The 53,354-nt window shown below is 38.4% G+C and overlaps 1 protein-coding gene across 1 annotated transcript; it reads left to right on the top strand.

The window, feature by feature from the left end:
- Positions 1-30,851: 30,851 nt before the first annotated feature.
- Positions 30,852-48,940, top strand: LOC131241283 (receptor-like protein 4). The gene is made up of 9 exons (XM_058240069.1): positions 30,852-31,031; positions 36,486-37,541; positions 40,272-40,419; positions 42,048-42,119; positions 42,381-42,452; positions 47,486-47,557; positions 47,647-47,724; positions 48,259-48,440; positions 48,536-48,940. The coding sequence occupies exons 1-9, from the start codon at positions 30,938-30,940 to the stop codon at positions 48,655-48,657; spliced, it is 1,896 nt and encodes a 631-aa protein (XP_058096052.1). The 5' UTR covers positions 30,852-30,937; the 3' UTR covers positions 48,658-48,940.
- The last annotated feature ends 4,414 nt before the right edge of the window (positions 48,941-53,354 follow it).

The following is a 53,354-nucleotide window of genomic DNA, read 5'->3' as shown; positions in this document are numbered from 1 at the left end:
ACCACACCAAGAAACAGCAGGGACGGACGTCCACCAATGAAACATTGTTGAAACCACGTCAGTTTGTTATCACGATGATGTTTGTCTTTCCTCTCGGTCCTGGTGCGAATCCCCTTATGAGCGGGTTGAATGGCGTGTAAACATTTCGGTGGCCCCATCTGAGTTTTATATCTGCCTATTTTTTAGCTCATGTCAAAACATGAGTCGAATAAACTGATGGACGGACTGGATGTCACACGTAAATCTTGATCATTTTTGATAAAAGAGGGGGTGGTTGAAAAAGCTCCGTGGCCTTACATGTATTTTATCCAGGGACGCGGATTGCGTCCTACCGCGCTAGCCCCAAACAGGCAGTTCTGTGGGCGGGCCCACCATGTTTTATCTGTACATCCAAGCCGTCTATCCCTTTATTCGGATTATTTCAAAGCATAAAAACAAAAATGAAGCAGATCTCACGTTTAAATGGACCACACCACAGATTACTCTTGCATTTAATACCCTGTGCATTTATTGCAATCAAGCTTGTTATCTGTTGTGGTCTATATGAGCGCCGGATCTTCCTCATTTTTGTAGTGGTGCCTTAAAATGATATGAGAAAAAGGATCGACAGCTTTGATGTATATATACATCATGGTGGGCCTACCTACAGAACTGCCCATTTGGGATACAGACGGGCGGGGATAGGACGCAATCCGCGTCCTTTATTTATCCAGGGTGACCATCCATTTTTCGAGGAAAATCTAGATCTTAGGTGTACAACACCACAAAAATAGTAGTGGCTTAAATACCACTGTTAAAAACCTCCTAAAGTTCACTATATTGTTTATCTGACATCCAACCCTTTGATAATGCCCTGATTAGTTTTAAGTGTGGGCGTTCAACCACTACTGTTTCATGTGATGTGGTCCGGATATAAATTTATCTGATTTTGAAGCTTATGCCCTAAAATGAGCTAAAAATAAAAGAGAAGAAACAATATGGATACAACACATACATCATGGTGGGTCTCACAAATTTTCATTACTAAATCCGAGTCCGGTAAAATGGGCGGTCAGAACATGCTAACCAACGCTTTGTTTTGTTGCAGGTATATGGCTCACCAAATGGTTATACGATTCTAAACTTTGGGCTGGGCCATCCAATGAGAAGACTGTTTGAGTAGTATTCCATCCATATCCACCTTACATATGCGTTCCCTTTTTAAGTGCCCCAATCTATTTATCTGGGCTAAGAAATACTCATCATTTGTCTCACCTGATGAGCAGTCCGGATCTCTCACACGCTTGACAATTTGGCACGGGCTTCAATCTCATGCTGTGCACAAATGCGCGCGCTGCTGCTAAAACTGTTAAACGGATCGCACGGGTGGAAAGAGACAAGACGACTGACTGATTCGATGATCCGGCGGACCACCATCGTTTTCAGTTCATAACTTTCAATTCAAACTTTCAGTTGGAAACATAAAGTTTTGGGATCGCGTTCGAAAGGGAAAACCAGAATATCACGATTCCTTAAACCCTGTTCTTTCATGATAAAAGGGCTTTAGTACGAAAGCGGATTGCGTCACTTGGGTGGAATCTGTCCATGGAGGAGTTCTCTAGGGGCTACTGGTATGTATTTGTTTTATCCATGCCGTTCATTCATTTTTCCAGATCGTCATTTGCTATAAAAATAAAAATGAGACAGTTTCAAGGCTTAAGTGGACCACATAGTGGGGATTGAACATCTACCGTTAAAAATTTTCTGGGGCCACGGAAGTTTTGAATGAATTTGATATTTTTGTTTTCCCTTCATCCAGGTTCATATGAACTTATGAACATGTTATATGAAAAATAACTATCACAGTGGGCCAAGAATGTTTCAACGGTTAGGGTGATTATCACCGCTACTTCTTGTGGTGTGGTCCATTTGAGGCGGGTAACTGCCTCATGTTTTATGTTATATTCGAAAATGATCTTAAAAAATGAATGAACGGTGTTGATAAATCTAATACATTACGGTGGACCCCACAGATCCCTGACTGGACTGATTCCGTCCAGCGGCGGCGGCCGCCTTTTACGAAAAAATCCTACCGGGAAAAGAAAAGACAGTGTTGTAAAAAACGCATGCAAAGGCGATTTGCGCGCATACGTTTGACAGGGTGGATGAAACGATATTGTCGCGATAATATCGCGATATTTTAAAATCTTATTAGTTTTATTTTCTCACGATTTTATCATGAGCTAAACCTGATTTTATTAAATAAATTCGTTTTACACAAACTTTATTATTTTAAAATCATTTATTAATATATAATAAAAAATTTTAAAATTTTATTTTTAGGGAGATTTTTGCAACATTATCGCCAGAAAAACGTCAAAATCTGAAAATCTCAAACGCAATTTGTCGCTACCACTGCAGGATAAGGATGGTCCCATCTTCTCTAAACTGAAAGAAGCGGCAAAGCCTTCAAATATGGAGGTTTTCTTTAATATATTCAAACATTTTTTATTTTTTTTTTCTTTTTCACGTTAAGACTACCGCCGTTACATTTGATTCATGTTTCTGCAATGGTTTTAATGGTGGATGGACGGTACACACAAAAATAACTTTCATATTGAAATATTTCAACCCTATGATCATTCATATGATAGGCACCATTTACATACGGTTTGAATGCCTGACACACTTCTTAGGCAAGAACATGTGCTACATGAAAATGTGCAAAAGAATGTATAAGATTGAAGACCTGATGCAACTTTGTGGGAACTCTATGGTGTCACCGAAAGAGATTCATCTTTATCTTGGTCGAGAGCAATGACTGATGTCTCAGGATGGACGAAATCAGGAAAAAGTTTTGTTGGCTGCACGGTTTTCATCTTTTCTTGGGCCTCTATTACTAACCAATGGACATCACTTATGGTCTCCTCAGAGTTAGAGGCATTGACATTGTCTGACAGAGTTTAGGTTTCCTCGAAGTTAAGAGGCATTGACATTTTCGGACAGAGTTTAGGTCTCATCGGCCGCAGTAACAACATGAATTGCCTTAGAATGTGAGGATTGTTTCTCAGCGTCCGAAAGTTCTCTAATCACTGCATAAAATAAATATGTTAAAAAAAAGTAAGGAATTATTAAACAATCTAATAATAAAGATAAAGAGAATACATCCATATAAATCAGAGTGATCAACAACAGTGAATTATTAGTCGATCATTGACTGAATCTTAGTAAGATTACGGTAAGTATTGCAAGAGGCTGAATGGAAGTAGGAAAATACGGTGGATTAGGCTGATAAGGTGTTAGAAAGCGATTGAAATGAAGGTTGAAATCATCTAGCATCTCCATTTCTTTCTGTCATTTATTAAAAGCTTTGTTGAAGTGGGCTGCTTCATGTCTTTTATAATCCTCATCAATCTCCCAAGAATACTTCAAAGGTGATACTCTTGGCCAAAACTTGATTTTAAAATAATTTTCAAAATCAGAAATAACCTCAATTGTATAAGGGATACCTGAAATCTTTGCCACAACTCAACTAACTTTATTGGCTATTGCCGAAGGCTTTATTGATACAATAGGAAGAACGGGAGGTTCAGGGATTGGACCTGGAAGAGGTCCCAGATATGAAATTCTATTCAAAACAATTGGAGTTGTCGACGCCGATGATGGTTAAACTAGGGGAGCTTCCCGAAGTGGGTTCACGAACAACACTTTTTGACATTTTGCCTTACGAAGTACTGGATCGACTACCTTTATTGCTGAAGGAGAGGTGGTTGGAACGATTGATGTTGTTCTCGTGACGCAGGGGAGGACTTGAGGTTGAGCACCGTCTTCCTCAAGAGGATAACTATTTCGAATTCACAGAACTTCTCTGGAATCCTCACAGAGACTTCTCGAATCCACAAGGAAAGAAAGCAGAAAATAGATATAAATTCTAATAAATTCGAAATTGATTAATGAATCCATAAAAATGAGTTCACAACCCTTTAAATAGGGGTACCAAGCAATGGGAAAGAAATCAGAATCAAACTACAACTAAAACTCCTAGAATTCGCAACTTACTATAAATAGTAAACTTACTATTTATAGACGGTCATGATTCTACTAGTGCGCAAGGTTTTCGGCCAAAAATAGTAAGTGTCCTATTTGGCTTCAGCAAACCATTCTCCTAATTATTCTAAGCTCTTTTCACGTTGGGCACAACTCCTAAAGCCCGACGGATGAAGAGTTATAATCAAACTAAAACTTACTATTTATAGTAAAAATAAAATTAAAACAGGGAAATGACCGTTGATATAGGGGCTTTTCGCAATTTTGGGTTGCGCAACCGGACATAGCCGGGTTGGTTGGCTAAAGTAGCTTGTTCTACTCCAAAATCATATATTTTACGTCAGATAACTCATTCCGGATTGCGAGATACGCCCGATCTAAGGTCCGACGGTCTGGATCACTTCTGTCACCGATCGGGCCTTTTCTGATCCATCTTGGCCATGAAACTGTTCGCGACCCGCTCTACATCATCTCGTCAAGCATGTTGTTCTCTGACTTGGAGAAGTGACTATTTAGATGTTGCCTTCTTCTTATTACCCTCGGTCGTTGATCTCATCTTGACCGTAGGTTTCTTTTTCTTTGTAGATGGGGGGAAGAGTTGGGTAATAACAAGTTCGGTCGACTCAATGACCAATTTATTATAATACCTTTCCTACCAATTACAAAAAGTAAGCATTTAAGGAGGGTGACCTGAAAAAAAGAGGAGGCTTGAATGCTACGCATATTACCTTGGTGACAAGAGTTTGAAAAATATCCACCAAATCAATAAGTGCTCATGTAAGAATTCTATAAGGTGGGCCTTATTGATTAAAAGTTTAGATTGTCCCAAGGGTTGGGTAATGTGATCGGGTGCACCAGTGGATCCCACTAAGTTATGATGTTTCTAGAATTCGTGTAAGGGTTGAAATGTTATAGCTGTAATACCCAAACAGTATCCAAGTGGGATTGAGATTACCAAATTTGTGTGGAGCCATAGGGAGAGGAGTTTTGATGGGTTTCAAACTCCTCCGCCCTCTATAATTATAAAAATAGGCTTGGTCGCCAATCCAACACTATCGATAGAAGCAACAATTCCATCAAAGCTTCTCTAAGGGTGTAAGGAGAGGAAGACTCCAGCATTCAACCTATAACAGCAATGGCGTCCCAACAAAGTACGTTATTCCATTCATCCGATCTTCATACTTAATGCACAACAAGGTTCTTTTCAATTCTGCATAAGATCTTACATTTGGTATCAGAGCCACTGTGCATCAGGTATGGAGGATCAATTAGGGCCATCAGGGATTCTTATAGCTCGTTCATAAGGGAGTTGATTGATGGTCCTGTGAGTGAAGGGATAAGGAAGTCATTGTGCAAGGTCGAATTGACGCGCCAAGAGTTAAGACAGTACTGCTCGACCCCTGCCTTAGCGTTAAAACCTATTTCCAAAGTGCCGATATATGGGAGATCTTTGCAAAGATTGTAGCTCTTTCAATCTTTGTCTCGAAGCTCGACCATCTTCATATTGCTCGCTTCATGGTAAACCAAGCTAGACAGAACTCTTTATTATAAAACCGGCAGAAAGACTTATTGGGTTTATTAATGTTAGGGGCAAGTGAAAAATGCATGTTTTCAGCAAAAAAAGAAGAGACTATGGGGTACCAAATATTCTGGTGGCCGAAAGAAGTGAAAGAACTTGAAGGAGGGATGTGATTTACAAGAGAAGAACGAAAATATTCATGTAACCACATTTGGAGAAGCCAAAGAGGTCCTCTACTTTGGTAAAAACCCTTGGTAGTTGCATCAAACATGCCGTGGTACAAATGACCAAGAACGAATGTAGCAAGGGCTATCTGTCGACCTCTAGTTAATGCCTTGGCTAAGTAAAGATGCTTTTTGGTTATCTAAACAGCATTCACATAGAGCAAATAGCAGCAAATCCACATCAAACAGGATGTTGTGTGTTCCTGGTCATCAATAACATCATGTGATTTGCGTTGATTAGATACGGAAATCGAATACGCTTTCCCATTCTTATCAGAAAGATCAAAGAAGTACTCATGATCTTGGGCAACATTGGGATAAACAAAATCCCTAAATGGAAGAAGGGTAAAAGCGCAAACATCCATAATTGTTGGGCTCATCGGACCACATCCAAAATGAAATGTATTGATTGATCGACTCCAAAAATAAAATAAAAAAATTTAAGGCTACGACGAGAAGAGAAGTATATGCTGCATACTCAAGCAAAGACAGAGTGATACAATCATAAATACCAGCCTACCTCCAGGTATCGTTGTGCTGTATTTCCACTTAGTTGAACCTCTCTGACCATCCTCTCATGGGTCTTGGCCAGGATCTTGAAGAAGTTTTTCGCCCAAACAGCCAGGAGAAGATGGATCTATGGACTGAATCTGTTCGAGATTAACTCCGAGATGAAAAGTTGGGCTGAGTGTAAGGAATGATCTATCATCAATCAAAGTCTCAAAAAAAATATCCTTGAATATCATCTCAGAAGGAAAAGCATCCAATGATCGTATTAAATCTTCTTAATGGGAAGTTGGAGCAGAAGGTGAAGAAGCAGCCATGACAATTTATAGAAATTTCGATTGAAAAAGAGTTTCGGAAAAGAAAAAGAAAGGAGCGTAAGACGAACAACTTGCAAAAGATTACGACCGATTTCTAATATATATATATATATATATATATATATATATATATATATATATATATATATATATATATATATATATATATATATATATCGAACTCCTCGTATGACGCGATTGTGTGAGATGCGACGCATTGACAACCATAGAAAATGAGCAACATCGTCATTCATTTTTCGTCTCAAACGAGCAGAGTCAATGGAGAGTTAACACGTGGAAAGAAGGCTAAATACATTTAATACATCGGACAATGCATCAACGTTGCTTTCACCTTTTACTCAAAGGTGAAGTGACATGGGGTCATTGTTGTACCTTATTTCCAATTGTTCCGAGAATGGCCAATGGGAAAAGGACTCATGTTATTGCATGAAAAAGAAATAGCATGCGAAAGATCCGCAGAGATATTTGGAGCTCTTTTTATGAAAGACCAGCTAGCAATATACGCCATCTGATGATGAAGCACGGTCGAGAAGCCCGAGAGTTAAAGTCAGTTAAGGAAGAAGAAACATTTAAGCAATTAAAAAGGGATGCTAAAGAGTCACTGTGACTAGAGTTGTACACAAGTCGAGTTAGCTCGGTTAGCTCGCTCGACTCGCCTCGGAAAAGCTCGCCTCGACTCGAAATTGGATTCGATCCAAGTTGAGCTGGTTTTTGGAGCTCGAAAAAATTTCGAGCCGAGTTCGAGCTTGTCTAAGCTCAACTCAACTCGGATCGAACAAGCTCAATGACTCGGTTATTTTGATATTGATGTTGCTCGCCGAGTGTTTGATGAAATATCTGTAAAGTATTGTTATTATTTTGCATTTTATGAGAAATTGAAGATGCATTCTACATGTTTAAGAAAATGTCGCATAAACTCGAACTTGGCTCGAATTGGCCTGAGCTGCTGACCAAACCGAGCTGAGCTGGCCATACATGCTCGAGGACCAAGCTGAGTCGAGTTCGAGCTGGGGTTAGCCATTGGCCGAGTCGAGCCGAGCTATGCCAAGCTCGACTCGGTTCGACTCGTGTTCAGCTCTAACCGTGAAAACCAAGTAATGAAACAGATCATCTAGATGATTCTTATCACCCAGGAAAGTCTATAAATAACAGAGGGAATCAACAAGCAAGATGTCTAATATCAATCCAACAAATCTAATCAAATTTATCTTATATTAGCAGAATCGATAGCATGAGCTCTATCTTAGGAGTAATGGTAATCTCTTAGCTGTAATCGATTAGCTATAATCCAAGTCTACACTTTCATGTTAAACTATATTTGTTCTCAATACAAGTAGTTTTTCATTTAAAATGAGTTTTTTATTTTTTATTTGCCATTGCACCTCAGCCGACTATAACTACTTCCTTCTTGTTTAACAATAGCCGTGTTTGTGTGTGTGTGTGTGTGTGTGTGTGTGTGTGTGTGTGTGTATTAGAAAGTCCTTTCGTACAAAAGGCAAAGTGGAGCCATCTTTGGAGGAAGAACTCCATCCTTCGATAATCGCTTGATTACTTTCTAAACAATTTGCGAGTGGCTAAATAGGCAACCAATTTGCTCATATCTCACTCATATATGATCAAGATAGTCATATATGTTTATTTTAGCACTTGAGGTCAAGTTGTTCGGTTGGAATCGAGTCGTATAGTCAATTTTGGCACGTGCGCACCACACGTGACCAAATTCCAAACTGAAAAAGTGTCGAACACCATCCATCCGTTTTTTAGATCATCTTAGGGCATGAGACCATAATGAGGCAGACCTAAATTTTAGGTGGACCACATCATACGAAACAATGGTGATTGAACGCCTATGATTCAAAACTTCTTTAGAGTCACAAAAGTTTTGGATCAAGGTAGTACATGTGCATTCCCTTCATCCATGTTTGCGTGACATAATCAACTAGTCGGATGGCAAGTAAACATTACATCGGGCCCGAGGAAGTTTTTAATGGTGGGCATTCAATCACCATTGTTTTCTTATAGTGTGGTCTACCTGATATTTGGATCCACTTCATTTTTAGGCTCATGTCTTTAAATGATCCAGCAAAATGAATGGACAACATGGATAAAACACACACACGCATCATGGTGGGGTCTACATAGCACGAACCAGTAGTGATGCCCCGCTAGCAAGTCAATATGCAATATGTTGTAAAATATTAATTTAAATATATTTTTAAAATAAAAATTATATATTAAATAAAGTTATTTTTACAAAAAAAAAAATCACTTTTTTGGTGTTTTGGGAATAGTCCCACATCGGAAAAGATAAAAGGAAATTTTGTGGTTATATGAGAAAGGTGGAGTGTTATAATGTTTACTCACTTAGTCCAAGGTATATCGGACTTGCGTGTGTGCGTGCTCGGGTACGGGCACGGTGCGAGGGTGTGGGTATGTGAGGCAGTGTGGTGTAGAGGCGCCAGCTGACCATGCATAAACTGTTGCATGTGGCTAGCCCAACAATTAGAAACGGCTAGCCATTTGAGTCTAAACGGTCAGAAACTGTAGCATGCAGTAGTTGTTACACTACATGCACAACAATCAAAAACTGCCAATAACGGCTAATTTCTCCCATCAGCTAGAAAACAATCATGTAAATTTAAGGCGCCTTGGACCAAAACTGCCAGCAATCCTACCCTATATGAACAGGCCCTAGATGGGTTTATAATTCATCACAAACACACTCCAAGTATACTTATATGAATTAAAGCCTTTCTTACAAACAGATATTCCAACAAGACAACAAGGTTCATGTGAACCATTACCTGAAGAACAGACCAGCATTGTGGTCTAGAACGGGTCATCCGAACTATTAGCTAAAGAACAGACCAGTGCAATAGTCTAACACATCCTTTTTCTTCTCCAATTTTGGAAATTTTCTTTTAATTATTTATGCCAGATATTTGTGTACAAGAGTTCCATTGGTGAATCCTCATATTTGTTGAACACAAATCCACATCAGGCTCATCATATCCTAAAAGTAATTTGCATGAAACCTTTTAGCATGCTCAATCTATTTGAGTAGGGATAAATAACACTTTAAGGACAACGTCTCGTACGTGTTTCAGCCTGTCCTGATTTCTTATTAATTTTAGTTTAAATATTTTACAAAAAAATATTATTTCTATATTATTTTCTCAACACAATCTGCATCCTAATATTTGGCGGATCCTCGGATCCACCGGGTGGGTGGGATCCCCGACGTATGGGGCCACCGTGACGTATGTTCCTTACATTTGAAATTGGAATGGGAGTAACTCGGTAGGCCTTTGTCGTGGCCCACCGTGAATGTATGTGATTTATCCACACCGTCCATCCATTTTCCAGCTTATTTTAGGGTTGAGTCAAAGAGTGAAGCATAGCCAAAGTTCAACTGGACCACACTCAAGGAAACAATGGGAATAATGATTTCCATCGTTAAACCTTTGTAGGGCCCACAGTGATGTTTGTATGTTATCCAACCCTTTCATGAGATCAAACAGACATGGATGAAGGGAAAACACAAATATCATCTTGATCCAAAATTTCTATGGCCTCAAGAATTTTGCAACAGTAGACATTCGATTTACACTGTTGCTGTGGTGTGGTCCACTTGAGCTTGGATATGCTTCATTTTTGGGCCCAAACCATAAATTATCTTGTAAAATGGATGGACGGAGTGGATAAAATACATAAATCATGGTGGGCCCCACATAGTTTACTCAATAGGCTAACTGAGTTACTCAATAAGCAATCCGTTTCCCTTTCCTCCACGCCGTCCAACCGTTTGTACAGATAATTTTAAGGCATCGTCACAAAAATGAAGTAATCCAAATCTCAGTTGATCATACCACAAGCAATAGTGGTGACTGGTCATTAAAGACTTCTTGTGGGCCACAAAAGTTTTGGATCAAGCTGATATTTATGTGGACCCTTCATCCAGGTCTTTTTGACCTTATCAAAAGGTTGGATGATAAATACACATTTCAGTGACTCCCAAGAAGTATTTAATGGTGAAGATTTAATCGCCACAGTTTCTTGTGGTGTGGTCCACCCAATATTTAAATCTGCTTTATTTTTGGGACAATAGCCTAAAATGAGCTGTCAAAAAGGTTGGACGGCATGGATCTAAGGAACATACATCACAGTGGGCCCACATACAGGGATCCGAGCTGCCCCCTTAAAAGTAGGCCACATTCACTTTTAGCAAGTATACAGCTACAACTCTATCAATCCATTAATTAATTAATTAATTAATTATTTATTAAGATTTCAGCTATACTTATTAAAGCTAAAATGAGCTTGCAATCCATTAATTTATTTTATTATTATTTTTTAAGATATCAGCTATACTTATTAAAGCTAAAATGAGCTTGCAAAGAGGTGTAAAGGTTAAAGTGCATAGCACTGCAGGTCTATCATGCTAACTAAAAAATGGGTGAGCTTTGTTTTGTTTGATAGGAAAGGGAGAAACAATTAAAGAATATCAAATAGAATTTAGATAGAGGTTTCAAGTTTCAAGCACGGCGGATGCGGATTTGGTTAGTGCCGAGTAACATCTTAGGAGTCAGTCTCTTAAGGTGGGGCCCACCACACATAAGAATATGTGTTGTATATGCCGTCGGTTGGTTTTTCCATATCACCACTATTTCCTGTGGTGTGGTCCGCCTGAGATTTCGATATGTTTCATTTTCTCATGTCCTAATATGAGTTAAAAGTTGGATGAAACAGCACATATATCAAGGTGGGCCCCACGGTCGGGGACTCGCCCACTGAGCTCTTACCCCGGACTCACCTAATCCGCGACCCAGTATGGCATGGACGGGACTTAGCTGCGCCCGGGAACCAGCCATGTGGGTGGTACCCTGACCGTGGGGCCCACCTAGATATATGCATTTTATATCTATGCCGTCCATTCATTTTTATTGCTCACTTTATGATATGAACTCAAAATTTAAGATGATACAAATCTCAAGTGAACCACACCGTAGGAAATAGATGAACGACACCATTAAAAACTTTATATGGCCCACTGTAATTAAAAACTTTAAAAACACGTGCATTTTATATCTATGCCGTCCATTCATCTCAAGTCATCGAACTAACACCATTAAAAACTTCCTATGGCCCACTGTAATTATTTTCCATCCAAAGTGTTGATAAAGTCACACAGACCTGGATGAATGACATAAACAAACATCAGCTTGATCCAAAACTTTTGTGGCCCACGGTTTTTAATAATCATTCACCACTGTTGTGTGGTCCACCTGAGATTTGTATCTATTTAATTTTTAAGTTGGAAAAATCGATGAACGGCATAGATATACATCCATACATCAAGGTGGGCCCTACAATCAGGGTACCACCCCCATCTTTGGTCCCTGGTCAGCCGCATATAGAGTTGGGCATCGAGTCGAGTCAGACCGACTTAGGGCTGACCTGACTCAATCCGGTTTTAAAATATGCCTGACCTGAACTTGACCCGACTCGGTATCAAGTCCAGCATGCCTGTCCCGATCCGAGTTCGGTATGCCCTGCACTGATTTGGACCGAGTCCAAACCGGTCAAAAGAACTAAGTCAAGTCGAGTTGGCAACTAGTCGGAGAGTGGAGAGGAGAGAAAGGAGGAGGAGGAGGGTTGTGATGGTGGCAGGTGGTTGTTGGATTTGGAAGAGGAAGAGGATGAGGAAGGGAGAGAGGAAGATGAGGGAGGGAGAGAGGAATATGATATGTGAGAGAGATAGATAGAGAGAGAGAGAGAGAGAGAGAGAGAGAGAGAGAGAGAGAGAGAGAGAGAGAGAGAGAGAGAGAGAGTTTGTGTTCGGATCGGGGTCGAGTGCGGTGGGTAGGTTTATAAATACTTAAAAACTAGGGTTACACACACACACACACACACACACACTCGAATTTGAGTCGAGTCGGGTTTTGGATCAAGTCGAATCCAACCGGATCGAGTTTCAGGTCGAGTACTTACTGGGCAACTTGGACTTGACTCGGTTTGAGTTTGGATTTGGCAAAGCCAACTCAGTTCGGACCGACTCACCCATTCAGTTCGGATCGAGTCGGGTCCGAACGAGTCGGACAAGTCGAGTTAGTCAAGTCGAGTTGTCTTGTGCCCAACTCTAGTCGCATAATTTGAGTCAGTTTAATTTAGCATGTCCCGCATATATACGTACCATGAACAATTAACAAGGGCACATGCACATGCGTGCGCGCACACACACACATATATATAGGGAAATGGTTCTATGCGGTCGAGCTCATAGGAACTTCCCATGAGGTCGAGCTGTGTGGGCCCCGCCCCACCGCGATGCATATGTTCATATTATTTTTATTCAATAAAGGAGAATTGCCTTATATATTTTCAGTTTCATTTTGTACGTCCTTAGTTGTATCAATATCACATCTAGATTTTTTGAGACCTTCAAACTCAAAGAAAATAAGATAAGCCATATGGTTACACGAACCTGCTAACAAGCACATGCCAACAAGGACTTGTAATCGTTGGAAATCTGATTACTGATGCCATGATCTCTACTGTGCAACATACTTGTCAGATAAGGGTTTGTGAGCCCATATTGTTGTAGTTTATCGAGTTATTGTATCGTGTTAGGCCTATTAGGAACATGGAATTAAGTGGTATGAAATTGCATTTGGTCCAATGTAAATTCCATCGAACATTTGAAAAAGATGAGAAAGATTAGATTGGTCCAAGTATCATTTCATCCAATCCAACAGGAGATACAATAGGATTTCAAAGCCTGCTACATCTATTGGCCCCACTTGATGCATGTGTTTTATTCACAGCATTCATTCATAAGTGCATGCCCTGTACACATGACAATGGCGTTGCATATGCATACATGTGACTGATATCCATTATGAAATCTAGACCTTTGATTACAATTTCGTGGTCCACCAAATAAAATTTTTACTTAATACATGGTTTTTCGTAAAGGAAGAATTTGATATGTGGGATTTGACATGGTATTTCCAAGCCTGTAATTATTGTCCAATAATGGTGTTAATTTCACATAATACGATTTCATACCATTTAATACCACATTTCAAACAATACCTCATGCAAGATCACTGGCAACTCATTGAGATAAAGAAAATCACCCAATGTTTTTTTACTGCAAAATCTTTGAAACTTAGCAAAACACACTCATTAAGATCCCAAGAGTTTAATAGCTTAGGTTGACAAATCTCATCAATTCTGAGATATTTGGTATATTGGTTAGGTTCTTAACAGTTAAGTCATTAAAGGAGTGACTTATAAAAATAGTAACTTGGATTAGATTGAAATCTGCACTGGTATAGAAAGAGTTACTTGAATAATCAGCGCACAACCGGCCTACAGGACTACTGACACTACTGCTATCAGGCTACACGACGTTGTTTTATATTAAATCTTTTATTTTATAATAAACGATCTAATCCCACAAGAGAATTTCAAAATATGATTAGTTTTTAAAATCTTTAAACAGGAAAAGAATATCTTGGAATTGATGCAAAGCTTATCTACAGTTTTAATCAATACATTATTGAATTTTTTATTTATAATAAATAACTTTTATTTTTATTCTTCACGATATTTTCCTATAATGTCCCGAGAAAACCGCAGAAATTGAAAATCTCGGGAGAAATTGCCGAACGAGAGCTGTCACTATGGGCAGCAGAGAAGGTCCACTACGGAATGAGGAACACGTGGATAACACCGTTGAAATAAACGGGTGTGATTATGCAAGTGAGTTCTCCTACGTGTAATGCAAATCCAAAATAGAAAAGATGCTTGCTTCCTTTTTGCAGTGATAGAAAAACAAAGCACGGACTGCAATAGCTGAGGCTATTCAAGCATGCAGAGCTCATCTCCCAAATACATGACAGCGCCAAATACGTGGATGAATCAAGGCCACTTATCAGATGTGGGCCAACGATCACAAGCGTTGGCCAAAACGGAAGGGCGGATTGGGTACCACTTCCAAAATGAAAGTACTCAAAATTTCCCACAACACTAGGTACCCTGGTCGTTAAATATATAATTCTACGGGGCCACCATCAATTTTGTTTAATATTCACTATTTAATTCATTTATATCGATGACTCAAAAAATTAGATAGGTCTAAAACTCTAGAGGTCCAAGCTGCATGAAACAACGGGGTAAGTGGTGCTCATCCCTAAAACCTTCTTGGGCCCACCTGAGTTTGTAACAGGGCAGTATTTGTGTTTTTCATCAATGGTCCTTGATAAAACTTATTTTCAACACTTACCATTAAAATTTGATATTTTCTATGATTTTCAAAGTCAATGCATATACAAGTTACTCATAGTTCAAATATGATTAGAGCCGGGCATCGAGTCGAGTCGAACCAAGTTAGGACTGATCCGACTTAATTTGGTTTTGAAATAGGCCTTGCCCGAACTTGACCTGACTCGGTACCGAGTCTAGTATTCTTGACCCGATCGATCCAAGTCCAGGTTTGGCCTGGAATAATCCAAACCGAATCTAACCCGGTCACAAGTACCGAGTTGGGTTGGGTGCAGCGGGTATCCACGGGCTGAAATCACAACTCAAAACCTAAATTAATTTGCAAGAATTGCAGCCTCTCCGTCAGTCACATGGCATCTCAGATCTGAAACTTTTTTAAAATATATGTACGAGTCGAGTTTCGAATCGAGTCGAGTCAATACCGAGTTAGATTTTAGGTTGAGTTGAATTACTAGGTGACTTGAACTCGACTTGATTTGAGTTCGAATTGGACGAAGTCAACTCGATTCAGATGACTCACCCACTCGGTTCAAGTCGAGTCGAGTCATACTGTGCCCAATTCTAAATATTTGTCCTACAACCTATTAAATAATCATAGAAAACAAGCCATGAGACCCATAGGACACAAATCTCCTTTAACCATTCATTCATATCCTGTACTCGTGTACGATTTAGGATGTACATGCATGCCAGTGAGAACATTAATAACATGTTCACAAAAGATCCATGGTCATCATTATTTATAGGCAAGATCATCAAATCAATGGTTAAGATTAACATATTGACTTTGCAGGACACAACACTTATATTGGATGGTTTAGATCAAAGTACTTCCATACTCTCCAATCATCAAATCATTCTCAGGTAATTACTAGGGTAGTGGATGGGCTTTGTAGCATAATTGGGCAGGAAAAACCTAACCTATGTTTATTCGAGCTTATGGTTTTGTGACTTAGGATGAGTCCCAATCAACTCAGACTTGGTCAAACCCGATCTTGTTCACATTCCCAAATTACTAGCTGTGACTAGACTTGAGATTGAGTCAATTTAAGTCGCCAAGTTATTTAACCATGCTTGTGGGTTTTATTACCCTTGAATAGGGCTTGACTGAGTTTGGATGCAGACTAAAATTATTGTTGCACCTGGGACTTGCCCACTTTAAATGGGGCATGCCTCAGGAATATTTCTGGTTGAATGCAATTAATGGTATGCAAAGCATGAGTTCATGATCTTATACTTACCCTTTGGGTCATTCATAGCAATGAGGTTTGGACAATACATCCCAACGTTTTCTCTTTTACATCAAAATTGTAACCATTGTCCTAAGCTCATACATCGGCTATCCAAACCATTTATGTGATGAACTTCACTATCATTGTAGGAGATAACGGAAAATATATATAAATCACATATTAGAATTTTATATATATATACATATATAAATCACATATTAGAATTTTTTTAATCTTGTGATCATATTGATATGGTAGGGTAACCATAAGTTCCAACATGCTTTATGGGATAGAAAGTTGGGCAATTAGGAAACAACATGTTCATAAGATGAGAATATGTTGAGATGAATGAATGGCAAGATGAGAAGGGATGGAATAACAAACAAAAGCATTTCTTAATAATAGCATCAATGGGTAATAAGACGAGGGACACTTGACTGGTAGGTAATAAAATAGATGAGGGAAAGTAGACTTGAATAACTGTCATGTGGAACGAAAACTAAAGCAAATTTATTCAAGTTAAAGGCTCTAAAAAGATAAGAGAAGGCCTAAAAGGATACGAGTGGAGGTGGTAAGCATTAATGGCATATGATTCAATTGAGCATATAAACCTTGATAGAGTAAAATCAGAAAATAGGATTCATACTACCCTAATAATTAGTTAGAATAAGTTTAGATGATTATAAAAGTAAGTAACATTCAATTTTAATAAGCATACAACTACTAATCATTTTGATTAAAGAAAAAAAAAGTGAGCTGCACTTGCCTACACATGACCTGTAAAGGGTATTTTGCATAGCACTAACTCTTTAACTCTAATTAAAATAAGAAACTGACCCGCCATGCTTTGTCAGAAAGTGAGGTATGCTTTTCAGCACAAGACGTGAGAGGCTTGGTCAATAGGAAAGGATGGAAAGTAAGAAAATAATAATAATAATAATAAAGGAGGGAGAATTCAACATAGGGTTTTTTGTACTTAAGCTAGGAAGAGATTGTTGAATGGATTGACAACCATACTTGATCGATTAAACCTCCCCTGCTCTTTGGATGTTTTTGGGCCTTAATCGAGATTGATTAATTGACAATATTCAGAAAAATCTCTTTAACCCTCTAAATAGTCTTGGACTAGCTCGAGCTTTGGTATGCTCGATCGATCAAAGGGTGCTCGATCAGTGTCAATCGATCAATGCTTCGATCAATGGTGCCCACGATTTGTTTTTAATTCCGGTTGTGATAGTGTGTGTGTGTGTGTATCGGGTGTAATCAGAATTAGAATAATTCTAAATGAATGTTAAGATATTCGTGAGGGTTCTAGAGATAAAAAGGTAAGAATTTAGGTGATTCAAAGAGAGTTTTCATCGTTTTAAGTTCTCTATCTCCTGTAATATTATTTCATAATTGATTATTTGTCACTTTATGCCGTAATTTTTCTTGAGAGAGTTTTTCCACATAAATTTTTTTTTGCGTGTTTTTATTTGTGTTTGATGGAATTCAGATTTGCTCCCGCAATATTCCCAACAAAGAAAATCTCCACCATTAAATGGAAGCTATATCCACCATTGTATTTTAAAGACATTAAGGCCGTTCATCATCAAGATCATCTTCAACACATGAAGCTACAAGATTGATCTTTATCACACGAAGCTACATTCATTTTCAGGCATTTTTGAAGGGGTACAGTGCAAATGGGTCGGTTGGGTCTAGTCGAGGGGAATCCTTAACCTGACCCATTTAATAGCCCGGTTAGGATTTTGGCCCCAAACCTGATTCATTAAAATCTGGGTGAGTCAAAGTCAAAATAAGTCAAACCATTTATTTAATGGGATGGTCTGAAAGAGGATCTAGACCCAGCCGTCTATCTCATGGGACGATGTTGGGTCTGGTCTGGATTAGATCCTTGCCAACTAATCCTCCAAGTATGCCATTTGTATCAATGTTTAAATCAAACGAGCTGCAAGGACAGCTGGTTGTGCAATTTTAGATCGAGTTTAGAAGAATTTAAGAACCATTCCAAGCATTAATAATTTTCGAAACACTAATTTACACTATATATATATGGTCACTGAATCTCATCTAACGGTTCCTATTTCCCACTTCAATATGATAGTGTTTATTACTTAGATATTTGTACATAAAACTTACTAATGACCACTTTCGTGTGTCCAGATCAGGTCCCACCCTATCTTAGGTCTAGGCAGCGTCCATTGTAAGATGGGTGGGGTGCAACTTGGGCGGGTTGGGTCAGCTCGAGGGTTAACCTGAGCCCAACCTGACCAGAATTCCAACCAGAGTTGTTCGAACCAGTACTCTATAGTCGACCCAACCCGACCCAAAATGCATGTATTTATTCCCAGTTCTTATTTGGTATGCCCAAATTCAAATTGTGCTGGCATTTTTTAACCTAAACCCAACCCGAGGGCCTTGGTGACCGAAACCGAGCCCACGTTCAGCTGGTTTCTAGTTGACCAGAACCCAAGTTGCACCCCTATTGCAAGTTGGTCCAATTTGGATCCATTTAAAATCGTGAGATGAGCGAGCCGGGTTGGGCTGAATTTCAAAGGTCCTGAATATAACCCATTTACGAACCGAGTTGAATTTTTTGGACAGGAACTTGCTCCATACCTGTTGCCAGGTTGAGTCGGGTCCCATGACATGTCGAGTCATATGGACCATGTGCACTCATGATTGTACAATGCTCGGTTGATATTCTATGATAACTCGTCATAGCATGAACAAAATTTTGGCTTAAGGCTGCCTTTTTTATTTTATAGATATATATTTATATATATATATATATATATATATATATATATATATATATATATATATATATATATATGCGTGAGTAATGATGGGTGCGGGAAAATAGTACTATAATGTCGACCTCATGGGAAGTTTCCACGAGGTTGAGTTGTGTGTCAAGCATCAACGCCGTGCATTTGATAGGTCTTTTTAGGTTATGGGATATCTTAAAAATCAGCCGTATACATAACTTAGGTGGGCTATCCCATTTAAAATCACATGAAGACATGCCTAAAATATATAAAAGTACTTGGTGGGGCTCACCTGAGTTTTGAATGTGGCTGAAACTTGGTCTGACCCCTTATCCATGTGGAACACGCACAATGGATGGGCTGGATTTGTGGATCACATCTCAATGGGCCCAATAAATAATTATGAATATTTTAATGAGAGGGTAACCCCTCTCAACTGTTGTATGTGGTGTGGCCCACCCAAGTCACGGATTACCTTGATTTTTAAGCCCGTAGCCCACCATGGAATAGTGCATCTGGATGATGAGGTAAATGGTCGACACACATCACGGTGGGGCCTACACAGCTCGACCTCATAGGAAGTTCATGTGAGATCACCCTCATAGTAAGGTCAAGTCGTATGGGCCCACCATGATGTTTGTTGAACATCATCTTTTTCTTTTTTTTTATTTCTTTTTCTTTTTCGTTTTTACACACGTACACACACCAGTGTGTCCAACATCTACCCATCAGTCGGATGCACCATTCCATGGTGGGCCTAGGATTAAAAATCAAGTCAATCCGTACCTTTTCCCATATATATACACACACACACGTTTGTGTATGATCCAGGCCATTTATGCTGGCACAAAAATCAGTCAGCCTGTTCATTGAGTCGGTCAAACATCTACAATAAAATGGAGTGTTAGAAAAGAAAATGACCACCATCTGTAATCACCTTGTGCATGAACAGGCCTGATTTTTGGGCAAAGGCATATATGTGATCATGGTGGACCACACATGTGAATGGTCCAGATCTCGTGGCATGCGTGGGAGACTCGCATTTTCAACTATTACTGCGGGTCATATCCTATTCAACGGTCTGTGAATAGGTCCACTGGATATTTTTCATTTTTAACTGTCCAATAAATGTCCATCAATATAATAGTCTGATAATCAGCTAAGTGTAACTTTTAGTTCAAAGTAGAAAGGCCTGTCAATGGGCCGTGTTGGCCCGCCTCGGACTCCAAACGGGCCAACCCTTGGTCCCTGGCTCGAGCTGGGTTCCGAATCTGGCCTAGCGTGAACATTTTGAGATGGGCTTGGGCTAGACTATTTTGACTTGATTGGAACCCAACTAGACTCACTCGAAATTTTGGCCCTATGGGTCAGGACAAGTTCAACTCGAGTGGAGGCCCAGAACAACCCAACTTAACCCGAACCAAGCGCTATATTACATAACCAGACCAACCCGACCCAACTCGAGATGAATTGGGTTGGGAATATGGTACATCAGGTTGGGCTTGGGTCGAGAAGCTGGGTTTGGGTAATGGGTTGAGCCAAGGATCGGTTCAACCCAACGTGATGTTGGGTTGGGCTCATTTCGACCCTCAACCCGAACGGTATGTGTCCATTTATTCACTAGTACAACTCACTCCGGCAGCTTTGTGTGTTTTATATCATGGTCTACCTTACTTTCAATAAATAAACATTAAAAAAATTAAGGACCATTTTTTAAAGTTAAAAACCTGAAATTATGATGCATAAAATAATTCCAATGAAAGAAAATGCAATGACAATTAAAGATCAAGACTCCACTTTTAGGCTCCATCAGCTACATGTCACGCTCAAATGACACAAGGTATTTGTGTATATGCACATGTGCGGGCATAAATACATGTGCGTGCGGGAATTGTTTGGATTTGGAGTTAGGGGTGTCAATGGGCCGGGTTACGGCCAAACTAAGCTTTGTCCAAGCTTAGCCCTACATTGTTCAACATAAGCCCAAACTTAGCTTGAGTAAGTGATGAGCCAAAGTGGTCTAATTTGAGCCTAGCCTAAAATGTTTATGTTGGACCGAGCCCAAAGGTTGGTCCAATTTAGAGAGAGACGGTGCGTGAGGGTTCAAGGAGTAACACTAGGTAAAAGATGTTTTTTTACATGTTGTGTATATTACAAAATTGCCCTTGCAAACCATAATGGACCAGGTTGACGAACTCTCATACATGGTCCAAACCTGACCCAATTGAGAAACGAGCCTGAGTTGTAAGCTGGAGTCTGACCCTTAGGCTTGATACTCTAGCCCAAGCCTCAGCCTGAGCCGAGATAGGGCCGAAAGCCCGATGAGCCAGCCTGGCCCATTGACAGCCCTAAGTGGAGTGCAAATGCCCCAAGACTGCATATGTAAAGAACCAAAGACAACAAATGTTAAGTTGTTCCTATGTTCATGTTAAAAGGGATTTGCACACCAAACTTATTGAGGAATGAAATTAACTGGAATTTGATTTATTTATTTATTTATTTTATTATTGCTTTGATGTATTTAGTATTTGAACTTTATAGAACTGATGAGGCTTCTTCTAGCATATGAACCAAGATTCTTTATTTTTTATTTTGTTTCCTCAACTGCCTTGATGCTTTGTGCTTCTTGCAGTATATGACCAGCTCTTGTAGGTTTTGTATCTTGGTTAAAGGAGTAGAGCTGTTTTTGAAGTTGGTTGGCTGGCCTAGAGGCTGATGTGTTTTTGTTGTTGGAAGTTTTGTTGGATTTTCATTATGGCTAATGGAGTAGAGCTCTTATTTCTTGTTGGCAATTGATTGTTTGAATAGGAGATTGATTATTGTTTTGTAGCTACTTAAATTGTTTTGTATGATATGTTATATTCCTCACTACTCATGTTTCCACTTTTTTCATCACAAGCGCGCCTTTTTAGCTTGATTAGGGTAAGGGTAGGGCTAAGACTGGCCGGTCCCTTAGGTCAGCAAATTGCCACCCCTAGTATTGATAGGGTGAGGGGCCAGCTACTATGCTCGGTCTTTTTCTCACCTTTGGATGGCACACATGTCAAAGATCCTAAGATATAGGCCATTCATCAAGCATGTACTCCAAGCAGGTTATATATATATATATATATATATATATATATATATATATATATATATATATATATATATATATATATATATATATATATATATGGAAAAGGTTTTATGCGGTCGAGCTCATGGGAACTTCCATGAGGTCAAGTTGTGTGGGCCCACCATAATGCACATTGAATATCTACCCCATCAGTCAAATGCATCATTCCAAGGTGGGCCTAGGGCTTAAAAATCAAGTCAATCTGTGACTTGTGTGGCCCACACCACATACAAAAGTTGAGAGGGTTATTCATTAAAATATTCATAATTATTTTTTGGGCCAGACGCATCCAAATTTCAGGTGAGCCCCACCAAGTGCTTTTATATGTTTTAGACACGTCTTCACATGATTTTAGATGGTATGACCCACCTAAGTTCTGTATATGACTGATTTTTGGGATATCCCAAAATTTAAAGGGGACCCATCAAATGCATGTGTTGATGTTCAACATACATCATGGTGGGGCCCACACAGCTCGACCTCATGGGAAGTTCCCATGAGCTCGATCTCATAGAACCTTATATATATATATATATATATATATATATATATATATATATATATATATATATATATATATATATATAATTGTTAAGTGTATTAAAGTACTTTGATATACATTGATGCACTGTTTTCTAATGCTTTAGCTTTGCTTTTTAGATGAAGTAATTATGTTATATGATATCAAAGCAGAATTGTTCCCATACCCGTCTCTTTTTTCATTTTAGTATAAGAAATGATCTAAGAAATGAGGTAGATCCCTTGTTCGGTGAGGCATGGCTACTTAGTGGGGGAGGCCTTGCTTGTGGGGACCAACTTTAATGGATGTGTTGTATATACCTGCTACGGCCATTCATTTTTTCAGTTCCTTTTAAGACATGGTCCAAAAAACAAGATAGATCCGAATCTTAAATAGACCACACCACATAAAAACATTGGTAATTGAATGCCCCCCATTTAAAACTATCTAGGACCCACTGTATTGATAATCTAACATGTTGAAGAAGGTCACACAAACCTAGATGAAAGGAATATGCCAATATCAGCTTGATGAGAAAACATTTGTGGCCCTTAAAAAGTTTTTAACGGTAAAAATTCAATCTCTATTGTGTGGTCCACTTGAGATTTGGATCAATCTTATTTTTGAGACCATGTCATAAAATGAGCTAAAAAATAGATGGACGGCATGGATATACAATACATACGTACTCTCACCCACTAAGTTGTTACCCCAGCTTCACCAAATCGGCGCCAAATGAGTACTGCCTAATGAATGGTCAGATCAATCATACGTGTGTCATCCAACGGCAGAATGAGGCCCGCACGGTAGTTGTGATGTGGGCCCTGCATTCTACGGAAACCCATTTCTCATTTCTCATTGTCTATCACACCAACAACCGAATGAACCGAATGGGTAGTTACAGACGTGACTCCCACTTCCTCCAGAGACTCGTATATTATAATGAGGAATCATCACGTGAGGCAAGTTTAGGTGCATTTTGTTCTATGGTATCTGGCATACGGGTAATCCAGACCGTTGATTTGATGGGCCCCACCATGGATGAAATCTCCTAAATCGTCTGATAAGAAGACTGACCCTATTTTTGGGCTACAAATACACTATGACTTACATTTGACAGGCAAAAGGGCAACGGTTGGATAGATAAGACCTTTCAATTTTTATTTTTTTTATGGAGATTTTCAAGCATCTACACTGGGGCCACAAGATCAATGGTCTTGATCAGGAAGCATCGCCCCACCTTTGTGCATTTGGGCATTACAAGACGCTACCATACATACTGTAGATCTGGCTAAACTGAGGTTCGTATTTATCGCCATTTAGGAAATGGTGGTGAACCATCCACTAGACACACGCAATACATGTGCGGCAATCTGAACCGTCCAAATGGTGGGCCATCTTGTGGTTTGACGATATTAAGCACTTGATTTTCCCAGTTGAATTTGGACAGCTGACCAGTTGCAGGCAAATTTCTCAGCATTAAAAATAGCTCTGGGTATTTTCAAAATTTGAAGGTTTTTCCAGAGATCATTGGAAAAATGTGACAAAACATAAAATATTTAAAAATATTTTTTTTCAATTATTAAATAGGAATTTTTATCCTAAAATTCCTAAGAGCACCCCATTTTCCAGACTGCTTTGATTCTCTATATTTACTAAAACGTGTACGAAAAGTTAAAATTATCCTCAATGGAAGATTTTTCTTGCTTCTTGGGCACTATGCTTAAATGTTTTTGTATAATCTAATTGTTAGTTAGAGTGACTTTCTTATGATTTTGATAGGTATCATAAATTACTTAATTTAAAACTAACTAAGACATACTATTATAATGTTAATTTTCCATCCAACCTGTTAACGAAGTTCACAAAAACCTTGATAAAGGGAATACACCAATAGCAGCTTCATACAAAAACTTTTATGGTGGTTAAGAAGTTTTTAACAATAAAAATTCAATCCCTACTGTGTGGTTGACTTGAGATTTGGATCTATCTAGGGTTGTATATGAGCCAAGCTAGCTCGAAAAGTTTGCTTGACTTGGCTTGATCTAGCTCGACTTGACTCAACTTGAAAGATTACTCGAAGCGAGCTAAGCTTCTTATGACTCTGCTCGTTTTAAAAACAAGTCAAGTTTGAACATAGTAGAGCTTGACTCGACTAGACTCGAAGCCAGTTCAACTCAACTCGAATATATTTTATATTATGTTATATATATTATTATATTTAAAAATTAAAACTTAAACCATATCATACTCATCCATTCTTTATCTAAGTCGCTGCGCTTGAGCTCCTCTCTCTCTCTCTCTCTCTCACACACACACACAGCACAAATAACAAGATATCCTCTATAACTCTATTTAATTATATATATATATATATATATACACACACACACACACACACACATCATTAATTGAATATTTAATTCAAGGGTTGGGTCAGTTGGGTTAGGTTGTTGGGTTAAATCAAGAGCGGGTTAGATCAAGTTGGAAGCAAACTCGACTCGACTAGAGGTAAGCTCGCCTTGACTTGATTCACCAGCTCGCCTCGAGCTCAACTTGAAAGGTTTGCAAACAAACCAAGCTCCACTTGTAAGCTCGAAGAGAGCACAAACGAGCTAAGCTAAACTTGACCCACCTTAACTCGACTCGCCTCGATGTACAGCCCTAGATCTATATCATTTTTGGAACCTTCTCATAAAATGAGTTTATAAAGTAGATAGACAGCATGGATATACGGTACATATATCAAGATAACCCATGGTTAGGGCCTCACCCACTAAGCTGTTACCCCAGCTTCACCAAATCCACGCCCAAGGAGCATTACCCCCAATGAATGGTCAGATCAATCAGACACACACACCGGCAGAATCAGGCCCTCATGGTAGTTGTGATGTGGGCCCTACATTCTAGGGAAACCCATTTCCCATTGCCTATCAGGCTATCACACCAACATTTGAATGGGCAGTTACAGACGTGACTCCCACTACCTCCAAAGACTCTGAGTATTATAATGAGGAATCATCACGTGAGGCAGGTTTAAGTGCATTTTGTTCGATGGCATCTGGCATAGGGGTAATTCAGACCGTTGATCTGATGGCCCCACCATGGATGATATCCCCAAAATCATCTGATAGGAGTCTGACTCTATTTTTGGGCTACAAATACACTATGACTTACATTTGAAATGGCAACGGTTGGATAGACAGGACCTTTCAATTTTTTCGGAGATTTTCAAACATCTACCCTAGGGGCTAGGGCCCACAAGATCAATGGTACCTTTGTGCATTTGGGCATTCCAAGACGCTACCACACGTACTATAGATCTGGCTAGACTGAGGTTCTTATACATCGCCATTTGGGAAATGGTGGTGAACCATCCACTGGACACACACCATACATGTGCGGCAACTGGAGCCGTCCAAATGGTGGGCCATCTTGTGGTTTGACGATCTTAAGCACTTGACTTTAGTTGAATTTGGACAGCTGACCAGTTGCAGGCAAATTTCTCGGCATTGAAAATATCCTATATATATTTTCAAAATTTGAAGGGTTTTCGAGAGATCATTGGAGAAATCTACTAAAAAATAAAACATTTAAAAATATTTTCTTTTCAATTATTAAATAGGAATTTTAATCCAAAAATTCCATATAGCATATGATATTCCCACAACTAACTTTGACTCTCTATGTTTACAAAACAACCTTCTAACTATGAAAAGTTAAAATTACCCACGTTGAAAGATTTTCGAATAACCAAAGCCCGTCTTTGCCATATGCGGAGCTTCGACATGTTGGGCCTAATTTATTGTATTTCCGAAAATCAATTAAAATTTTAGGTGGTCCATATCATTGAAAACAATTTAAATAACAATGCCTTTGTCGAAATTGTTTCTTTGTGTGAGGCCTAAATGTTTTTGTAGAATTTAATGGTTGGAGTGGATTTCTTGTAATTTTCATTGTAAGCCTAGTAGAAAATTAATACTGAACATCTCTCCCAAATGTTCTCTAAGCCCATCTAAATCACATGTGATTTCTTTAATTTTTTATTTTGGTTTTTTGTCTTGAGCTATTGTGGTATTACAAAATTAATGGTCGGATCTCTTCAATTTGTTCAGGTCACTAAGTTCTATGGATCTCAACATAATATGTGTTATATCATGCCATCCATCTATTTTGTAACATCATCTTAGGTCATGGGCTAAATTTTGAGGTAGATTCAAAGTTCAAGTGGACCACGCTATAGAAAGTGGTGGGGATTAAGAACTTACCATTGAAAACTTATTGCAGCCACCAAAGTTTTGGACCAAGCTGATATTTGTGTTTTCCCTTCATTCATGTCTATGTGACCTTATGAATAAGTTGGATGGAAACTATATATCATAATGGGCCCTAGAAAGGATTAGTGGGGGGCATCATTTTCTACTGCTCTATGTGAAGCGGTCTACTTGAACTTTGGATTTGTCTCATTTTTTTTTTTCTCATATCCCATCATGCATCGCAGAATAGATGAGTAGTGTGAATGTAACACATACATTGTGATCGGCTCCACAAAATTCAGTGACGTTAACACCACCGAGGTAACATACAGTGGCATCCTAAATCTCTTCAAGCTATATTTGCAGGAAGGACACCACTGCTAAATTTTGGTAGGCCCAGCATGATGTGTATGTAAAATCCACTCTAACCATCATTTGTGTAATCCAACATTGAGTCCATGATGAAAAAACCCAAGCTAACTTATGATTCAAAAGTGCCATACTAAGAAAATAATTGGAAGAGAAGTCCAATGTTATTTTTTACAAGGTTTATTGTGAAGATTATAAGAAATCCAACTTACCATTATATTCCACAAAACCACCTTGGGCTTAATGCCAAAAATAAGGACAATCCATAATTTAAATGGGTCACACGAAGATACAATTTGAAGGATGAGCATCACCGTGCACCGATAATATTTTTCATTCTTATGGAAACACGGCACTTCCTTTATTCCTGTAATGGAGGAATGTTTTGGTAAACATTCCAAGGATGTTAGGAAATATGGCATACTCTCATAAAATTTTCTGCAAAAACCCATTAAATTAATTTAAAATTTATATTATATAAGAATTTCTTAAAATTTTTAGTGTAATATAATAAAGCCGAACGACTCCTAGCCTGCGCATATACAGTTCTGTGGGATACTCTAATATATGTTTATCATGTTTATACATGCCATTCCTTTTCTCAAAACATTTTAAGGTAGTTGCCCAAAACTAAGCAAGTGAACTACAACAAGATGATTAGTACTTTTATTGCAACCTGAATTTAATGCAACCCAAGCTTATTATTTTGTGTGATCCACTTGAGGGCATATCTAACTTGCACAGATCATGTTCTACACCGCCTGTCTGGAATGGGATTGGGCAGGATCTTTGAGTGGCCACCATAATGTATGGGTCTTATCCACACCGTCTAAAATGAGGCAAATCGTAGGCTAAAGTGGATCACACTAAAGGAAGTAGTGGTGGTAATGATTCTCACTGTTAAAATTTTTATAGGGCCCATCGTGATATTTATTTGCATTAAACCTATTCATAAAGTTATATGGACATGGACGAAGAGAAAACACAAATATCAGCTCCATCCAAAGCTTCTGCCCTAATAAGTTTGCAACCGTAAGAGTTTAATCTTCATTTTGTAGTCCACTTGAGCCTTAAATATGTCTAATTTTTGTGCTTATAACCTAAAATGATACAGAAAAAAAATAAATAAGAGGTGTGGATAAGACCCATACATCATGGTAGCCATTCAAAGCTCCTGCGTGTTCTCAGCCGCAGACAGGCGGAGGTAGGACACAATCCGTGTCCACAATCTACCTTATGTTTTTTTTACCCATACCTTAAAATGATCTACGGAAAGGGATAGACGGCCTGGATAAACAGATACATCAGGTGCTTCCCCCAAGATCTGACTGGTCGTGTGGCTAGAGACGTAGGGGGTAGGACGCAATCCGCGTTCCATAATACACGGTATCATCAAATCTTCGTAATTGTTAATACATTGGGATCACGTTGCGGTAATATCTTCTAACCTATATATCACGATATTTTTTAAATTTCGAAGATATTTGTCACGCTTTGGATGGCCCCAAATGGACGGTTGGTATCATCACTTCTCTATTTTAATTCTAACTCTATCCTCATTCGATCTACCTGTTTTTTAGCTTTCACTCCATTTACCATGGGACCCACGATTTGAACGGTCGGATTTCCCTAAATGTATGACACGTGTACAGTAGATGAGTTACAGCTGCGAAGAAATTTTGGGAGACTTGCGAAGCCGATCATCTGTTCTGCCGATGATTGCGCCATAACTCATTCCATGAAGTTGATGGCTGCCCTATTTGTAAATTCGTTTTCCATCTGTTGCGACTAAGATTTCAGCGTGTATCTCCATCCACTGGGCCCATATTATGAGTGTTCCTATGATCGGAATCGTCCGTGTTTTGAAATATATGATATACTAGCCATATTAAGAAAACTATGACTATCTGTAAATGAATTTAGATAATTAAAAGAAAAAATTCAGTGGCTCGAATTCATCTCTAAACATCAAAAGTTAGAATCATCCATACATCTTGATTATTGTTAAAAAGCTTAATTTTGGTATTAAAATAAATATGGACAGTTCAAATCATTAAACCATATCAATGTGTGGGTCCCACTCTGTGGCGACACACGCTTGAACATTAGTCGCGACAGGGACAAGACGAGTCTTTTTCTTTCATTCACACCGCATGATATCCATTGCTACATCCGCGCGCGGCGGTAAAACTCAAAAATCATCCTCCGGGTTAATGTTCGCATGTACACCTCAATGCACTGTAAGTTATTCTCCATCTCCCACACAGACACGTGGCAAGGTGTTATGTGGATATCTGGCCGTCCAAAAAGCGGTTTGAAGATCACATGGTCTAAAAGTCAGGCTCGTACACTAATTTGGTGGGACACACACGTTCCTCGAATCAGACGGCCAATGCTTGTTCATGGTAAGGCCAGCGCTTTGAACGGCTCGGATGTTGTATAAACATGCCATGATGCCACGCGTGCGAAAGGTGGAGGATGGTAACTTGCTCTTCATTGAGGAACGCCAGTCAATTTCTAAAGATCCAGACCGTCAAAACCAGAAGTCCCATTTTGGGTTGGTCCTGTCCTAAAACAATTTCAGGATCCAGACCGTCAAAACAGATGGTTAAGATAGGCTGATAAATGAGATTTTTTAAGCTACGGATGCACATTTTAATGGTCTGGATTGATTTGCATGTAAGCCACGTGTCCCACCACTTTTAATGGGAACTGCCACCATTTAACAGAAGTTAATAACTCACACGGTAGCATTCGACATCTAAAATCCACTCCCTCAACCCACGCCGCATGTCCGGAGACGAGGAGGAAGAAGTTTCCAATTCGCTGCCAACCGCACATCAAACGATCGGCCCACTTGGAGAACATGTAAATATTTAATGTAAATCGGGTCCATGGAACTTGTAGATCTACAATGGATGGTCCACCATATATAAAAAATTCGAGTTATAATATCAACTGGTTAACAGACAGTTCCCTTTTAAACTCTGACCGTTGAAGGCTTCAATTTTTCAACTTCGGCATGAAGACCCGGAATCAACGGATAAAATTGAATATCTGGTTTGATTTTCTAACATACGTTATCCACCGTAGGAAAAACCAGATGGACAGTCCAGAATCACCATCCATACAAGCAGTTTGTACCATGAAGTGGCAACGAACCATACGTAGTTCATTGCACGACGGGTTAGACAACGAACAAGCTCTCAAAACCTCACCTCCCGATAGCAACTCCTGGTTCCACATGCTCCAACTTCAAGCGCCGCACACAAGCTCACAACATGTACCAATAGCACACACATATAAAGTATCCTCAACAATCATAAATCAATCCCACCGTTAAGTATTCCTTATGATGAGATACGATACGTCTGATTAATCAGGAGATCAACAAATAGCCAAAAAATTGGTAGGTCAGAAAATGATAATAAAAATATATACATATTGATTATTAAGAGATATTATATTTTATCTAAAATCACAAAAATGGAATCAAAACTCTTTGAATGTTCTGGATCTTTATAATTATTCCAGATTCACATGTATGGTGCGTTTTTCTTATAGCGCTTGAAGATTGCGGGTCATCTGGGAGTAGAGCAGTTGCTCTGGTAATTAAAAGCTTTGATGTCATTAGCCGCTGCTACTGCAGCTTACAGCTCTTTTTAACACTTAAAAAAAGCTTATAATCTCTTCCTCTCTGTGAAAGAGAGAAATGCAGGGGTTTTAGAGAGAGAGAGAGAGAGAGAGAGAGAGAGAGAGAGAGAGATGAAAGGGTTTTTCTATCTCAAATGCCTACTTCTGGTGTTGCTCTTCTGCTCTCTCACAGAATATTCATCTTCATCTTCTCCTCAGAAGAAGGGTAAGCAATCAGTACTCTTTCCATTCATTTTCCTTTCCATTTCTATCGCTCGAGATTGATAGATTGCAGAGAAATATGTTTTTTTTTTTTTAAAAAAAAAATTATTTATTTATTTTATTTATGGGTGGGATTGTCGGCGATATGTATGGATATCTGATTTGTTTACGGTAGCGGCAGCATTCTTCTTTGGCATTGGTATGTTTTGTATGCATATATGCTGTTTGATTCTTGATCATGATCTTTTACATACTGTAATTGTTGGATCCTGGATGCGAGGATATGGGGCCGATGGTTCTGTGATCCTGACTGTTGAATTGGGTCGGTCTGCTGTGGATGGACCATGCCCCCACAAAAATCTTCTTGATAGGACTGTCCAATCCTTCCAATGCATGGGCTATGAGTAGACGGTTGAGAAGAGAAATACGGAAACAGTCCGAATTCAGCTGGAGAAAAGGCTATATTGCTGTCTAGGTTCTTCCAAGCGTAGGATCGGCCAGCCGTGGGTGCTGCGTGTACAAAATGAAAACCTGAGTATAGTGTGAATATCCTTGAGTCGAGTATTGTATAGTTCTTCGAAAGCATAATACAATTTAAGAAATGTACAAAAATGAGAAAGAAGTTGGGGCATTGCTGCAAACACTACATGTCTAGTGTATGGTGCGATATGGGCAAGGAAATATATTCGTAGCTTGGGCTGTCAATGGGCCGAGGCCAGGCCAAGAAAAATCAAAATTTTGAATAAGCCTGCCCCAAATAGTTTAAAATTCAGGCCAAAGCTGACCCTATGCATGGTCCATTGACACTGATGGTCCTGTTCGTAGGTATGCTTTTGGGTAATATTAGGAGGAAGTGATGCTGTGCTCCATCTCTTGGTATATTGGAGGAGAAGAGCCCATTTTCAGTCAGCTGAGTGCACTAGGTGAGTCTCCCTTTTCCATACTATGTTGCCAAGGGGGATTTCATTCACGAATTGCCCCAGAGCTAAAGTGCAAGAACCTTTGCATCAGTTGTGTCCAAGGTATTAAAAACCAGTTACGTAACGGCCATGACATAACGGTTACAGTGGGTACCATTAAGTGTTACGGGGGCTGTAATGCCTGTTCTGGAAAAAAAAAAAAGGCCCATGATGGCTGTTACAGCCCATATCATAACACTAATTACGGTGGCTGTTATGACCACCATTACCATTATTGAATACCTTGGTTCTGTCTGTTTTTTCTTCTTGCTATCTTTGTCCAGACAAAGATGGTAAACTGGATCACCTTCTCTGAGGATACTAATTTGCCATCTTGGCCACTTTTTAGCTTCTGTTGAAATTCTAAGTGTTGTTTGAGACTATTCATTCCTTGGTTTTTTATATCATGTTGCCCTTTCACATTCCTAGCTCTTAAAAAAATAAAAATCCTAGCTATTTAGGTTCTCTCATCCCTCCTATGCACATATTTTACCTTCTAGTTGATCTTGGTGTATATTCTTTTCTATTTTTTATTGTTTATTTTCGCATAAAAAAGAACTGACTGAAGATATGGAAAATGAATAAGAAACTATCTGTAAATTGATTAAAGGCACTTTGACAGATGAAACAAGTTATGGTTGTTATGATGCCTGGTGGAAGCGTCTGAATATGTAACTTGGCAGAAAAGAACAGTTATGATTCATGAGTTGTGGATTTTCATACTACTGAAAGACTGAAAAGATATCATGAGAATACATTCACTGGAAATCAAACAATTATCAGCCACCAATCCTGCCTTTTATCTAAATAGACGGGATCAATAAGTTGGTTAAATGTTATCTTGCTCTCTGCTCAAGACTTAGCTCTATCCAATGAAATTAAGGTGGCCATGTTGAAGACAGATGGATCAACGTAAAAGATTCTTGAAAGTATTGCCTTGGGAATGTTTTGTCAGAGGGTTACACACTCATCCACAGTTGTATGGCAGGACATGCACATCTTTTCATGTCTTAGGCAAGTAATTGCGAACATGGAAACAAAAATTAGTTATATGCTTTGGTGTGAACATGGTAACATTGGGTGTCAGTTATATACTAAGCGCCAAGGATTGGTACATTTTTTGGAAATGCAGAGGAAGATATTTTGGTGGGCCCTTTCAATGTATAAAAGACCATGGGTACACTGCAAGAAATCAAGAAGCTAGGAAGGCCTTCCTGAAGAGCCATAGCTTTTCTTTACACACAGCCTTACCTTTCCGATTAACTTGGATGGTGTAATACATTGGCACACTGTGTTGAGTAGCTATCATCATCATAGTGTTGTCGTAACTATTTTCTGTCAGCTTTAGAATCCTCTTGCACCACTTTAATGAAAATCTAAGAGTTGTATTAAAAGAGAAGAATTAGTCAAAAAAAAAAAAAAAACAGAGCCTGAGTTCTAGAGAAAAAAAGAGCCAGGAAAGGAGCTACAAAACTATGGATACGTTTAGAAGGTTACTACCTTTTTTCTACAGCCACCAAAGAATCACAGGAGATCCCCTCCTTTCGTTGATTATTGCGATCCTGTCCTTGGTAAGTGAACAAGCCTTCATGTCCCTTCTTGCCATCTCGATCCAAGTGCTTTTAGGTCTTCCTCTTATCTCTTTTCAGCCCCTTCAGCTGCCTAATTAATGTTCCCATCCTTACCAGGGCTTTCTCTGGTCTTCTTTGCACATAACTGAATCATTTTAATTTGCTTTTAATGTTTTATCTCTTATTGGGTCTACTACGAGGTTGCTTCAAGTGGCCTCCTTAATTCTATACTTCCTGATCTTACCACACATCCATCTCAACATCCACTCAGTTACTGCTCACATGGCCTTCCAACTGCCCAACACAGCAAGTTTTCTCAAGATGATCACATGTATACCAGATTAGAGAACTTCTTTTATTACATCATCATCATCATCATCAGCATCATCATAGCCTCGTTCCTTCTATTTAGGGTCGGCTTTGGGAATATCGTGTTCCCAACCATACCTATCTTAAGGCTATTTGAGGTTGTGAAGAGTGAAGATATTATTTGCTCAAAATAATTTTTTTACACAATTACATATTCTTCAGGTTAATTCTCCAAAGCACTAAGTGCAAGGTAACCTTTCCATCATCCCTTTCATCTATTTGCATTTTGACATATTGATAACCCATATCATCAATCCGGACTTACTTGGTCCAATCCACACTTCATATTTACCTTAAAAATGGCTGATCCTAACCATCCATCAATAGCATGCAATAACTGAGCGGCCAAGATCATTGATAGATTATAGTTCTAATCACCAATCTGAATTATCCATTTGTCTATCACCTTGGATTGCTTCCGGTTCTAAAGAATCTCTTCAAACACGCGAAGGCAACCATATGATCTACAGTGTTATCTAGCACGTGCCATGGCTGCCAAGTGCCAAAGTGTCCTAAAGTGTCCGATATGGCAAACTCAAAAAATCTAGGTGTGGGGACACTTCCTTAGACAAATAAATAATAATTTAAATAAATAAATAAAATAAAAATGGTAACATGAAAGATGAAGGAAATTAGAAAGAATATTCACACAGTTACAATAGAAACAAATTTCTAATAGTTCAAACTAACAAATAACTGATTAAAAAAAACATTAAAAGTCATGGATAATCATTTCGGGAAATAGTACTTACACGCATCCTTTGTTCTGTTAAAATATTAAAAATGAAACAAAAGAACAACAAGAACAATATAGCATGTATTTTTATTTTTATTTTTTGTTATATTATTGGTCATGATACTTATAATGGAAAATGAACCGGAATCTAGAGAGAGGAAGTTCTTATAGGTAATCTTCAAGAACAAGAGAATGGAGTCAAGCTTGATGGCTAACAGTGTGAGATGTTTGGCTTGACAAAAGAAATTTACATAGCAAAAAGAAAATTGAGGAAGGTGCAGAAAAATGTTTGGAAACCTCACATAAAGTGCCCAACACATGACACTTTTCAATGACATTACGAGGATACTTTGTCTGTACAAATTTTGAAGTCTCATGTCTCGTCTAGGAGTGTCCAAGTGTCCCCATGTGTTGGCACAACAAAATCCTAGAAAGTAGCAGTGTCCAAGTAACACTACCGATCTATGGTTCTGAAAATGATGGTTACATAACAGAGGGCTAACTTGTAGAAGGTTAAATCCGATATGCATGAATTTTTTCAAAGTTGCCTATGGAAAGTGGGTTGGACTAAACAGTGGTCCTAATTGATGATATAGACTGCTCAACATGTCTAAATGCAATGAGGTTCATGGAGAGGTTCCAAACGCACATTATGAAGCATGAGCTGGAGCAATTTATTATGGTAAATTTCAACATAAACTGTGTATATATAAAATTCTAGATGGAAGCAGTGTTTGAAGTATTGATATAGCTACAAGTTTTGTTGGTCGGGGATGCAGAGAATATTGATATCGCTGATAATATCATCGATAACCGGAAATGTGGGGACACATGGGGAAAATGGTGGATTTTTTCAGTGAAATTTCAGGATATGTGAAAATACACATATTTGCATATTTAAGAATAAAAAATTGCAAAAGGAATGCATACATAATAAGTTTCCATTTAATGGGGGCCTAAATGCATGTGCTATCATAAGAAATCAGTTCAACCATCCCATCCATCCCATCTATCTATCCAACCATTCATCTCGACATCCATCGATATTTCAGAATATCGACAACACATAATATTTCGTCGAGAAATCGTCGAAAACTGGAAAGGAAACGAAAGGTCGTGGTCTCGATATTGCTGATGTTGCAATAATGATAATAATGCGATATTACTGATATTATCTTAGACAAATTAACCACTGCATACAACCATGTATGTGCCCATAAAAAAATTGAAATGAAAATTTTTTTAATAAACAAATTTTTGGCGATATCGATACATTGGTGATATTATCGAAATATCACCGATACACTGGCAATTCAAGCAACACCTGGAATTTACATAGTAAAAAAATATTAGTGATATTGATACATTCGTGATACATCGCCATTACCTGGAATTTCTGATACTACCAGGGTTATCGGTATCGCTACCAGTGTTATTGGCATTGTCGAGCTGTAGATACAGATAATGTCGGGGATACTTCGAACAATGGATGGAAGCAAACTGAATAACTGATATATAAATTTTTTTTTTCTTTTCTTTTGTATTGTGTAAATGTCTGACACTCCTCTGATGAAGTATTTGTTTCATGATTCTGATGAAGTATTTGTTACATGATCCATGGCCACAGTGCCATAGTAACTAAGATTTATGGTATGGAGAGTTCATTAACCTTTAAAGTTGTCAGCAAACTATCTTTATTGTTTTGGGTTCTATTTCCCATGCTAAAGCATGCATTTTGGAGGACTGGATTTAGTAGTGTTCATTTAGATGCCTTGCTTCCTTGTTCTAGTGTGCAGTTCTGATGGTTGACTTTTTTGCTGCAGATCCATTCGCCATTCGCATAAGCTGTGGGGCCCGTCAGAATAATCGTACCATCCCTACTAATACTCTCTGGCTCAAGGATTTTGCTTATACAGGGGGGAGACCTGGGAATGCATCAAGGACTAGTTACATTGTTCCTCCACTTAATACACTACGCTATTTTCCCCTCTCTGATGGCCCGGAGAATTGCTATACCATCAACCGCATACCCAATGGACACTACTCAGTCAGAGTCTTTTTTGCTTTGGTTGCAGAACCTAACATTGAGAATGAGCCACTATTTGATATTTCCTTGGAAGGAACTCAGATTTATTCTTTGAGATCTGGCTGGACCACTCATGATGAGCAATCCTTTGCAGAAGCCTTGGTATTTGTTTCAGACAAGTCTGTTTCTTCTTGCTTCCATAGCACTGGTCATGGTGATCCGTCCATACTCTCAATCGAAATCCTTCAAGTTGATGCAAATGCATACAATTTTGGCCTGCAGTGGGGTAGTGGAACTATCCTTCGAACAGTCAAAAGACTGACATGTGGTGTTGGGAAACCAGCGTTTGATGAAGATTACAATGGGAATCAATGGGGTGGGGATAGATTCTGGGTTCCAATCCAAACTTTTGGCCAAAGTTCTGATCGAATTAGATCCACTGAAAAAGGCATCAAGGGGGCCTCAGTTCCACCAAACTTCTACCCAGAAAAGCTTTACCAGTCTGTCATTCTTAGTACTGAGAGTCAGCTGGATTTGTCATATAGTATTGAGGTGGACCCCAAGAAAAACTACTCCATCTGGCTGCACTTTGCAGAGATTGTGAATGGAATTACCAGTGAAGGGCAAAGGGTGTTTGACATACTAATAAATGGTGATATAGCATTCAAAAATGTTGACATCATTCGTATGACTGGGGAACCTTATGCGGCTCTTGTGCTGAACAAAACAGTTGCTGTCAATGGGAAGACTCTAATGATAACATTGCACCCTGCAAAAGGCCATCTCGCTATCATCAATGCCATTGAGGTCTTCGAGGTTATTGCCACGGAGTTTAAAACTTCAGCAGAAGAAGGTAGGAGTACTACTGTATAAATACCAACCTTACTATGACTTTCATTAGCCAGTGACTTTCATAGGCAATGAGGGGTCTGCTGCCTCTTCCAGATGCATGATAAAAAGGATCTAGTGCATTTTCTTCTTGCTACGTTTATGAATGTCATTAACCTTGTTTGTTTCTCCATATAAAATGTTGAGTCCTCCTTAGTGTTCAATTTCAGTTATTCTGAAAACTGTGGCAGTTCTTTTCATGCATTATTGTCCAAGTATGTGTACTTGGGATTGTAGCTAGGAAGCGCTTGAATGATCTGACGTTTGGAAAATTTTCAACTGATGTTTCAAAGTGAGATGCCTACATGTGCACAGACAGGCAGACACACACACACAGAAGCAAGCAGGTGCGCAAGCACATGCTCACACTCACAGATATATGCATATATTCATCTACACATGCAGAAAGATATGATTTACATAGCAGACTGGTATAAATACCCTTGAGAAACAACACACCCTATGACTAAGACTGCTGGAAGTTACTGTATTTGTTTGACATCTCATCATGCATCAACAAGATGATGATTGAACGAAATTTTCAGAGGAGCCAAATTCTGTTTGATTGCCATTTCAAGTAAAAGTGCTGGTGAGCATATTACCAGAGGCAAATATCTGGGTTCCCAATTGGCAACTTTTCTGATCTCACTTTTCAGCGTAATAGGGTTAAATACTATTTCTGATTAACATGCAAAATAGGGGTAAGACACCCATATGAAATGTGCAAAGTCCAGTTACAATGCACCACGATAACCACACTGTATATTTTAACCCCCCCGCCCCCGCTCCTGTCTCTACACACCACTGTCTCTACCAGCTCAACTAACAAGCTGGAGACATTTTCAGACCCTTCAAACAGGGAGTTTCGGAGCATTAATTATAGATTTCAAACATGTGGCTTTTAATGCATGGATCTGCCTTCCTTGCTTCTAAGGATATAGATCTTCAAGTTATTTTATTCATTTTTTTACTAAAAGGTGACAGTTAAACTCCACATGTTTCCTTTGATAATTGACCAGACCGTAACAAAATGGGATAGTACCTTGATTATTACAATGCAAGTGCATAGAGAATTTTTTTGAGAGATTTAAGTACATGGATTTGTTCATTTTATTGCCTTTCTTAACTTTGTCAAGTATATGAGTTCATTAGTGGTATTCTCATAGCATGAATCTCCTCCACACTAAAATGAGAATTTGTCTTGTCTTTTGATGTTCTTTATCCACATATTGATGGCCTAACTCTAGAAGTGTGGATGATACTGCACAAAATTGCATTAGTTTGGTTTAGTTACCTTCTCAGTGAAATTTGCAGACACAGGAAATGACAGATGAGCGAGGAGAAGCATCACGATACCTATCTGCAAGAACAAAGGAGACCCAAAAGTTCACCAACTGTCAATGAATCTAACTTACGAGTTGCACCATGAAGCTAAGGGAGAGGGTGGCAACGCGAAGACAAGAAAACAGGACATAGAATCAGTTCACTTCATGCCAGGAGATCAACTTATGGAGCTATTTCCTACTTAATAATTGATTAAGAGAAGTGGAAGAATCCTTTTCTATTGACCTGGGAAAGCATACAATAGAGACACTAGGAAGGTTATGTTGTTGTTGATGAGTGGAAAATGGGTCCCACAAAGACATTAACATCATTAGAGGCATGTACCAGGGTGGTGCTACAGGAGTAATAATGGCTTATGGGGAGAAGTTCCTAATGCCTGTAGGTCTTCGTCAAGGGTCCACTTTATGCCCTTACCTTTTCACACTTGTTATAGATGAATTAACCACTAGTATATAGCATGAGGCCCCTTGGTGCATGTTGTTTGTTGATGAAACTAGAGAGCAGGTCAATGCTAAATTGGAGGTTTGGAGGAAGGTTCTAGATCTAGAGGGTTCAAATATTAGCAGAACTGAGGCATGGTTTAGACATGCAACTTTAGCAGGAACAGTCAGAGATCCGAGGCTTTAGTTAAATTTCTAGCTAGGAGATTCCTCAAAGTGATCTGTTTTGTTATCTTGGCTCTACCATTAACAATAATAGAGAGACTGAGGAGATAGAGTTAGAGTCAGGAGGATGAAGTGGAGGTGTGCCGCTAGAGTGCCATGTGATTGCAGCATGCTGATGAAACTTAAATGGAGAACCAGTTGGAATGGCCATGCGTGAACAAAACCAAAGATGGTCCCATTAAGAAAGGGAGCTTTGATTACCTGAAAGATGGTTTGGCAGTACCATGACGGCAACGATAAGTGCCCTTGAGAGCGGGAGGGAGGAGTATGACGACGACAACAATGATGGTGATGACGATGACAACGACAACGACAGTGATGACAATGATGATGTGGAGCATCTGTAAGAGAGGGAGGGAGGACAAAATGATTAGTCTATCCTTAAGAGATCAAATGACAAAAAAATCAATGGAAATAGGGAGGGAGATCTGACTGATTTGGCATTTACTATTTAATTTTTTTTTTTCTTATATTACTGACACTGATCTTATTTACATTTTATTTTATTGAATTATCTGTCAACCTCTTTAATTTTATGGGCAGGAGCTTGATGCCAGTAGGTGGATGATTCTTATCTTTTTATTTATTTATTTATATCTTTTATATATTTCAAATTTTGTTTACTCAAGGGACATGGCCCTTAATATTTGTAAATGGTTGCTAATATTGTCTGTTTCTTTTTACAGTTAGGGCTTTGCAAAGTGTGAAGAATGCCTTGGGACTTCCTCTTCGTTTAGGGTGGAATGGGGATCCATGTGTTCCCCAACAACATCCGTGGAGCGGAGTGGACTGCCAATTTAACAAAAACAGTGGCACCTGGGTCATTGATGGGCTGTAATCTTCCTACTCTTTCTTTGAATTTAGTAGCTCAGAAAAAAACACTATATATATATAATTATAGTTATAGTTTTTCAATGGTAAAAGCATAACTAAATAATTTCATTGCCTTCTGTATTCTCTTATCCTTTTGTGTTTATTCGTATAATGTTATGCCCTACCTTTCAAAAAAAATAAAAAAAATCTAGCACAAGATATTATCTGTTGACAAAATTTGTTACCTCTTAATTGCTAAATTGGAATTTCCAAGTGAAATATTGATGATTTACCAGACAGATTAATCAAGTCACCTAGTTTGATTTTTGACAATTATATTTGATTTCTTAGTCAGTATTATTTACTTGATATCAATATCTCTTGGCCTATATGAGCTCTATTGGATTCTATTTTTTGGGTTGGCACGGGTTGGAGCTTTCAAAGGAAATCAAAGGCATATGGCAGTTGTTTTTATTGGCGGCTATTTGGGCGGTTTGGGAAGAAAGAAATGGGAGATGTTTCAAAAATTCGAGTCACTCTCTGGGGTGGGTAACGATGAGAGCAAGGGGCTTTTTTTTTTTTTTTGGGGGGGGGGGGGGGGGGGGGTTTGGTTGTTCAACCCTGTTGTAAAGTTTTTTGCGTATTGGTGCCTTCTGTTTATAAAATTTTGCTGTTATCTCTCTCTCTCTCTCTCAAAAAAGAAAAAGGAAAAAAAGAGAGAAAATACTTTGCCACCTGATAGGATTTTGTTGAGCTATATGTCATCCTCTTATGCGAACAGACATATTTTTAAGGATATTATGACACAATTGAAGTATAGAAGATTTTAGAGTACAATAAAATGTATAAATATGTGGGTCTTTAGGTAATTATGTAGTAAGAAGAGGAATTTTTGTAGGTTTGAGTCACTCGAGTCTATATATGGGAATATTTAGTAGTTGTCTTCTTCAAAGTCATAACACCTTTTATATGGTATTAGAGTGTGCAGAAATCTATATATAGTATTATAGTATGCAGAAATCTAGGTAATTCCGATTGACATGCCCATGCAGTATCCATATCATTCCTTGGTAACAGTACCCTAGAATGCTGACATCTCACCATTGTTAACATTACTTCCGATGTTTTATTCCGGATTGACATAGTATCAAACCTACCATCCATTTCCCCAATGGATAATAGTTTCTTTTCCTTCCTCTTACAAAATTTCTTTATCTATGACTATGACAATAAGTAAATACTGATTGACTTTTCATGTAAGCAAGTAATGTGACGAACTTTTGCCAGACTCTCCACTATGCTGTATTTCTTCATCTGAATTGTGACTAAGATTTTATTAGAACCAAAAATCAGAAAAATAACAGTCACATGAAGGGCTGGAGAAGAGTGACAATCTCATCACTGCACAATGTACTAGGGAATCAGCACCACATAGAACATATCGGAGAAGCAACACAAAATACAACCAAACGACAACTAGGAAGTTCTCCAGTGTTCTCTACTCATTTGTTGTTCCAATTCGGATAATTTTCTGGTTTCTAATGAACAGTTACTTCTTGAATGTTTTAACTGTGCCTTTATGATGGACCCGTGATGGAAAATCTGTAATAAATTCTGTAATTTACTATATTTTTCTTGTCCATGTGCAGAGGTCTAGACAATCAAGGTTTGAAGGGTTTCTTGCCCACTGACATATCCAGGCTCCGTCATCTGCTGAGCATGTATATTCTTCAAAATGCACCCATTTCTTTTTATCTGGAGCGTTGAATAAGAATGTGCATCTTTATCTCTCTTAAGTTTTACCATATCCAAGTAATATGATCCTAATAAAATAGTTGCATAATCCTAGGCATTCATCTGCTTACTCCTACCTCAATATATGATGGAATGTTCAGTGTTTTTTTGCCCTTTGCATTAAAATAAAAAATAAAAAATTCATCTTTAACCTGTTACTAATTTTTTGTCCCTTGGCTATTGTATAGAAACTTGAGTGGAAACAACATCCATGGACCAATTCCATCGTCAATTGGAACAATTGCTGGGTTGGAAACTTTGTAAGTTCGACATTTGCATTTGCTATTCCAACTGTGAACCTGTTTAGTGCTTCTTTTTTTTTTTCTTCTTCTTCTTCTTTCTTTCTTTTTTTATTTTTTTTATTTTTTTAATTTTTTTATAAATTTATTATTATTATTATTATTATTATTATTTTTTAATGTAAACTGATGGTTCCTTTCTCTCGGAACTAGTCTGCATGGTTTTTCTCGTTCATGTCCTCTGAAATAATATAGAAATATATTTGGCGTCTTACACTTCTTAATCAGACTTGTTTTGTGGGAAGTTGTTTGGTTGGAAATTTGATCACTAAGAATGAAAATATATCAGTGGTACTTTAAATAATTCGCTACCTGTCAGTTGGCTGAATTAAAATTTTTAGTTCTGAACTTGAATTGGTTGTTGAGTCCTGCTGCAAAGTGTGGTTCAATTGTGGTGCATTAGTGGCTTTTGAACTTCCAGCAGCCAAGTTCTCCTGCCAATGTTTTTGGATGATACCTTGTGGCTTGTACCCACCACCCATATTTATTATAGTAGAATTCATTCTGCCATGCATGCAGAGTTTTCTTTGTGCTTGTTATGTACTTATCTTTGGTTTGATGCCATTATTTATTTGCTGGGAATCACATGAAACCTCTCTTAACATCTGATGGATGAATAATCCTTGTTACTTTTCGTAGTTCCATCTGTCCCAACAGTTACCGAGGAATTTCTTTACGAATGGCCAAAAGTTTGTACAGGATGATTGGGTTTTTAGTTTGTTACAAATGGCGCATGTCGTTCATTATCCAAACTGTTGATATTATGGCCCACACTGGATGGCCTATGCACCAAAATTCACCAACATGGAAAAATCCCAGACCTTCAATTGGTAGCCAGCAACTAGGTGGTCAAGAAAAATATGGCATTGATCAACCGAAAAATGGCCCCACCTGTAGAAACTGAAAAAATGTACTATACACTCCCACCCGGTAATTTTCTCGAGCTCCTTGTGTATTACGTATGGGCCTTTCATGACTCTTTTTCAATTCCTTCCTCATTTATTGGAAGAACTGACAACTCAACTGGAATTTATTAGTGAGGTAATTTTTAAATGTGAGGTTTATTTATGAAAATTGGAACATCTGATCTATCTATGAATTTGTTATGATATGTATGCATATGCCTGTTAATCTATGATCATGACATATACTGAACACTAAAAGAAATTTAGAAAAGTACCCTTAAACAATGTAACAAAGGATAACTAAGAAATGCTAAAGAACTGTGCAACTCTCATCAAGTTGATGCAAATTGTGGGCATTAGAAGTTTTCTCTATGTGCAATCAGATCTCTCCTTTGATAATATTTTAGCAAGTATTCTGGCAATGCTTCCAGCAGATGGAATATAAGGGGAGTTTTATCTTATTTTGCACTTCATGCAACCACAATCACACATGATAAATTTTATGGTATTTAGCCAGAAGCAGGAAGCAAGACATGAAAAACATTGGTTTAGGGGAGGGGAAATGATTTTGCCATCAACTATGGCCAGACCACCCATCTGTTGCATACTTGCATCCCAGCATGGACAGACAATGCCCAAAAAACTCCTCAATAGGACAATCATAACCTTTCAATTTGTGACCCAAAACAGATAATTAAGAAGAGAAATAAATCAAAGGTCTACATTCAAGTGGAAGAGGGAATCCAAGGATTTGTGGCTAGGATCTTCCAATTTGGGAGGTTCTGGGATGTGTTCCATCCACTATATCATGGAAGAAAGCATGGGCCCCACTTGTTACAATTGAAAACCCCTGAATGTTGTGGAAAAGATTCGCTTGCAAATCCTGTAGTTTGTCTTACAGCGCATGGACCACACTTGTCACAATTGAAAACCCCAAGTGTTGTGGAAAAGATTCGTTTGCACATCCTTTGTCTTACAGCATACAAGATGTCAGGTCTGCTTAATCAGATATAATACATTGCTTTGGCTAATAATTTTGTAAAGTATATTATCACATTTAGGTTGTACAAGTGAGGCCCATGGTTAAATGACCCAAAGCAATAATATAATGAGCCTCACCACGGACGGGCCGTGCTTCAAAAATTCCCCAGGTTTGGAAGATCCTATGTATGGAATACTTGGCTTTTTTGGTTGAATGTAAATGATTGCTATGTTTTCTTTCTTATCCATCTATTTGTTGGCCAACCAATGAAGAATTGGATTTATCCCTCCAGGAGACATTTGCCCATGTCCACCACTTCTACATACTGAAAACCTGAATGGTGCTGTACAAACTTGTGCCCGTATATAATACCTCATGGATATACTGAAAGCACCAGCAGGACTTCTGTTTGTGGTGGGTGTAGATGAAATCTCCATCAGTGGTATTTTGTCCTTTGATTCACTTTTGCAGATGTGAGGTTGTCTTGTTGTTTCCCATACCACAACTACTGAACGTCTATAGTTTCACTACACTCTGATACTTTGATGCCTTCTGTGTTGTTACTGTTCAGACCTTTGTGTCTTCATCTCTTGTGATGTTGCTACCAGTAATAACAATGTGATCTTTCAGATCGACTGAGATCCTGGGAATGAAATCCTCTTGTTAGAGAATTCATAGAAACTACCCAAGTTAAACTGTGGTTTAGAGCTAGAACTTGATTTTAAAGAAGAAAAGATCATGTTGATTATTGACTTGGTCAATTTCTTTTTTAATGCCTGTTCTTTTAAATCCTTATATTGTATGTTAATACATAAGATAACTGATCACCTACAGACAAGTACCACAACTTGTGGCCCGTAGAAGTTTTCCTACCAATATTCCACTATCCTGGGACATCGGTACCGTGTAAACAGTAGGCCTCACCAGTGTTCAAATATTGGTATTGTTACATATATAGATGATTGGGGATACAGAAACACGCATCAATATGGCTGATGTTATTGCTGATATAAATATCGCCAACTGAGAAAACAATGGGGAAACATTAGGAAAAAGTGGAATTTTAAAGTCAAATCCAGGAGATGTTAAAATACACATACTTATACATTTAGGAATCAAAATATTGTAAAAAAAAAAACATAATAAGCTTTCATTTTATAGGGGCCTAAACCATGTGTTATTAGAAAAAAGTAAAGCAATTATAACGGAAGTGAGTTCATATCATTCAAATACACACAATGCAAGTAATAAGACATACGCAATACAGGCATCTCAAAATCATCATTGCTGTATATCCATGCATCCATCCATCAATCTGCACATGCATGCATGATGCATCCATGCATCCATCCATACATATGTATATGCATTTGTACATGTATACATTGCATACATGATACGTCAATACATGCGTAACACATCCATCCATCCATCCATCAATACATCCATCCACACATAATAATTAGGAGACAACATTATAATTAGTTTTTAAGAAATAAACAGATTTTTAATTTATTTTTCTTAATTTTTAAATCATTCAATGAAATCCCCTGTATCGATGATGGTATCAATGATATTGCTGATACAGGTAAATATTTGTATTGGCAGGTCAGTGATATGTTAGCTATATGATTGTCAATAATGGCGACATTTTGGTGATTTTAGCGATATTGATATATATATTTTAAATTTCTAAAAAAAAAAAGGGCCAATGAATGTATTACAAAAAAAGAAAGTAAGAGAGAGGCCATTATCAATATCGGCCATCCCACCGATACCGATAACATCACTGATATTATCAATAATGTCGACGATCTTTGGAACATTGGGCCTCACTTAGAAGATCACCAGGTACAAAAATCAGGCCAATTTGCTCATCAGGTGGGCCATACTGTTGGAATCGATGGAAAGCCGACGGTCACTAGTGTGACCCACCTATTGAGTGAATCAGCCTGATTTTGAGAAGGGTGATCATGATGGGGCCTATCATTTTCTAGGGATTGATTTCTTAAACAAGTGGCATGTTGGCAGGAAAGATGGTATGGCACTACAAGTTGTGTTGTTGCCTCTATGCAATCAATTCTCTGTACATGAACTTGTTATTGACCTGACCGAGTTGTACTTGGCCAGGGACTGATCAGGCTCTGAGAATAATCAAGATTATAGTATTTTTGAGGTTGAATTGGGCTATTTGGAGAAGGAAAATACCCATTTTGAAGAGATATTTATGCCTCAAAACCAAACAATAATCATCCTGTATTCTTCTTCACTTCATTTTCAGTGGCAACAATTATAACATAAAATGTTAAAGGATACATCTCAAGGACTGGATAAGAACATCCATTTAACCATCTCTTCTGTTTTTCATCTATCCCGTAACTTCAAAATTGTGGGAGCTGTATTCTAATTTCTTTTTAGTTGTATGGATTGATATTCGAAACTAGTCATTTTTTTCCTTCCAGAAAGACAATTCGTGGAGATGGTTCTAGTTGCTAGTTGCTACATTTGTTGAAAAGGACAATGGAAACACAGCAGAGATGAAGTGACCCCCCAGGTTTTGTAATCCATCCACACGAGGATGGGATAACAAAGCCAATCAAATGGTATAGATGTTCATCGTTGGATGATGTTCTTGATCCAATAGTTGGGGCTGAACAAGTGGGGAAGGGGGGAAATAGGGGTGCTAGGGTTTTACTTTTCTATGAATTCTCTAATGGGAGGATTTCATCATCTGTGGAAGATTGTGGTGTAAGAACAGGTAACACAAGCGAAACTCCACCTCCAATCGCTACCACTAGGGGAGCCAATTAAGCATCTTAAGCTAGTAGGGGCCACCAAATTTGGGGGGCCTACAGGGACCAATCTGCATGTGAAGCCAACTTTGTTATTCTATAAACCGAAAACATGTGCATGCTGTTATATCTTCACCAAACACCTGCACAAGACAAATAAAACTGGGAAGACTAGAATGGTGCCTTTTCAATATTACACTGAATGATTTGTCAGCATTTTGAATTATACTTTCATGTAAGAGAACTTTATTGCTTTTGTACTCGAAATACTTGTAGTTAATTTGCTATGACTGACTATATATAGTTGCTCTACAGAGACCTCTCATACAACCTTCTCAATGGTTCAATTCCTGATAGCCTTGGCGAATTAACATCATTACAGAGACTGTAAGAAGCATTCATCAAGCATTTGATTTTCATTGGATTTTGGTACATGACAGGAAATTCAAATAAGTTGAAATTGATCCATGGTGCAGGGATCTTAATGGAAACTCTCTATCTGGAAGAGTCCCTGCGAAACTCGGAGGACGGCCTCTCCATAGAGCTAGCTTCAAGTAAGCTGTCATTTATAAGAATGATTACTAGCTTATGAGGCCATATTTAAGTTTCCTTTCAATTAGTGAAAATATAATGCCCGAGTCCATGACAATTGACAACTACTATTTTAGAGTCAGACTGGTGTTATTAGTATGGCATCACTTTCAAAATGGTGGTGACTCATCCATTGGGCATGTGGCATCCATGTAAGTCCATAATGACTAAGTAATGGTGCCATTGTGGATGGAGCATAGAGGCCGAAAATCACAATGACCAGAAGATCATAACCATCCAATGATCCATGACTCAAGTGAGTTGTTAAAACGATGATGGTTAAGATTGTCAAATACGCTTATTCTCAGCCCTAGACTCCATCCATGATCATGGTGGGTCGTGACAGTTTGACGGTCGGGTTTCAGTAGCATATTTTCCGTGTGTACACTGGATGTGAGTCAGCACCATTTTGATAATGATGAACTATTGCTGTAGTGTAGCCTAATTTTTAATAGCTTATGCCGTGTATTATTAAAATCACTCTTTGGCATGTACAGTTTTACCAGCAATGCAGGCCTTTGTGGTATACCGGGGCTACCTACATGTGGGCCTCACCTCTCCACTGGCTCTAAGGTTGGCATTGCGTTGGGAGCGTTTATAGCACTTGCACTCATTGTCATCTGTTCCATATGCTGGTGGAAAAGACGGCAGAATATTCTTCGAGCTCAGAAGCTTGCTGGTATGTCATGCATGTGCATATGGATGTGTCCATGAATGGAGTTTGTTTTCTTTCTTTTATGATGATGATGTGGCACATTGTCATTCTTTTTGCAGCAAGGGATGCTCCTTATGCAAAAGCGAGGACTCACTTCGTGCGTGACGTGCAAATGACCAGGCCCTACATTCAGGACCAAGCTCGAGTGGCTGCTGAGATCGGGCCCCGCTTACTCTCTTAGCTGAACTGCCATTTGCTTTTGGTTCCACCCATGTCAATCCCTATTCCATTTGTTTATAACCCGTCGATTGAGGTTTTGCAAGTCACATTCCAGTGGTTCTGTCTCTGTGCAGAGCTTCCTCCTTTGACGGGAAAATAGTTCTGAAAATCCCCCTGGCAGAATTGATTTCTTCCTCTGTCATGTATGCCATTCTCATGTAGTTTTTGTGGTTGTAAGCTGTATATCAGGAGTTAATGTATATTTTGCATTCTTTCGGGGATTCCCTACAAACATCATGTTTTCATGTGTGCTGGGAACTGAAGCCTTCTTGTCTCTGTGTAAGTCGAACGGAAATCACCACAAGGGTGTCTGCAACAAGCCAAAAACAAATCACACGGGAAAACCCATGGGCGGGCCAGCTCTGAGGGAGACATCCACTATGAGAAAGAGGGAATACAATATTCTTCTCCAACTTTCCCAAAACTTGAGTTATTGGAGCAAATAGAGAGGTAAAAGAGACCGCCGTTAATCATGAAAAGAGGAAAGTGTGGATTTGCAAGAAAAAAAAGAAGAAGAGAAAGAATTCAGTGTTGAATGTAGATAGTAAGTATGGGGCAGGACCGCTGATAACATGAAAAACAGTTTGAGCAGAACCAAGTAAAAACAGTTGTGGTGTCCCAAGTGTTGGGTCCCTAGCGCATTCAAACATATAATACAATCAGATCATTAGACCCATCCTAAGAATTTCTGTTTGCATTAACTTCAACTTTCTATCATATAACAATATGTATGAATTGTGGTGATCATATCTACATGCGATGTGTACAAAAAGAAATGTTAGTGATGCCAATCTGCTGCTGCGGATCTCTTAAATGAAATAGTCTCTTCTTGATCTATCTCAGTATCAGAGGGAATTGAGATATCCTAATGTTTAATTCTCTGGTAGATGCTGATGAAGTTGTATATCATCTATACAAGTGTACCACACGTGAAGGTAATTGAAGAAGATAGAGTGATCATCTATACAAGTGTACCACACGTGAAGGTAATTGAAGAAGATAGAGTGAATCTCTACTCTCTCACATACTCTTTTTCCTCGCACTCACACATCCCATAGGGTAGGGATGTCCAAGGTTAGCTCTTTCTCATTTGGGATATGATTATATAAATAAGGATGTGTTAATGTTTAAGGGGTGCACCTAGTATGGTGCTCTACCACTCTATAGACTTTGGTGTAACCTATTTGGAAAGAAATCTATTAATTTGTCTCATCCATGATATAGTCATTATTCAATCCCTCCACTGTCATGACTTATCCACTAATTCCCATGTCAATAAAAAGTAAACATCATGATCTGGGTCATCAAGTTATCATTAAGTGCATTCGAAACAATTTTAATAGCTAAAAATAACTTCAATAGTTAAAAACCTTTAAAAATTCGATTAAAACATTCAGAGTACTCAACCGAGTGGAAAAATCATTTGATGAATTTCTGATCTCAAAATCAAAGTCATAAACTTGTTTATAAGCTAATTAGTAAATCCCTTATTGGTTCATGCAAGAATCAACGACTTTTGATGGAAGTACATAGCTACATCAACTTTATTGGCTTTTGCGTGGACCTCATAGGAATAACTAAAGCTGACCAGTCAAGATCATGACTCTTACACGTCCTCAGGTTTAAGGATTAAATCACTTTTATGCATCATCAAGTCTTGATTTCATGATCACAATCCAAGATAATGAGCTCCCAAACTATTGAATTGATCTCGATCCACCAATGTGAGTGACTAAAGGTCCGAACTTGAATTCTTTGTTCATGGCATACTCACACTCTTGTGCAGAGTAAATGTAATATATAAACTAACACCAAATCGGCTCCCGATGGTGGAGACTGTCCATCCTCATGACCCCTTACAAAAGATGATCGTGTATCTCATGAATTGATATCTACAGGTGTGTCTTATGCATCTATGACAGTCATGATTTAAGAGGATATTAAGATTCATGGACCACGACTCTCTTAGGTTAATGACCGTCATGTCCCATCTCAAGTTTCTAAGAACTACCAGAGGAATCACTCATCAATAAAGCCAATCAATAATAGCAACACTAAATCTGTTTAAGGCATATCACATGTCTAATTTATAATCCATGGTTACCATAATCAATGGCTGAGATCCACCCAATCACATGCATCCATGTGGCTAGTGGATAAGGGCACATATGTTTATTTATTTATTTATTTTTAAGTTTTTTTTAGGGTACTAAATCCAATACCAGGGTATATGAAAAAAAAAAAAAGCAACTAAAGTAAGGAGTAATAATTTGAGATTTGGAGGTAACATATTGAGATTTGGAGGGAGTCTTAGGGCATAAAAAAAAGGTATAGTAAGAGGAGAAAAAAAGAAATAAAAAAAACTTGCATGCATAAATAAGATTGAAACACAAAACTTTAATTAAAATTTATAGAGTTTTATGTGCATGAGTAATAATGTAAATAAATGTAACCACATGTGAATTAATTTCATTCTTTGCCTCTTCGAAATCCTTGGTTGTCAACTAATACTTGTGGAAACAACCTGCCCCTACTAAAATTTTCACATTCTATTCGATTCTATCTATTGATGGTGACAAACGATTTTTGTTTTCTAAATCACCCTCGGATTTTATTTTATTTTTTCTTTGAATGAAACATGCTTTTTCTAACAACACGTGCTTAAGTCAATTTGCCAAAAAAAAATAGTTTTCTTCTTTTTAACCAATTATTCAATTATTCCTTTTTATCAAAAAAATTGGAGTTTAAGATGGAGTATTGCTAACTATGGGTTGGACCCAATGGTGAAACAGACAAATAATTTGTAAGTTCAAAATTTTCTAATAGGGGATCCCAGTATGTTTGGTTGCAGGGGAATTTATTCCGTAAATTTTATGTTTCTTGAAGAATGTTAGAGTTTACCTAGTATTTCTTAAAAATGACTGAATTTTGTTTTGTTGATATATTAGATTTTTCAGGAAAAATTTGGAAAAGTCTAAAATTTTATTTTAATTCCCCGGCGCTCCAATTTTTCCTTATAATGAAAGAAAAAAACAATACTTGCTTAGCTTTCTGTAGATACTTTGCCCCAAAGGTCAAGATCAATCTGGTTCAGGAATTAGGAAGGCCAGTAATAGATGGACAGGTAAAACATGTTCATTTTACAATTCATGAGAGGGCGTTTGGATGACAAGTTAATTTAAGTAAGTTTTAGTTTCTTATACCATCGGGTCCTTACTCTTGCCCTAGTGGTAGACTCGTGAGTTTCAACACTCAGTCAAGGGTTTTAGTACCCATAGGTAGAGCCGCACCCACACCGAGTCAGCTCGATTAACTCTCTCAACTTAGTTCGATAAAGCTCGACTTGACTTTGCTTGAAACTAGATTCAAGTCAAGTCAAGCTAATTTTTGGGAGCTTGAAAACTTCGAGCCAAAGTCTGAACTGGACTAAGCTCAACTTGACTCGGCTCTATCCTTGGCTTGAACCCGACTTGGTTTGACTTGGATCAAGTTCCACTCGTTTGATCGGGTATAAATACCTGGTTGGTCATCCAGAACTCTAATTTAAAAATAAAAAATAACACACACACACACACTCTCTCTCTCTCTCTCTCTCTCTCTCTCTCTCTCTCTCTCTCTCTCTCTCTCTCTCCCCTTGCTCGGCACGCCACTGTCTATGACAGCCCGGTTTCCATTGTCCATGGCTGGCAGCCCAATCGATTTTCCCTTATAGTTTTAATTAACGAATATATATATATATATATATATATATATATATATATATATATATATATATATATATATATATATATATATATATATTCTTGAAAACATTTTAGGTAGTCACTAGCATGTGCTAGATTAGCACATGTGGCTGAGCTGGACTGTTAGGCTTGAGGATTGACCTGAGCCGAATTCGAGCTGGGGTAGTTGTTGGCCGAGCCGAGTCGAGGTTGGCTACTTGGTTCAACTCGTGTACAACTCTACCCATGGGTGGTGAAATCCCACTACAAAGTGAGTGTGTTTGTGAAAAAAGAAACAAACTTTCTTATACCAAAAATAATTTATCTTGGTTTCTACTTAATCAACAAATAAACATGTTTAGCAAGGTGTCATCCAAAAAGCTCATTGGGTTATTAAAACTCCTGATTGGGCAATGCCATAATAGTAGGGCCCACTGTAATTAATGTACGTTATATACCTGTTTTGCTAACTCATTTTAAGGTATTGGCCTCAAAATGGGCCGTTTCCAATCTCAGGTGGACTACACCACAAGAAACAATGGTTATTGAACGCTCATGATTGAAAACTTCCTAAGGCCCACCGTAATGTTTATTTGCTATCCAACCTATTGATAAGGTCAGATAGACCAAGATAAAGGGAAATCACAAATATCAACTTGATCTAAAATTTCGTGGCCCGATAAGTTTTTAATGGTAAACGTTCAATCCTCATGTTTCCTGTGGTGCGGTTCACCTAAAATTTGGCTTTATTTTTGGGCTCATGTCCTAAAATAAGCTGGAAAAATGGATGGATGGCATTGATATACAACACATACATCAAAGTGGGTCCACTATCACCGCTTGACTGAACATGTTGGTACCCTAACCTGAATGTGGATTGCTAGGTGAACCTAACTCCATGTGCCTAGGACCCACCGTGATGTTTCTTAGAAATCTA

The sequence above is a fragment of the Magnolia sinica genome, chromosome 1, assembly GCF_029962835.1.
Source record: "Magnolia sinica isolate HGM2019 chromosome 1, MsV1, whole genome shotgun sequence".
In the NCBI taxonomy this organism is placed as follows: Eukaryota; Viridiplantae; Streptophyta; class Magnoliopsida; order Magnoliales; family Magnoliaceae; genus Magnolia; species Magnolia sinica.
Note: the sequence above shows the minus strand (reverse complement) of the source record. Positions and strands in the feature narration are given on the sequence as shown.

Bases quoted from the DNA above. Each gene is read 5' to 3' on its own strand.
- LOC131241283 (XM_058240069.1), top strand. From the start codon at position 30,938: ATGAAAGGGTTTTTCTATCTCAAATGCCTACTTCTGGTGTTGCTCTTC. The intron at 31,032-36,485 runs GTAAGCAATCAG...TTTTTGCTGCAG, and splicing joins ATCTTCTCCTCAGAAGAAGG to ATCCATTCGCCATTCGCATA. The intron at 42,120-42,380 runs GTATATTCTTCA...GCTATTGTATAG, and splicing joins CTCCGTCATCTGCTGAGCAT to AAACTTGAGTGGAAACAACA.